The sequence below is a fragment of the Alosa sapidissima genome, chromosome 13 (genome assembly GCF_018492685.1).
Source record: "Alosa sapidissima isolate fAloSap1 chromosome 13, fAloSap1.pri, whole genome shotgun sequence".
NCBI lineage: Eukaryota > Metazoa > Chordata > Actinopteri > Clupeiformes > Clupeidae > Alosa > Alosa sapidissima.
The window spans coordinates 11049447-11120968 of record NC_055969.1 but is presented as its reverse complement, the minus strand read 5'-3'; the positions used below and the strand labels follow the sequence as shown (position 1 = coordinate 11120968).

Genomic DNA, 71522 nt, shown 5'->3' with positions numbered 1-71522 from the left:
AAATGACTCTGGGATAGGTTGATGATGGCTCTTCTTGCACAAGCAGCCATTGATTCCATATATTTTCCCACATACCTCATCTTCTGTGCAGTGGATTTTAGCACAAGGGTTAGTCGAGACTACACAGAGATAGGAGGGAGAGTGTGAATGAGCAAGAGACGGTACAAAACATTCATGTCACTGTAAACATTGTACGTGCCTCACTTCATGAGTAGACTACATTGTCAGAGGGATTTTCCAGAGTTTCTTGATAATCTCAGAGAACACATGAATCATTATAAAACTTCACAGAATCAAACAGTGGGGGGGGTTACCTATTTTGGTTTGCACAGAAGATGTAGGATGATGAGGGTGTGTGGATATGGTGTTCACACCTACAAAATAATTGTTGACTTTAAAGGAAATATGCTCAAAAGTACCAGTAAACCAGTTAGTGAACAAAAGATTGCGAGAACAAAAATGTCTGATGGTTTATAAATCAGCCAAGACACTGAAGATGACAAAAGACCAGTTATCATAACTGCACAGTAAGCATAATTACAGCCATTGGGCAAACAGATAGAATGTGGATCAGAGAGCTTAATTTTTGTAATACCAAAATGGTACATTTAGAATTGTATTATTGTTCTTGTGTCTTAACTGAAATAATCTGTTTTACTTTGTAAAGTGGTACAGAGTTGAACCACTGACTGAAAAACACAGATAGTCAGGAAAGGCTATTTCAACAGTCATAAAGCTTTCATTGTGCCAACTTGCCATAAAGACCAACTCACCAAGACTAAGAATGTAACCTACAATCAACAACATGCCTTCCATAGTCATTCTGCTTCTTTGGGGTTGATGGGCAACCTGCATCCAAAATTCCTACTCTTGCCTGACTCCTGTTCCTGCCTGGCCACTTTTTAACAGAGTGTGAGCCTATAAAATCACTCTAATGTAATGACTAATCATGATCACCTGTGCTGCTCAAATGGAGTGCCATCAGGCATTTAATTGATGGCTGGCAGTAGGCTAATTAAAGTAACTAGACTATACCAGAGCCATAGAAAAAGAGAGTTGCGACACTCTTTGAAGTCGCCACCACGCGGTCACGTGGTTCACGTACGCTTCAAACAGCTCTTTGCGTGTCGTGTTATTTCAATGGGATGGACAGCAGCGAGTGCGTTATTGAACGGGAAACATTACAACAAACCAAAAACGAGTGTTATTAGGCTACGTGTTAGCATGTTTACATTATAGTGTCAATTATATATTGCGAGTATAATAGTTTGCAACATCAATCTAAAATAAGTTCTTTGGTAGTTCTAACATTGAACGTTTGTTTCCTTGCTGGACATGAGCCGTTATTGGATTCCTACATTTGCCTGTATCACGCTACATATACTTTACTTACATTGTCAAAACGTAGGCTATGCATTTTGTATCTTTTTTGTGTGTGGACATTAGATCCAGTGTCCTTTTCAGTTCGTTTGGTGAGATGAAGATGAAGATGAAGATGAAGGTGCCCCCCCCCTCCAATCTACCACACAACTTTGACCATTGTAAGACTAGCAATAAACGTCTATCAAATATATGAATGGCATTCAGTAGCCTAACAGCTTACATTTTAAAAGTTTGATCAATGCATTAAGTCTGTTCAGTTATTTTAGAGAAATAGCATAAAGGTGGCCACCACACAGCCTTGGCAACATTTTAAGACTAAGCCATAAACATGTCAAACACATAGGCTAAATAAGAATCAAAAACAACTTAAATGTGAAAATTTTGATTAATACTGCAAGACACCCACTGTTTCAATAACACACTTGTAATCAACTATTTCAATAAAATACTTACAACTTATATTTCAGCTGGCTGGTGAGACTAGAGCATGAAAAGGATGACTGATGTTAGGTTTTCAATAGAATTTTTAAGTTTTCAATATGTGTTTAAAACAAGAACAGGAACAAATGCAAAAAAGACTGGGAGGAAGGTATGGTGACACTGCAACATAAAAAGGAGGTCTGACACTCATTTAGGTTTCCAAAAAATAAAAAGATTTCAGTTTCCAAAGTTTGAACAACAATTGTGTGTGAACTACACAAAAGACACAATGTGGAAGGGATGGGTAGCCCTCTGTGTACTCTGTACACCTATAAGAGGGACATGCAAGGAAGATGCGACATTTGGCTGGAGTCAGGAGTGTTCTGGGAGGTGTGGAAGATGCTGGATCAACACAACTCCATTTGTGCAAGGGCCCCATCGTGTGGACCTCAAACATAAAAAATGATCTTATCTGAACATTCCAGTCATATATCGCCAGAGGCGGACAGAGTACACAGCTTTATTACTTGAGGAAAAAATACAGATACCCTTTGCTCAATTTTACTCAAGTACAAGTAAAAGTACAAGTCAGATGTCTACTTAAGTAAAAGTACTGAAGGACTTGTTTTTAAAAGTACTTGAGTATCAAGAGTAGCCTACATTTTCTAAATATTGCATTACTACTGCCACAGTGCTTACATTTGTGTACAGAAACGTCCTACATGGAGTTATGAAAAATGTTAATGTTAATACCTTGAAGAATGTAAAAGGAATTGAAAGTAAAATCAAGTCATTTTCATCTTTTTACCATGTTGCCAGGGATGGGCAGTATTTCTAATACATGTATTTAAAATACGCATTTCAAATACAAAATACTATTTCGTAATTGAAACACTTGAAGCGAAAACTATCATCAACTTGTTCAGAAAATTGAAATACTGAGGTGGGGCCACAGGTTGGCACATTCCTGGGATGGACCTGCTGCGTCTTCATCCATTCTTTCGTCCATGGTTTCTTCTCTTATCTAAATCTGACCACGGAGTTGACTTTGGCGGAAAGCTGAAGGTGATTGCTGATAGGGTGTCCCAATCAGTGGCGCCTGCACAATCCAAATCACATTTGAGAGGGAAACTACAGAGCCCCTAAGGGGACATGAGCAAAAAAAAAATTTAAGTTTAGTTTCATGTGCAAGCATGTGTGAGCACATGAAAGTTTCATGTGCGCAAGCAAAACCTTTTCACATGAAACTTTCAGGTGAGCACATGAAACTAAACTTTAGATTTTTTTTTGCTCATGTCCCCTTAGGGGTTCCGTAGGAAACAACAAATTGAGGGTTTCCGACAGGGTTGCCAGATTGGGCGGTGGCGGTTTTGCAATCTATTTTGCGGGCAAAAATGGGTTTGGGCGGGTGTATAAAAATTGGGCTGGTTTCGGATCAGTTCGGCGGGTTTTTGTAGCCGAAACAAAGGCACTTCAGACCCTTCTTCCAGCGACCGTCTCTGGTCAGCAGGCAGCAGTCTCTCACTCACTCACACACACCCTCTGGCTGACGTGCCCCCCTAAACTCACAACAGACACTCTCAGCTCACGTCACCTTATGTATCGAAACATGCATTCTAGCCATATAAATGGCATAGTGCATGGTATTTCCATAACCGCGAGATATGCGCTTCACAATGACCGCAATTAGTTGTTAGACAGTAAAGCCCATCAGTAATTTATCCAAATTAACACATATTTCAAGTACCATTCATGATGTTGTCAAATATTGAAGTTGTGGGAAGTTTAAGCTGTATGTTTCTTTCGTCCCCCATGTCGTTTCATTTATCCCGGTCTGGAGGGACGAATGAAACAAAACGCATGTTCGATTTCTCCTTAAATAAATCCTGAATGGTTTTGTTCAGAGCTGAAAATGCAACTGTATTTGACAGAGGACCGATGTAGTTTGCTTGTGAGAAAATATTAGCTTTCAGTGTTTTACGATGTCTTTGTAAATTACGTTTAATTAAAAAGTGTTTCAGTCCGGTTCTCCCCTACTCTGGCGCAGACCGCCATTCAAACACACAGCTCGCGGGGTTTTCAAACTTAGCTAGCTGACTGACAATGTCAATATGCCAAAGTGGGCAAAGAGCATTTTGTCATTACAGTCAATCTCTTCATGAGTGTGCACACTGCTGAAAGATTACCTACGAGACAGGATGGACTTACCCCTTCTTTCAGGGTTGATGGATGTGCGCAGGTCTTGCGCGAATGGCTTGACATAGGACTACGGCCCACATTCCGTCCAGCCCGACAGTTGTTGAGGAAGTTTGACAAAGCCTAGGCCTACTAGAACTTTTTAATTATTTTTAGGCCTAATAACAATTGCTCAAAGCGATTTTCACGAAGGGCCTAGGGCCATAGGCCTATGTTTTTTGTGTAGAGATGGCCCATGCATGAACGTTCTGCTTCTGCAAAGAGCGCACTGACACCCCTGTTCGTTCAACGCGACTTTCATGAAAACTAGGATTAACTGCCTGTCAGGTAGGCCTACTAATTGTTCTAAATTACAGGTGTCAAACTCAAGTTTGCCTTTAGCCTATATATGGCGTATGAAAATATTTTTTGCGTGTAGTTGCCATGCATGGACGCACTGCTTCTGCAAAGAGCGCACTGACACTGTCCTAAATAGCCTATTCAGCGCGATTTTCATGAAAACTCTAGGCCTAACTGCCTGTCTCAGGGAATATATAGCGCCTAGGTAGGCTATTAATTAATTGACACAGGTGTCAGACTCAAGCCTTTAGCCTACATTTGGGGTAGGCCTATGAACATTTTTTTTGTGTAGCCTACAGTTGGCCCACCAGTTATGAACGCACTGCCTCTGCAAAGAGTCGACACCCCTGTTCTATAATCAATGCGATTTTCATCTAATGTTATACATGAATATGCATGTGTCATGTTGCTATTATAAATAATTGAAATGTTGTGCATTAGGCTATTTTGTATGTTCATATATCCACTCAATGTTTTTATGTTAGGCTAGCCTACTGAATGCTTTTGTTCCAAGCGTCTATTGACACTAAACAGACAGATTAATAGTCTATGCCTATAGCCCTAATAGCCTATTGCATTATTTTCCGTAACATAAGTTTATAGAATAATAGTCTGACGTCCGTGTAGCCTACTTTTGCGTTCATTTGATTGAATATTGTTTCTGAAATTGGATAGGCTAAGTCGAAAAATGGGTCATTTTAAAGCTTGTTAATGATTTCAATGTTTTTAAATGAGAAACAAGCAAAAGCAAATTTGGGCGGTTTTTTGGGCATTCTCGCGGTTTTTGACGAGGTTTTGGGCTGGAAAACCTTGCTGGCATCTGGCAACACTGGTTTCCGAGATTTCTTTTTTCCTATTTTTTAGAAGAAGTAACTGGTACTCACGGTTATGGATAGAAATGTAGTGGAGTAAAGAGTACAATATTTGCCTCTCAAATGTACTTGAGTAAAGTCATGAGTACTCCCCAAAAATGATACGAGTAAAGTACAGATACCTCAAAATTGTACTCAAGTAAATGTACTCCGTTACTGTCCGGCTCTGTATATTGCACACCCTTCTTGTCCTCTGCATCCTTGGTCCTGGATAAGCAGAACAGGCACAGTGGAGAATGGAGGGAGATAACAAAGCAGGTAACACTCAGTGTATACTTGGGACAACACATTAAGTAAGTAGCAGAAACCTAAGCAAGAGGCCATCTCCAGCAAGAGTTTTACATACCCATACACAGCCAACCATTTAGTGTTAATTTCGTCAGACAAGACGAGAGGAAATATGTTCGTCGACCTTTTTTTTTTATGACTAAGACGAGACGATGACGAGACGGCAGTAATGTCCTGAAACACTGACTAAGACTATCTTAAGATGCATTATTGTTGACGAAAAAAGACGAGACTAAAATGTTTTGCATGAAATAAAAACTAAGATAAAATCTCCCTTCATGTTCGTCTACAAAATGAGAAGACAGAATATCTAGCTGTTACGTTTTCAAAATATTCCGAATGAGTTCATACGAAACAGCTTTCCTGTTAGTGGGGGGCCTTAAGCACATAAATAGGTCATTTCGCGCAAATTCTTCTAAAATCGCCAAATTTGGCACAGATGTAGCTCAAGTTATACTGAAATGATTTAGCTAGGGCGCCGGAGCCAGAGACCCGCAGGGCCAAGATGGCGGCCAAATCCAATATGGCCGCTACCTGAAAAGGTTTCTATAACTTTTGAACCACATGAGCTACAAATACAAACTTGATGTCTTTTTCAACTTAATTGATCATGGGAAACACATAGGAATGTTTATATTTATGACCCAGTATATCTGGACCACTTAATCCTCCAATTCCAATATGGCTGCTGTCCAAAAAAGCAGTTTTGACTGTAGTTACACCCCATTGTTTGCGCCAATTTATCTACAAGCACCAAATTTGGCACGGATACAGCTGACGGCATACTGAAATGATTTAGCCAGGGCGCCCGAGTTAGTGATCTCTGAGACCAAGATGGCAGCCAAATCCGCCACCTGAAAAGGGATTTGGCTGCATATTTTGAACCAGATGAGATACAAATGTATAATTGATACAGTGGGGAGAATAAGTATTTGAACCCATGCTAAAGTTGACTAAAAATTTATCTTAATGCCTTAATTAAAAAGTGAGTAAAAATCCAACCTTTAAGGACACCAATTTTCTTAGTGAATGAAAAATGTATCGTAAATAAATATTTTTTCCCCTTAAATTACAGGGGCAATAAGTATTTGACCCCTATGTTAAATTCCCATAGAGGCAGTCAGATTTTTTATTTTTAAAGGCCACTTATTTCATGGATCCAGGATACTGTGCATCTTGATAAAGTTCCCTTGGCTTTTGGAATTAAAATATCCCCACATCACATACCCTTCACCATACCTAGGGATTGGCATGGTGTGTTTTTCAGTTAGCCTATTAGCCCACTCAAGATATTATGGAAAGAGAAGTGGCTAATTCGCTCACTACTGCTCACAAAGTTGGTGTAGCCAATGTAGAGCAGCGACTTGACAAGGTCACCAAGCCTGTATCAGAGTTTTAGGGCAGCCGTGGCCTACTGGTTAGCGCTTCGGACTTCGGACCCCGACCAGTAGGCACCGCTGAAGTGCCCTTGAGCAAGGCACCTAACCCCTCACTGCTCCCCGAGCGCCGCTGTTGTTGCAGGCAGCTCACTGCGCCGGGATTAGTGTGTGCTTCACCTCACTGTGTGTTCACTGCGTGCTGAGTGTGTTTCACTAATTCACGGATTGGGATAAATGCAGAGACCAAATTTCAAAAGAGTATATACTTATACTGATGATTCCTCGGGCAAACATACTGACATTTGCCAACTGACCTGACACAAAAGCCAAGCACAAAACAACTAATGGTCTTTAGAAGCAAAACATGACACTCATCACACAACTGTTCCTTTCACTTCAGTCCAGGCCTGATGCAGACATGGCAGAATTCTTCAGGTTTAGTAGTATTGCTGGGTTTGTGCGGTCACACATGAGCTATGAATCTGTCACGCGACTGGATATTGTGTTTGATACATATCCAGAGGAGAACCTCAAAGCACAAACACACCAACGCAGAGGAACCGGATCAAGAAATAAAGTAGATGGGAGAACTCCAAGGACATTCCTGCTCACGAAATCAGCAAGGATCTAGGTCCCCAGAAGTCACTGGCCTTACCACTCGTCCACGCTTTAACAGGCTGTGACACAACCTCAGCCTTCCTGGGCCATGAGAAAACGAGTGCCTGGGCATCTTGGGAGGCAACACCAGATCTCACAGAATCCCTGGTTACCCTTACCTGGGACCCTGAACAGATCAACAATAACGTCCATGTCCAAAAACTGGACCGTATGGTCTTCATCATGTACAGCAAGAACTGTGGTTCCAGTGGCTTAGATGAAGCTAGACATCACCTTTTCTCGAATGGTACCAAGTCTCTCGAGAACCTGCCTCCCACCCAAGCTGCACTGATTCAGCATATCAAAAGAGCACTGCTGCAGGCGAGCTTTTACTGGAATCAGGCAACCACTGTCCCGCAAGACATCCCAGAGTCCAATGCATGGGGATGGTATCGGGACTCTATGAGCAAGACTTGGGAACCTTACAGAACTAATCTCGGAGATGCCAGTAAAGCCTGCACCATTCTCCTCCACTGTGATTGCAAGATAGCATGTAGAGAGGCCCTGTACAGCCCTGTCCTGGCCCGTACAGCCTACATGTAGCGACCCATCACCCGCCTATGACAACTCTGCCTAGATTCCTGGCCCATACTGCCGACCCACCACATGCCTTGACAACTCCTTTCCCCCTGGACAATTCCAACGCTGGACTATTTGAACTTTCTGACATTAAATTAGGATTAATGCATTATCATACCGGATATGTAATCATCCCAACTCTTGTAACTTTCACCTCAGGTGGCTTTAAACACCATGTCCTATTCTCTACACCTGCCTATCATATGCATTTGTCATGTATACAGACCTTACTGTCCTGTATTTGACCCTAGGCAGATGGGTCAGGCCCTTGAGTCGTGGATCTGCTCGAGGTTGCTTCCTATATGTATCTCCAATTTTAGGGAGTTTTTCCTCGCCCCTGTTACCCATGGGCCTTCTTTTCTTTTCTTTTCTTTCCTTTCTCTGATTGTCTACACTTTGTAAAGCGCCATGATACATGTGTAATGTTTTGGCGCTCTATAAGCACAATTAAATTGAAATTGAAAATGGAGAGCACTGCAAGTGCTGTAAAGCTGGAGTTCGTTGCACTTCTATATGCATGTGAGGGTGCTTGTACAAACAATGATTGTGGAGACGATGAGTGATCTGGTGATCGTGAGTGATAATGAGAATTCACTGTTGTTTGCAAAGCAAAGTTATTGCTTTTTTTGTTATGCAGTTGTGAAGCAGAGTTTTGGACAAATCGACTATATTGTTCTTTTAACAATTTGCCATAATATAAATATTGCCTTGCAATAATAATTGTGTCTTATTCTTTCTTATATGATTACACTTTGAAATGTATTTATCTGTGGTGCACTGAAAGCATTTCACTTTTATAAGGAAATGAATCAACATTGAGAAAAACCTTTAAAGTTGTGGTAAAAAAATATTTTCAACCACCGTCTTAAAAAGAATACGGATTCCAGACCTAAGCATAAATATAAATATGCCAATGGACTTCTTGTGGTCAATAAACATAAAATAGACACCACATCCTCATTTGTAGCGCATTTGGTTCAAAATGTGTAGCCAAAACACTTTTTTGGACAGGGGCCGAAATGAATTTAAGGAATTTGGGGGGTCCTGATATACTCAATCATAAATGTAAGTATTCCTAAGGGTTTTCCATGGTCAAAAAATTAAAATAGACATCAAGTTTGTATTTGTATCTCAACTGGCTCAAAAGCTATGTATAGCTAAATCCCTTTCAGGCGGCGGCCACATTAGATTTGGCCACCATCTTGGTCGCTTGGATGCCCTGGATAAATCATTTCATTATGCCCTCAGCTACATCTGTGTCAATTTCGTGTTTGTAGATGAATTTGCACGAACAATGGGGTGTAAGGCCCCCAACTACTGCTTTTTTGGACAGTGGCCATATTGGAATTAAAGGAATAAGGGGTCCAGATGTACTGGGTCATAAATATTAACATTGCTACAGTATGTGTTTCCCATGATCAATTAAGCTGAAAAAGATATCAAGTTTACATTTGTAACTCATGTGGTTCAAAAGTTATAGCCTTTTCGGGCAGCAGCCATATTGGATTTGGCCGCCATCTTGGCCCCAAGGGTCATTGACTCCGGCGCCCTAGTTAAATCATTTCAGTATGACCTAAGCTACATTTGTGCCAAATTAGGCGCTTTTAGAAGAATTTGCGCGAAAATGTGCTTAAGGCCCCCCACTATGTAGGCTAGTCTACGTGCTGCTGCTGCAACACGAAACTACATGGAACAAGAACACTGGAGATTTCTGCCAGAGTTAGCAACCTAAGCTTTATGCCACAATGCTACATACCCAGAAGTTGAAGCTTCTCTCATACAAATTAACATCCCCCAGAATGTCCATACGAAAATGTTCAGCATGTAATGTCAACTGTTCATCTAGTTAGACTGATGATGCAAAGTTTGCTAGCAAATAAGCTAATATGGAAAGTTCGCTAGCAAGTTAGCTATGGCTAAGATGGAGAGTCTGTTTGGGGAATGTGTTGTGTTTGGGCGCATATCGCCATCTAGCGAGGCGGAGTAAAACATTAATAGTTCGGCCTACGACAGTGTTTCTCAAACTTTTTCAGCTTCAGGACCACTTAACTAACCCTAGCTAAAAAAAAAAAAAGATTAGACCTACTTCAACAGTAGCCTATAATTAGTCTACACAATAGGCCTACTTACTGAACCACCTTGCTTATTGTCTTTGCACTTTGCTTATTGTGCCAGAGGATTCATACTGTATGATTTAAACTGGCATATCTTACATAGACAGTGTTGCAGAACTGTTTGGATTTTGCAAACAACTCATCTATATTATATTTTACCACGTCTGCTTGCGGACCACTTGTGATAGCTTGCGGACCACCAGTGATCCCCGGACCACACTTTGAGAAACACTGGTCTACGAATATGACAGTGGTCCAGTCAAATCTTTTACTGTCTATGGTCAAATCCCAGCCGAGCTATAACTGTAGCTCGACTTACCTGTGCATGTAAACATACTGACTGACAAAAAATCAGAATGAGTAATTATAACAGAGTAGCCCTGTGGACACACAATATTGTTGGAAAATTGAGATGTGTGAAACACTATTTGACTCATGGTAATCAGAAATAATTTGTTATAAAAAAAAGACTAAAACTGACTAAGACTAAGATACCTTTAGTTTCCTTTTGACTAAAACTAGACTAAAATGACGAGACTTTTAGTCGACTAAAACTTGACTGACAAAAATGATATTTGAATGACTAAATGTGACAAAGACTAAAAAGGACATTTCGTCACAAGACTAAGACTAAGACTAAATTAAAAATAGGTGACAAAATTAACACTACAACCATTTGCAAGGCTGGTTGGGGGTGCCACAAGTCCACACAACTATAACAATAACATGAAGAATGATTTTGTTGGGGATTACTTGCAGAGTGATCTATGCCCTATTAACCTGACTACACTTTTCAGTTATCCAAAAAAAGACATTTGTCCTACTTAAAAAGATCACTGACCTAATGAAAGGCAATAATGCCCTCTTGTCACGTCAGTCTCTTCCATGCAAACTTTGCTATGTATTTGACAAATTACTTAGCAGATAAAGCAATCAAAATTACTACACCAAGAACACCAACACGAAATGTAAAATTACTGAAAACTAAATGAACTGAAACCGATCAGTTGGAGCAAAAACTCCTAGGCTACTATACAGACGCTATACTGTCCCACGACCACGTTCGTGCCATACTCGCCTACTGCTTGTGTCACTGTCCCGTTTGGAACAGTGATAGTGGCACAGGACTGGGCTGGCAAGGGACACAAGAGCCACGCACCAGTAACTTATAATAGTCTAGGTTTTGCTCCTACTGCTTCCCCTGTTCACGAGTCGAGGACACTAGCTTACTTCATGTCATGTTCAGCCCACGGTTCAGTTCATAACGCCATAAAACTCGCCATAGCAAGTTAATCTCTATCAGGTTTAAAGACGATCACATTAATTTCCTCCATTTTTCACCTGAAGAGCGTTAATCACAAACCCATTGATATCCAGCACATCTGAATATAGAGTTACCATGGTGGGTGCTTCACCGAGGTGAAGTTAGTTTGATATTCGACAGATATTCAATTTTTTTTAATGCGGCCGGTTTCACCCCGTGTTTGCAGACAACATACAAACAGATGACCTGTCTACTTGCTCCTAGCCGACCTACTTAGGGACCGTCTATAAAGTACCTTCATAGTCTTTTTTGTCAATAGCTTTGACATCATGTGACCTAGTGACTCCAAGCCAATGCAGAATAGTTATCCTATATGGGACTCAGACACACCTCTTTTTATAGTCACTGTACACACACTGTATTTTATATGAATATTTTAAAGACTCTCCGTTGGCTTGCAAGCTGGAAAAATTAAACTTCGATAGGGGCAATCACATTGTGTATAGAGACGTTAGGCAGGTTTAACATAATGATTGATGAGAGTTGCAACGGTTTGGCTTGAATTCCCTGCTACTTGAAAAAAGATAGATGTTGCAGTTGGCAAACAGCAGAACACGAGTTAGAGCTTTTTTTTAAGTTGGCAAAAGTTTAAACAAGCCAGATAGCTCCGCTGGTGGGAAAACGCATGGAACTCATTAGTTGTAGCACTGTCCTATTGCGTGCAGAGGGAATTTGAAACACAACTGATTATCCCGCCCCTCGGACTGAGCACTGCCAACGGCGAGTGCCCAGACCCTGCATTTAATGTGGGTCTGGCTCGTCAGCAAGTCAGTTGCTCATAATAGGTTTTGCTAACATACAATTGCACATACCGCCACCTACTGGGTTGGAGTCGGGATCTCTTCACTGGTAGCCAAATAAAAAAAAAAAAAACCTACATTATTCTCAATAACAAACATTTAGTCTACCTCTACCTATTGCCCACCCTTTCACTGAAGTAAACATCCATCTGAATTTTAGATGTAACTCATGTCACAAATGGAATATTATTGCTCACGTCTACAAACTGAGGAGTGAGGACCCCGATTATCCTCAGACAAAGGCCCAAGATTCTAGCACAGAACACATGGATTAGCAGATAGTGACAATAGTAGTACAGAAGTTTACTTCTCAAAAGTATTTATTAAAAGGTACGAGTCCAGATAATGCCAGGGTATGGAAATGACAGATGTTTACAGCTTAGGAGAGCGTCTCTTTGGCCGTGGAGCCAGGAGATTCAGCACATCTAGAGAGAGAGAAAGAAAAAGGTCACATAACAGAAACTAATTATGCTGGGAGCCTGAACACCTCAGCTACCTGTTGTGTAACCATTTACCTGTATTCCTAGCAGGGAATAGTGGCCCATAAGAAACAGTGATATTGTCTTGGTCGTCTGCAGATCTGCGGCCTTTGGGCTGATGGACATGGTCACAGTTCTGGGAGGAAAAAAAGGGTTGCATGGGGGAGGGAATCTAATGAAACACTATAGACTTTTAATAATGAGAGACTGAGTAGTTGGGTCCAACACGGCACACATTTGTTGTTTGTCTAACATATGAACAAACTAGAGTGCCTGAGGTGGTACTACTCTCATTCACCATCATTCTGCACTGAAGTTCACGTCAGACTATTTCAAAGTCTAAAGATCTTCAGATTTAAGGAGATGGGGCGTTGAAGCTCACCGGGATGCAGCTTTTGCCTAGCTCCAGAAGGCAGAGGTGAAGGCTGCAGTGGAGGTACACCTGAGAGGGGGGCACACCGAAGCTGAACATCCTGAAGGAGAAACGGCTGCTTGTGGACACCCCATTTCTCAGCACCTTCACCGTGCCATCTTCCGGGTTGGGACACCTGCAAGAGGTGAGCATGAGGGATTATAAAAGATAGCTTGCAGAGACGGGAACATGAACAGTAAAACTCTGCCGTTTTAGGGCAGTGACAAAACATGTTAGTGGCAACTGTTATTTCATGTCAACAAACTGATAAGCGATGAGGTCCCAGTTGATGGAGAAGGTTGAATCGTTGATGGGTGTGGCCCAACAGAAGTCCAACACACTGGAGAACTGGCGGCTGTCCACTCCTTCCACGTCCACGGCTATGTAGATAGTCTCCTCAGGTTCCCCAGTCACATTGCCACTGAATTGCAGTGTGAAGTCTGCATCCTTATATGGAGTTATCTGAACTTGGTATGTCCCGTGTACTGCAGGCAGCTTCTGATATGTAACACTGCAGGCATGTTAGGTGCATTAGAGAGCACTTTTTCACTAATATAAATATGGATTAAACAAACCTATACTTTTTGCAATGCTTTACAGTTACTAAAAGAAAACTATGCATCCATTGGCTTTTAATTAAAATCTATTAGTCAACTTGTCAAAAGTTCTAATAAATTAAGCTTCAATTTGGAACATTTAGCTCTATAAATGACAGTGGACTCATTCATAAACTGTTATGTGGCAAATCACCTTTTTAAGACATGAATAGCCACATCCATGGAAGCATTTTGATGTATAGGATATTCACAGACAAAATTCAGACTCAGTTGTCTCTGTCTGCTAATAATATGACCTTCTGCAGAGTCAGATGTCCCCTGAATAGAATTCTTGTAGATGAAGTGGGTTTTATTGGCCTGGAAAAGAAATTCATAATCAGCATAACCGGAACAGGGATACTTTTTGGGGTTACTGTTCTGTCACTGTTGCTTTTACTTCAGACACAGCAAAGGACACCACTCCACATCTATGAGAAAAGGTTCACTAACATTAAGGCATGTTTGTTTATTTAGCTAAATGTCCCCTCCACGGTTCACATCACAAGAAAAATATGTGTGCATATCGGTTAGAAATCTATCCATCCCATTGAAGTGTGTGTGTGGTTGCCTTAGGGAAGAAAATGCCTACTTGCACTACTTTGATTATATATATATATATATGGCTTGTCAAACAGATAGCCGTATATGCCAGGCAGGCAATTGCCATTAGCCAAGACTAATTTATTACAGTATGGTTTGCGGTCCTGGGAAGACTATGACAGTGCATACCCTGACAGCTCAACAGGCCGCCGGTCTCACACCCCTAACCTTAAGAACGCTTCTAACCACCGAGTTGGAAGCCTGGGCTTTTAGCTCAGTGGTTCGAGTGTTCGACTCCCATGCCAGTGTGTGTTGAGGTGGCAGGTTCGAGGCCGGTGAGCGGCGGACCAACTGACCTGTTACATTAGAGGCACTATTTTTCTGACCACATGCTGTGCACGCACCCAACCTAGGCTCTGTATGTTCACAAACATTGAAGGGCTCTATGTACATCTGCCAATCTATTTACTAAAGGTTTTTAGAGGTTTTGGTAGATGTAGAGGTTGATCAAACTGTTTTTGCTCCTCACCCTTAGAACAGTTCCACATTTCTGGTTGTCATTGTTGAAATGGAACTTCACCTGTCCATCTAGGACTGTGCCTGTGCAGCCCGGATCGTTGAGGTGTAGAACTTGAGCAGGAAAGCCAGCCTCAAAAAGGAGGCAGTGGGATAGTGAAATCCAGCAGGAGCTATGGTGGCATGTGGCAACTAATCCTGAGAGAAGGACAGATGTTGTACATGTATTGGATCATGCTAACATCCATAAAACTAATCAGCACAGATCTGATTAGGGCTTACCAAATGACTCTGGGATAGGTTGGTGATGGCTCTTCTCGCACAAGCAGCCATAGATTCCATATACTTTCCCACATACCTCATCTTTTGTGCAGTGGATTTGATCACAAGGGTTAGACGAGACTACACAGAGATAAGAGGGAGAGTGAATGAGCAAGAGACTGTACAAAACAGGCCATGTCACTGTAAACATTGTACGTGCCTCACTTCATGAGTAGACTACATTGTCAGAGGGATTTTCCAGAGTTTCTTGATAATCTCATAGAACACATGCTTCATTATAAAAATTCACAGGATCAAACAGTGGGGGGGGGGAGGGGTTACCTATTTTGGTTCGCACAGAAGACGTAGGATGAGGGTGTGTGGATATGGTGTTCACACCTACAAAATAATTGTTGACTTTAAAGGAAATATGCTCAAAAGTACCAGTAAACCAGTTAGTGAACAAAAGGTTGAGAACAAAAATGTCTGATGGTTTATAAATCAGCTAAGACACTGAAGATGACAAAAGACCAGTTATCATAACTGCACAGTAAGCATAATCACAGCCATTGGGCAAACAGATAGAATGTGGATCAGAGAGCTCAATTTGTGTAATACCAAAATGGTACATTTAGAATTGTATTATTATTCTTGTGTCTTAACTGAAATAATCTGTTTTACGTTGGAAATTGATACAGAGTTGCACCACTGACTGAAAAACACAGATAGTCAGGAAAGGTAGGCTATTTCAACAGTCATAAAGCTTTCATTGTGCCAACTTACCAAGACTAAGAATATAGCCTACAATCAACAACATGCCATCCATCGTCATTCTGCTTCTTTGGGGTTTATGGGGACACCTGCAGCTTGCCTGACTCCTGTTCATGCCTGGCCACTTTTTAACAGAGTGTGAGCCTATGAAATCACTCTAATGTAATGACTAATCATGATCACCTGTGCTGCTCAAATGGAGTGCCATCAGGCATTTAATTGATGGCTGGCAGTAGGCTAATTAAAGTAACTATACCAGAACCATAAAAAAAGAGAGTTGCGACACTCTTTGAAGTCGCACGTACACTTCAACAGTTCCAAACAGCTCTTTGCGTGTCGTGTTATTTCAATGGGATAGACAGCAGCGAGTGCGTTATTGAACGGGAAACATTACAACAAACCAAAAACGAGTGTTATTAGGCTACGTGTTAGTATGCTTACATTATAGTGTAAATTATATATTGCGAGTATAATTAGTTTGCAACATCAATCTAAAATATGTTCTTTGGTAGTTCTAACATTGAACGTTTGTTTCCTTGCTGGACATGAGCCGTTATTGGATTCCTACATTTGCCTGTATCACGCTACATATACTTTACTTACATTGTCAAAACGGAGGCTATGCATTTTGTATCCTTTTTGTGTGTGGACATTAGATCCAGTGTCCTTTTCAGTTCGTTTGGTGAGATGAAGATGAAGGTGCCCCCCCCAAAAAATCTACCACACAACTTTGATCATTGTAAGACTAGCAATAAACGTCTATCAAATATATGAATGGCATTCGGTAGCCTAACAGCTTAAATTTTAAAAGTTTGATCAATGCATTAAATCTGTTCAGTTATTTTAGAGAAATAGCATAAAGGTGGCCACCACACAGCCTTGGCAACATTTTAAGACTAAGCCATAAACATGTCAAACACATAGGCTAAATAAGAATCAATAACAACAATTCAAGTCAAAGTCAAAGTCAGCTTTATTTTCAATTTCTTCACATGTTCCAGACATACAAAGAGATCGAAATTACGTTTCTCACTATCCCACGGTGAAGACTAGACATATTTTACCAATTTAGGTCCACAGACAAACATAACATTCAAGTAAACAAAAAAGTAAGTAAATAAGTAAATAAGAGGGCACATATAATAATGAAAAAATAAGAGCAGCAAAATTTGGTTGAAATTGTGCATAGACAGTCAATAAAATACTAGTGCAAAGTCAGGCCAATAAAAGGCTTGGGTAGTTCTGTTTGACCTAAGAAAGAAAGTGGCATAGTGGTGCAAGTTATGTAAGAGCAGCAGAAGTGTTGTGTTTTCAGGACAACAACACCAAGTTGTAAAGTGTACAAGTGTGCAAGTGTGCAAGTGGAGTAGTGCAGGCGGCCATTTTGGGTCCAATGTCCAGGATGTTATGTAGCTGAGGGTGGAGGGGGGAGAGGAGGGAGAGAGTTCAGCATCCTTACAGCTTGGTGTATGAAGCTGTTGGTGAGTCTGGTAGTGCGGGAGCGCAGGCTTCTGTACCTCTTCCCAGAGGGCAGTAGATCAAACAGATTGTGAGCGGGGTGACTTGCATCACTCACAATTTTGGTCGCCTTGCGGGTGAGGTGGGTGGTGTAAATGTCCTTCAGGGAGGGGAGAGAAGCACCAATAATCCTTCCAGCTGTGTTCACTATGCGCTGCAGGGCTTTCCTGTTGTATTCAGTGCAGCTTCCGCCCCACACAGCGATACAGCTGGAGAGGATGCTCTCAATGGTGCCTCGGTAGAATGTGGTCATGATGGCTGGTGGAGCACTTGCTCGCCTGAGTTTCCGCAGGAAGTACAGGCGGCGCTGAGCTCTCTTCGCCAGTGATGCAGTGTTGGTGGTCCAGGAGAGGTCTTCACTGATGTGCACCCCCAGGAATTTGGTGCTGCTCGCTCTCACCACCACAGCACCGTCGATGGTCAGTGGCAGGTGTTGGGTGTGACCTCTCCGGAAGTCAACAACAATCTCTTTGGTCTTGCTGACGTTCAGCAGGAGGTTGTTGTCCCTGCACCACGTGGTCAGATGGTCGACCTCCAACCTGTATTGAGTCTCGTCGCCCTTAGTGATGAGACCCACCAGAGTTGTGTCGTCAGCAAATTTCACTATGTGGTTGTTGCTGTAGGTTGCAGTGCAGTCATGCGTCAGCAGGGTGAAGAGCAGCGGACTGAGCACGCAGCCTTGGGGGGCCCCTGTGCTCAGTGTGATGCTGCTTGAGGTATTGTTGCCATTGTAATCAACTATTTCAATAAAATACAGTACTTATAACTTATATTTCAGCTGGCTGGTGAGACTAGAGCATGAAAAGGATGACTGATGTTAGGTTTTCAATAGAATTTTTAAGTTTTCAATATGTGTTTAAAACAAGAACAGGAACAAATGCAAAAAAGACTGGGAGGAAGGTATGGTGACACTGCAACATAAAAAGGAGGTCTGACACTCATTTAGGTTTCCAAAAAATAAAAAGATTTCAGTTTCCAAAGTTTGAACAACAATTGTGTGTGAACTACACAAAAGACACAATGTGGAAGGGATGGGTAGCCCTCTGTGTACTCTGTACACCTATAAGAGGGACATGCAAGGAAGATGCGACATTTGGCTGGAGTCAGGAGTGTTCTGGGAGGTGTGGAAGATGCTGGATCAACACAACTCCATTTGTGTAAGGGCCCCATCGTGTGGACCTCAAACATAAAAAATTATCTTATCTGAACATTCCAGTCATATATATCGCACACCCTTCTTGTCCTCTGCATCCTTGGTCCTGGATAAGCAGAACAGGCACAGTGGAGAATGGAGGGAGAGAACAAAGCAGGTAACACTCAGTGTATACTTGGGACAACACATTAAGGAAATAGCAGAAACCTAAGCAAGAGGCCATCTCCAGCAAGAGTTTTATATACCCATACACAGCCAACCATTTGCAAGGGTGGTTGGGGGTGCCACAAGTCCACACAACTATAACAATAACATGAAGAATGATTTTGTTGGGGATTACTTGCAGAGTGATCTATGCCCTATTAACCTGACTACACTTTTCAGTTATCCAAAAAAATACATTTGTCCTAGTTACAAAAATCACTGACCTAATGAAAGGCAATGCCCTCTTGTCACGTCAGTCTCTTCCATGCAAACTTCGCTATTTGACAAATTACTTGGCAGATAAAGCAATCAAAATTATTACACCAAGAACACCAACACGAAATGTAAAATTACTGAAAACTAAATGAACTGAAACCGATCAGTTGGAGCAAAACCTCCTAGGCTACTATACAGACGCTATACTGTCCCACGACCACGCTCGTGCCACACTCGCCTACTGCTTGTGCCACTGTCCCGTTTGGAACAGTGATAGTGGCACAGGACTGGGCTGGCAAGGGACACAAGAGCTACGCACCAGTAACACCAATAACTTATAATAGTCTAGGTTTTGCTCCTACTGCTTCCCCTGAAATTCATAACTGAAATCCCCTCGTTCACGAGTCGTGGACACTAGCCTACTTCATGTCATATTCAGCCCACGGTTCAGTTCATAACGCCATAAAACTCGCCATCTAGCAAGCTAATCTATATCAGGTTTAAAGACAATAATCACATTAATTTCCTCCATTTTTCACCTGTAGAGCGTTAATCACAAACCCATTGATAACCAGCACATCTGAATATAGAGTTACCATGGTGGGTGCTTCACCAAGGTGAAGTTAGTTTGATATTTGATATTCGGATATTCGACAGATATTCAATTTTTTTTAATGCGGCCGGTTTCACCCCGTGTTTGCAGACAACATACAAACAGATGACCTGTCTACTTGCTCCCAGCCGACCTACTTAGGGACCGTCTATAAAGTACCTTCTGAATTACCTTCATAGTCTTTTTTGTCAATAGCTTTGACATCATGTGACCTAGTGACTCCAAACCAATGCAGAATAGTTATCCTATATGGGACTCATCAGACACACCTCTTTTTATAGTCACTGTATGCACACTGTATTTTATATGAATATTTCAAAGAAAATACATTATTTCCCATAAGGAATGGTCTCCTTTTTTTCAATACCTCCCAAGTCATGTGACCTAGGGACTCCAACCCAATGCAGAATAGTTATACTATATGGGACTCATCAGACACACCTCTTTTTATAGCGACTGTATGCACACTGTATTTTATATGATTTTTTTTAAAGAAAATACATTATTTCATATAAGGAACAGACTCCTTTTTTCAATACCTCCCAAGCCATATGACCTAGTGACTCCAAACCAATGCAGAATAGTTATCCTATATGGGACTCATCAGACACACCTCTTTTTATAGTCACTGTATGCACACTGTATTTTATATGAATATTTTAAAGAAAACACTTTATGATAGACTAGGCCTACATAACACAGTGAAAATATGGCATCATAAACGCAAACAAGTCGTTCACGTCTGGCGCAACATAACCTCACATCAAATTGATAGCAGAACTGACTAGCTTAGCATTCTGTGTTTCCAGCTGAACTTGAACTGAACTTGATGTATTAGCGCGTTGACACATTGAAAGAGGTGTGTCTGATGAGTCCCATATAGGATAACTATTCTGCATTGGTTTGGAGTCACTAGGTCATATGGCTTGGGAGGTATTGAAAAAAAGGAGTCTGTTTCTTTATATGAAATAATGTATTTTATTTAAAATATTCAGATAAAATATAGTGTGCATACAGTGGCTATAAAAAGAGGTCAGACCTCTGGTTCTTCTGCATCAGCACCGCTGTTGGGATGGCCTTTAAAACATTCGCAGGTACACCAAATCTCCATGCTAAATTGGTCCGTCTGTGGTCATCCTGTCCAACCACTCTTCATTGTTTTTCTTTTCACTAAAGAATTCTTGGTGAATATGAGACAGTTGTTTAACATAATTTCTGATTTCTTGTATTTTGCTGCTTTGTCTCCCCCCCTTGCGCAATGATCAGATGATCATGCGCCACTTACAGTCCATGAGGAGGGCAAGCAACCGATCTGGGGCTATTGTGAGACCATTATGCTTCCTCTAGATCCCATCGGGTCCTTGTTTAGCACCTTCGTCATGCCATGTCACCTTTTCCCATTCAGTAGCGCATTCCTGCATTAATTAAATCTTTGTCAGTAGTGTGGGGATGTGGGGATTTCTATTTTTATGTGCCCACCTGCACTGGCAACCAGTGTGGCTTGTGTGACTGCAAGCGTGGTCACATGGGGCAGGTCACATGACTAACTAGGAAGTTATAAAGTTTGGTTTGTTGAGAGCTCACATTCTCTTGCTGCTGCCACCACTTGCTCTTTGTGACTGTTAAGGTCCCCTGTCATGCAGGTAATGAATATGATGTTCCATGCTGTGTGTGTGTGTGTGTGTGTGTGTGTGTGTGTGTGTGTGTGTGTGTGTGTGTGTGTGTGTGTGTGTGTGTGTGTGTGTGTGTGTGTGTTTGTAGAACTCTTCTCATGACTTGTTTTAATTTATCAGGGTGAATGCTAGAACCATGTGTTTCACTCTTCATGGAGGACACTGCCTGATTTTAAGATTTATGAGTGCTGGGCTACAGACACTGATGCTCTGGTTTTATATTTATGATCTTAATTGTTTGTTTACATTGGTATTTATAAATCAATTAACTATGTTTCTTTAAATCTGTAGCACTTGAACGTTTCTTTCTTTCTGTGTCACTGTGCTGTGGAGAGTAGTGAACGCTCTTGCAAAGTAGGCTTATATTTACAACATATGTCCATTGTGTAATTGTGCTGTGGAATGTACATGGTAACTAATATGTAACATTTCTTTTAAAAGGGACCAGGCCAGCCACTGTTTTACTGTTAGTTCTTGGGTTTGTTTGTTTGCTTTCATTTTGTTTGTCTTTTTGTTTGTTTGCATTGTCTCTCTGTAACTGCTGGGACTAACATCACTTGCTTAAGCTCGCACGCTTACAGCTCTTGTGCTGGGAGCTGGCTGTTCCTCTTTTGTCCTATCATATAGGCTGCCTCTGTACAAGGCCGGATCCGCAACTCGGTACTGCTCCTTTCGGGTTGGGTGCCACATGGAGAGGGATATACTGTGTGTACTGGTAAACAACACGGTGTGGTATTTTGTAGTGGTATCCTGTAGTGGTATTTGCTTCTTGTGTTTGCAGTGCTTGCCGTGTTGCATTCTTTTGTGGTGCTGGGTTTGCTGTCTCTCTCTCTCCCTCTCACCAGGACCCCTCTCCAAGACTGGAGCTGTGTGTGCTGACCCGACCTTATTAGCCTGAGGAGTCTCAGCCAGTTATCCCATGCAGTCTTTCTTATTTATACACAACTTACATTCTGGATTGTATTTATACTATTTGTAATAAATTTGAGCATTTCGTATATGCCTTTTGTTAACTGTTCCTTTTGTTAACTGTTCCTTTGTGGGGAAGGCCGAGAACCAGCCACGTTAGAGAGCTTGGTTTCTCCCGCCTGGGTTTAGGGGGTGGCGTAGTCAGAGTAGGTATTCAAAAACCAAAAGAGCTTGATCAGCTGGAGACTTTGCTCACTGCCATGCACTGCCAGGCTGAGGAAGTCATTTGTTCCTAGGGCCATTGAACTGTTCGATGCCTCACTAAAGGGAAGAGGAGAGATAGACTAAGCAGAGAAGTCTGTCTGCCTCTCCACCCTCTACATGTCCATGTTTTTTGAGTGCTGACTGCCCACTACTGCTTACTACTGTTTTACTACTGTTCTACTATTGTACACAGCCTAATGTTTTCACTACTGTTTTACTGCTACACTGTTTTTCATGCTATATTAGCACACATGATCAGTGGCTGCGGTCAGGCTTCTGATACAATACTGAATGAATGAATGGCTATAACCCTATTACCTCAACCTGTTCTTGCACTGAAATAGTTTTTTATTTTACCTTGTCTACATTACACTTTACTCTCCTATTTGTCTATATTATTATGACCACCGCGCAGCGAAGCGGCGGTCATATAGGTTTAGTCAGATTTTTTTTTCTTTTTTTTCTTTTCTTTTTTCTTTTTCGCATGCCCAAATTTCCATCAATGATTCCCGGGACACTGAAAGACCGGGGTACACGAAACTTGGTGGGCATGTAACCCCACATGGATAGCATGGAACCATCGTTTTTCATTTTGATCTGTAGCCCCCTGCTGGACTGGACCCCTGAAAGGAGGGTAGGGCAGACAGTTTTCTGTGAATATCTCGAAAACCGTAGGGTTTAGGAGGACCATTTTTTTTTGTATGTTGATCTCAAGGGGCCATGTCAACCCATTCCATAACCACTCATTTCATGTATAGCGCCACCTAGTTAAACACAAAAAAGTAAAAATGAGGTGTTGTAATTGAAGGTATCTGTAACCTAACATAGTCAAAACTGTACAAAATTGGAAGTGTAGGATCATTATGACACCCTCTGTATGCACGCCAAGTTTTGTGGAATTCCGTTCATGGGGGGCCACACAATAAATTAATTTATGTTACTATACACCAACAGGCCTGTAGGTGGCCGGAGACAGTTTTCTGTGAATATCTCGAGAACCGTAGGGCCTAGGAGGTCCACCTTTTTTATGTATGTTGGTCTTAAGGGGGCATGTCAACCCATCCCATTACCACTTATTTCATGTATAGCGCCACCTAGTTAAAAATTAAAAAGCAAAAAATTAGGTGTTTTCATCACAATATCTCTGGCTGACAAGGTCAAAACTGCACGAAATTAAAAGTGTAGGATCATTATGACACCCTCCGAATGCATGCCAAGTTTTGTGTATTTTCGTTCATGGGGGGCCTTACAATAAAATAATTTATGTGTACATTTAGTGACGTACACCAACAAGGATTCCCGGGACACTGAAAGACCGGGGTACACAAAACTTGGTGGGCATGTACCCCCACATGGATAGCATGGAACCGTCATTTTTCGTTTTGATCTGTAGCCCCCCCGCTGGACTGGACCCCCCGAAAGGAGAGTAGGGCAGACACAGTTCTCTGTGAATATCTTGAGAACTGTAGGGAAAAATTTCATTTCGTCCCCGGGGACCACCAAGTTTCGAAGAATTTCATCCATGGGGGGGTTTAAAAAAATTAGGTTATGTGTACATTTAGTGACTGTACACTCATTGGCCTGTAAATGGCGGTGCACACATATACACATGCACACACACAGGCACCCACATACTATCGGTATTAGAACGGCCGATACATAATTACAAATTCAGTAGGATTAAAAGAAAGCCAAAATAAATATTCATCATCATCATCATGGCTGCATTTTCAGTATTGGCGATAAGTAGTCGTTTGTCCACTAGATGGCGCATCGTTGCAGTGAGACGTAATTTTGTTGGAAGTTAAAAGTGGGTTGGAAAAACAATGGACGCTTCCTACAAGGACTGTAATTTACCGCAGCGAACATCTAATAAGGACAGGACGATGTTCACATGAAGTGTGATTCCCATTTCTTCTTGAAGCCGAAATAAATCTGAGGATGTTTATCGGACATGCTTGGTTTTTACTGCAGGTACGTTAATCTTGTAATATCAATAAGGACCTAGGTAATGTTACCGTTAGCGTTGGTTGAGTGATGGAGGCCCATTTGATTGATTGCATTTGTAGAAAACTATAAATGCGGTTATACCAAAATTGATAGCAGCACTGTTTGTATCTTTCGACTGTCATTTATTGCACGTGCTACAAAATCATTCTGTGCAATGGAAGATTTACCAACGTTACACCGGTCTGATACAGTTTTGCCTATACATGCGTGAGACTGAGACGCCTGTTTATTTTGTTTTAAGTGCGTGCAGGGTGTGAGAGGGGAATCGATGTGCTTTGATTCCAGCTTGGTAGTTGTAGTCTGTGAAATTAAAAAGCAAGTGTGTGTGAAGTATCCAAACAATGACACCTTCATTTCATTATGGCTGCTTTAGCAACACACCAAGCTACTGTGTAGTGGGTCCCATTTAGAAGTGGCTACTTCATTCGCGCTTTCCTTGACTCATGGAGCTGCGTGGATGTTATTACAACTTTTCGCCACGATATGGCAGTTTAAGCGCTTGATACTGTAAGGCGTAAGCCATTGGTTTCCAAAGGAGATTTTATTTGTGTCGCCAGCATAGCCTATTGACAATTTATGTTGTAAATATGCCTACCTTATAATCTTAAAATTCTATTAGGATCTAGTTTGTTAGTTACCGTTTTGTCATAACTCCCTGATGCATTTTTGCATTTAGAATAGCCAGAGCGTGTATATCTCAATCGGAAAATTAAACAATATCGGGTGCCTATGGACTAGGCTGGGTGAACCAATAACGTTTCAGACTACTGTTACTTAATTTGTGCATTGACAATAAAGTATTACATGAACTAAAGATGACTAAAATCTTATGTAGAAGAAGAAACATTCACAAAAAATCCATCCATCCAAAAATGACCTTTGTTTTTGATAGCTGTTGAAAACGGCATAGAACTGACAGAGATATTTTTGTTTATAAATACATAAAAAATAAATAAATAAATAAATAAATAACATTATGCTGATACCTTTTGCTTTTCCCAAATACAATGTAGCCTACAGTGTAAGTGACCTTTCATCAATCCAGTTGCAATGGATGAACTGTGATGAACTGCCCTACTTGTGATTGTTTAGAGATTTTAAAGGTTTTATAACAATGCTACATCTTCTTTGGCTATTCTACAATCTATTCACCTTTTCAGCACCAGTAGGCTACTTTCTGTGCAGCCGCACACACACACTCAGGCATGCCAAACAAGCATACACAAAAGTTTCAAGAGTGGGAGATGGAGTAAAATATGGAGACAAATTGAAGTGTGATTTATTTTCGCGGAACGGATGTACAGGACTGAGCGGCGGTCATATTTTGTACCGCTATGCGGTACATCTAGTTTATGCTGGTCTCTAGACCTTACTCTTGCACTGTTGGACTAATGTTGGACTACTTTTTGCACCTTCACCATGACACTCACTCTCTTGAGCACCTTGCCAGGCACACATAACTAAGGACTATGGTTGGACTACTGTTTGCACCTTCACCATGACACTCACTCCCTTTAGCACCTGATGGAAATTATTTGTATGACCTTTTCTTGCTCCAAGACCTAGATGGAGGCTTAGCTCCATTTATATTGAAAGTGTATTCTGTCTTTCTTGCTTTGATCTATTCAATGCAGATGTAGGTGTGAAATGCTCCCCACTGGGCACCTTTTGCCTCTACCATCTGTTCCACGTGCTCCTTTGTGCTATCTTTGGGTAGACAAAGACCCTGGGTTAAAACTTTAGCTGAATTATATGTTTCTGTTATTAACTGTAAATGTATTCATGTTTGGTATCATTTTTATAGTCTCAGTACAAGGAGTACAATGAATTAAGTGTAAGAATGTTTAGAACATCTTGTATAACGTTTCTACCTGAGGAGCCTGCCTAAATATGTTAATGGAAAATAGGTGTGTGTAGGTGTGTCTGGGTGTGGCTGACTGAACGGCGGGAAGAGAAAGCCAATCACAGAGCTCATATCTCAGCAACCCTTGCATGTATCAAAACCAAACTTGGTACATTGACTCATGACCCCATCAGGAGGACCCTCAAGAAATTTGGTGACCTTTGACCTCTAGGGGGCGCTGTAATTCACAAACATGCCTTTTGGCCTGTAGCTGCTGCTGTGCTTAGAATTAAATTGTACTAGTGGTGTCTGGTAATACTGGGAAAGGTCCTTAGGTCAACTGAGGGCAACTTGTCACATCAATATAATTATGCCATATTTGATTTGATCAAAAACACCAACAATTTCGCACAGGTCACAAATTTCATCTGATCTTCACCAAAATTGGCACAGACCATCTTCAGACCATGCCTTGTCACTTCATTTATTTCTGTAACAATTGATAGAAGCGTTCGCCCGTCACATCCAATCGAAATTTGTGGCGAAGCCGCCAAACAGGAAGTGAGCTCATATCTCAGCAATCGTTGCATGTATCAAAACCAAACTTGCTACATGGACTCATGACCCCATCAGGTAAATGCCAAAGACATTTTGTGACCTTTGACCTCTAGGGTCACTGCAATTAGCAAAAATGCATTTTGCCTTGTAACTTTTGACGTGCTAGACGTGAAACTTGCTTTGACAGCTTATGGCCATACGTCTGATTGCAGCATTGAGCTAACAGCATTTCGTTGCCATGGTTACTCCGGCCTATCTGCTTGGCCCCCTCATTGCTGCTTGCAGCTATATTTAGTATTTAGTTTTGTTACGTTTTCTCATCTGTCTTATCTTCTACTGTCTTTATTGTACAGTGGAGTTTAGTTGTTAGATGTTTATACTTACACTTATGTTTACCATTTCTGCTGTAAGTGCATGTTGTGTGTTATGTCTGTATGCTACTGAGACCCTTGAATTTCCCCTTGAGGATCAATAAAGTATCTATCTATCTATATATCTATCTATCTATTCTGCATTTCAGGTACCACAGTAGTGAGACGGGGTTGTATTATGGTGACATTATCATCCAGGTGATCTACTGGTGCTTTTATATCTTCGGTGCCTGTGGGGTCATTTACTAATTGAAACAATCAATCAAGTCTTAGCGATAATGGGGTTCACAATAGAGTTTTCCGCATATGATACACTCCCCCCTTTGACACATGGCACCACACAGTGGGTCATTATGATGCATGTGATTCTCATCAATCCAATAGGAACACCATTTGCACCCCTCAGATGAGAAGAAAGGGCATGGTGTGGGGCACTGAGTGGATCCACCCAGTAATATGACATGTTGCCCGCCTTCACGAGGGGCTGTATTCATCTCTCTTGCCTTGGGAATGGCCTCCTTGCCGTCCACTGTCCATGTGAGTGGGTTTCTCAAATGGTCAGATCCGGTCTTGAAATCATAGCATGCAGGGGAGCAATTATTTGCTTGTATCACTCCACTCAGTCACTTCTGTATCCAATTAATCCCAAAAAATTACATCCTTAGTTTTAGTAGCAGGTTGTGGAGCTCTGGGAATAGACACTGCTTGTCTAAACCCGTCCTTGGTCTTTACTGCAAGCCGCCAGTCATTCTCCAATTGTAGTTTTACAGGTCGAGGTAGCGCATCAAGGATTGCTCGTCTGAATTGTGATCGGCCGGCATGCGACACTTCAGGGTCTTGCTCCATTTTACATCGCAATTTCTGTGCTGCTTTTTCCACAAAGGCAGCTGGGTTCTCACTCTCTTGTAAATTGTCAATCCATACTGCTGTGGGGCTGTACTGATTAGGATAAGCAGCTCTCAGAGCTCTCCATATCCATGTCCGGTATCCATCAAATGGTACTCCATCCATAGCATTATCATCCATAATGTATCCAAGGTGCTCCCTTTCTAGCACAGTTGTGGTTTCGTGTTTTCCCAAGGACATGCTCAAAATGTATTTGATGTCTCCTAAGGCTATAGTTTTTCCGGTCATCTCTCTTTCGAGCTCACCTACATACAGGCCTGCGCCACCATGAAGCACAGGTAATCTTGCCATTAATCCACCGACATCTGAGTGAGACCATGGTTGGTAGTGGGCCTGTTGATTTTTTATTATCAGGGGAGCCATGATCCTGCTCTGTTCTTCTGTGTCTGAATCATCTTTTTCTATCGTCCTTCTTCTTCTGTGCCTTAATCTTTTGTCGTTCTTTTTCTGCCTTTTCCACCTTCTTTAATTCTTTTTTTGTTTCATCCAGGCTCTTTCTTACTCCCCCTTCTATTTCACCTAACCCCCTTTGCACTCCTCTTTGGATTTCGCTGAGTCCTTTTTCTACTCCTCTCTTTACTCGATGAATTCCCCATAGGCCTGCTTTCACCATGCCGGGTGGGACTATAAGTGGGCATTCCAGTGTGGCACCTGCCAGTAGTCGTCCTTTGCATGTCCTTTGGTGAACTCGCAGTCCGGTTTCGCCCTTGAACCATCCTTCACAGTCAGGACACTTGATTTTAATGGGTTGTCTGAGTATGGGCTTCAGTGGCTCGTTGGCAGTACAGTAAGTCCTTGTTGATCCATGTGGTTTTCTTCCAGTTTCTCATCTTCTTCAGCCTCAATTTCATATTCTTCCTCTGCCTTGAATTCATGTTCATGTACTCTGCTCGGGTCAGCTTGAAATGCTGGTTCTCCCTCTTTTCAGACAGACTTCTCCTAGTTCTCCAAAATTCCGATGTGGATTCCATTTTTTCCAAATAGGTTTCAGACCTCATTCGTCTGTGGATACAATAAATCAGATAGGTCTTTGAATCAGAATGGCCTAAGTGCCAATGCTGCAGCCTAAACGGGCAGATAGAATATTCAATTTTCAAGCGTTTTAAGAATAAGTGATGCGCATAAATAAAATGCATTAGTCACAGTCACCAAAACCTATTGATTCTAATTATAATGATAACTAGATGCACCGCATAGCGGTACAAAATATGACCGCCGCTCAGTCCTGTACATCCGTTCCGCGAAAAAGAAATCACACTTCAATTTGTCTCCATATTTTACTCCATCCCCCACTCTTGAAACTTTTGTGTATGCTTGTTTGGCATGCCTGAGTGTGTGTGTGCGGCTGCACAGAAAGTAGCCTACTGGTGCTGAAAAGGTGAATAGATTGTAGAATAGCCAAAGAAGATGTAGCATTGTTATAAAACCTTTAAAATCTCTAAACAATCACAAGTAGGGCAGTTCATCACAGTTCATCCATTGCAACTGGATTGATGAAAGGTCACTTACACCTGTAGGCTACATTGTATTTGGGAAAAGCAAAAGGTATCAGCATAATGTTTATTTATTTATTTATAAACAAAAACATCTCTGTCAGTTCCATGCCGTTTTCAACAGCTATGAAAAACAAAGGTCATTTTTGGATGGATGGATTTTTTGTGAATTTCTTCTTCTACATAAGATTTTAGTCATCTTTAGTTCATGTGATACTTTATTGTCAATGCACAAATTAAGTAACAGTAGTCTGAAACGTTATTGTTAATGCACAAATTAAGTACCAGGTTAAACACTGTACAAAATCTGGTCTCTCTTAGATGATTAGTTTCACAGATATATCTTCGGCCAACTTCAGAGCTATATTCCAAAAAAACTGACAACAGGCATCAGGTCCAAACTGACTTTTTTTGAATTATCAAAGTCTTGTTAAAATCATATAAAAAAATTGGGAGGGTCTTCTGGCATTTTGTCACAGTGAATTTTTAAACACGTTTTCACAGCAGGACACAGCAGCTATTTGACAATGTGCCAAAGTCCGGACCCACAGACTCACAGACTTTGGTGCTGTCCAAATCCCATTCATACAGTACCTATCTGAGCCCATGTGATCTCACACACTCACTCACTTAGCACCTGAGATCAATTAAGTCTGTGAGTCTTTAGTCCTTAATCCTCAGGGCTCACTTTGGGATTGGCCCAAAGTGTTTCTGATAAATTGCGCAAGATCATGGGCTCACATATGAATGGGAATGGGATTGCTCAAGCGGTAGCGCTGTGCTATTAAATCCATTATTGTCAATGGCTTGCACGCGCAAGAACTGGCCTGCCACTGCGCTGAGCAATTTTTCCGCTCTTGTGCGTGCCGTGGTCAGACTTGATCCATGTTGAAGCGCTGTAAATCATAGTTTTTTTTTTTTTTGCGCTGAGGCTAGCGGCAACAAAATCTTTGGGACATTACCTCAACCAAGGGCAACCTAGCAGTGATTTGATTGGTTGGTGCCATCTGTCGATTGGCTTGATTGGCCGGTGCCGTCTGTCAGTGCAGCAACAGCTGAACTTCTCAACGTGAGCGACGGGAGAAACGCGACGCAACGGACCCACAATTCAGTTCGGCAACGGATGACGTGAGTCCATGTAAAGTGAATGGGATGCGTCTCCAGCACTGCAACGCACGCAGCTGTGTGTAGGAGCCGTTAAAGGTTGTATCAGCGATAGCGGGGATACACTTCTGTTGATGTTCAAACAAAACAGAGAGCTAGCTCGGTACTCCCTCCCCCTCCCTCCTGTGCAATTAAAACTCTCCTAAACGCGCATCTCGTCGGTTATTGGTTGAAACACTTTATTTTGCCTTTGAGTGGGTTGCCAACCCTTGTTGGTAGCAATTGTTTTTGTGTAGGCCTACAGATCTCGGAGCCTAGGCTGCCTACAGAGACACGGTTATTTGACGGCCTGCTTATGGGGCAGACAGCTAGCGGATCGTTAGGAAAGATTAGATGAATGTGAACATTTATATTTGGGCCTTTTTTGGGCCTGAAATCGCTGATACAACCTTAGGGAGGGCTTAACTGAAACGTACATGTAGCCTTAGTTTAGTTAAGCCCTCCTTACACTGACAGACTTTGGAAAGATTTGGAAAAGATTTTTGAAAGACTACAGTCTCAGACCCCCTCACATCTAAAGACAAGTAGTAGAGTTGTAAGTCACAGACTATGATTTTGCAATAACTAGGGATCTTGCAGGGATCTATTTACAAGACTGCAACTAGATTCCTTTAAATTATTACCCATCGTGCAATAGATAAACAGGAACTGAAATGATAGCCTAGACCCAACGCTGACCTAGAGGTTCCCAAACTGTGAGGCGCGTCTCCCCTAGGGGGGCCCAATTATTTGAGGGGAGGCGCGGAAGGTTGATTCAAAAAAGAAGGAAAAACGTTTATTTCATGTTAGAACTATCTATGTTTTTTTTTCAATGATTATGTAATTGTCAACAATATAAAATCGAAATAAATCATAGAAGAGATATACTAAATCTTTGGGATAGTGGAAAGTATTATTGATCCCTATCCTGAGTGAGAATGTATTGTGCCAAACTTCTTAACGTAATTTAGCAACAGAGCTGCCAGCCGAGCTAGCTGTGCGGAGGTGTCACTGTTTTCAGAGGGGAGGCCCACATTGTTGGAGTTTGGGAACCCATGGCCTAGACCATTGATTCTCAAAGTGGGTCCGCAGCACATTGTTAGGGGGTCCCAGACAAAGTTTGCTACAAAATATGAAATTGTCTTCTATAGCGAAAAATGCTACAGTATCAGCATTTGCCCAATTGATCTGCTGATACGTTACATCAATACGGCAAAACACTTTTTTTTATTAATTATGTTGTATGTAAGTTATGTGAAGCAAACACTATATGTTCAACACAACAGGCCTACATTTGACAAAGAAACAACAATCCTTTAAAACAAATCCTACATACTGTCAAAGTTTGCTAACATGACTATTGTGGTATTAGCACTCTATGTTTTTAAAATACATATAACATAAGCATCTAACAGAAAAAAAGGCTATACAGCTTCATGATTAACTTAAGTTTTATGTGTTGCGATTATGAGGGGTCCTTGGAGAATTTTCCACTCCATGAGGGGTCCCCGGCCCACAAAAGTTTGAGAACCCCTGGCCTAGACTAAACTCAAAGTCGTATTTTCGTGTTTCTACAGCATTGTTTCATGCGTGACATCCCTAACCGATATAGAGTTGTTCTGTCACGTGGAAAAGCCGACTAAATATGTATAAGAAATTACAAAAATTATAAGAATAATAAATAATCATATAGGCTACAGCTGTCGCTTACTTTGCCTCTTCCTGTTTGTTGTTAGAGACTGACTCCGACTGACTTAAAACCGCTAAGATTGGCACACTTAACGATCTAGTTGACGGGAGCGCGCCGCGATTCCAGTACAACTCCCATGATTTCTGTCCGACTTTGGAAATGTAATCGCCGACTGTGAAAAATCGTACAATGTAAGGCCGCCATTAGTTAGCCTACTGCCAGCCATCAATTAGATTGCTGATGGTGCGCCAGTTGAGCAGCACAGGTGATCATGATTAGTCATTAGAGTGGTTTTATATGTTCACACTCTGTTACAAAACAGAGACTGTTAGGGACAGGATTCAGTCAAGAGTAGGGATTTTGAATACAGGCTGCCCATGAAGTTCAAAGAAGCAGAAGGACTGTGGATGCCATGCTGTTGATTGTAGGTTATCTTAGTCTTGGTGAGTTGGCCTTTAAAGCAAGTTGGCACAATGAAAGCTTTAGGAGTGTTTACATACCTTTCCTGACTGTATTTCAGTCAGTGGTGCAAATCTATTATGGTCACTCCTTCACAAAGTAAAACAGATTATTTCACTGAAGAACAAGAATAAAATTCTAAATGTTTCATTTTCTGTTTTATTTTTGATAATGTTATGCTATGCTGATAAAAATGTCCTCTCTATTTATTGATCTAACATCCTCTTATATTTTAATAGTGATGCCTGTCTTGTCTGTTTTCGACCCTTGTCACAATTATACTACCTTGGATGAACCCTGGAGAGCTACCAATTACACTGACAACCTCAATCATTGCGACAGTCGAGTCTCCTGGGACGGCTGGTACCGGTTGCTGTATCATGGACAGACTATACGGATGCCCGAGGAGTGCATAAATTCATCTGGATGCGGCACCGCTGGCAGACTGTGGATGAATGGAACCCACCCCCAACTACAGGATGGGATAGTTACAAGGAGGATATGTAAGGCTTTGACCAATGGCGACTGCTGTTATGACAGAGCCCCTCCGATTGAAGTCAAAGCTTGTCCAGGAAACTACTATGTCTATCAGTTTGTCCTGTCCAATGGCTGTAATTATGCTTACTGTGCAGGTATGATTACTGGTCCTTTTGTCATCTTCAGTCTTTTGGCTGATTTATAAACCACCAAACATTTTTGTCCTCACAATCTTTAGTTCACTAACTGGTTTACTGGTACTTTTGAAGAGCAGATCATATTTGCTTTAAAGCCAACCATTATTTTGTAGATGTGAACACCATATCCACAAACGCCTCTCTTACATCTGCAACTGTGCAAACCTCAACAGGTAACAACAAACCGTTTTATCTATTATCCAGAAAGTTTTATAATGATGCATGTGTTCTCTGCAAGATTATCAAGAAACTCTGGAATATCGCTCTGACGATGTACTCATGAAGTGAGGCACGTACAATGTTTACAGTGACATGAATGTTTTGTACCGTCTCTTGCTCATTCACACGCTCCCTGCTATCTCTGTGTAGTCTCGACTAACCCTTGTGATAAAATCCACTGCACTGAAGATGAGGTATGTGGGAAAGTATATGGAATCTATGGCTGCTTGTGCAAGAAGAGCCATCACCAACTTATCCCAGAGTCATTTGGTAAGCCCTAATCAGATCTGTGCTGATTAGTTTTATGGATGTTAGCAAGATACAATACATGTACAACATCTGACCCTCTCTCAGGATTAGTTGCCACATGCCACAATAGCTCCTGCTGGATTTCACTATCCCGCTGCCTCCTCTTTGAGGCTGGCTTTCCTGCTCAAGTTCTACACCTCAACGATCCGGGCTGCACAGGCACAGTCCTAGATGGACAGGTGAAGTTCCATTTCAACAATGACGACCAGAAATGCGGAACTGTTCTAAGGGTGAGGAGCAAAAATGGTTTGATCAACCTCTACATCTTCCAAAACCATAACCTTCAGTAAATAGATTGACAGATGTACATAGAGCCCCTCAATGTTTGTGAACATCCAGAGCCTAGATTGGGTGCGTGCGCAGCATGTGGTCAGAAAAATAGTGCCGCTAATAGACCGGCATGTTGAGCTGTCAAGGTATGCACTGTCATAGTCTTCCCAGGACCGCAAACCATACCGTAATAAATTAGTCTTACCTAATGGCAATTGACCTGGCATATATGGGTATCTGTTTGACAAGCCTATATATATATATATATATATGTGTATGTATGTATGTATGTATGTAGTACAAATAGGCATTTTTCTTCCTTGATGTTCTGTGTACACACACACAGGGATGGAAAGCTTTCTGACCGATACGTGCACATATTTTTCTTGTGACATGAACCGTGAAGGGGTCATTTAGCTAAATAAACTGACATGCCTTAATATTAGTGACCCTTTTCTCATAGATGTGGAGCGGTGTCCTTTGCTGTGTCTAAAGTAAAAGCAACAGTGACCGGACAGTAACCCCAAAAAGGATCCCTGTTCCGGTTATGCTAACTATGAAAATTATAACCTATTGTTTTTTTCAGGCCAATAAAACCCACGTCATCTACGAGAATTCTATTCAGGGGACAGCCGACTCTGCAGAAGGTCATATTATTAGCAGACGGAGACAACTGAGTCTGCAGTTTGCCTGTGAATATCCTATAAAACAAAATGCTTCCATGGATATGGCTATCCATGTCCTAAAAAGGTGATATGCCATATCATAACATTTCGTAAATGAGTCCACTGTCATTTATAGAGCTAAATGTTCCAATATGAAGCTTCATTTATTAACTACTTTGAGGCAAAGTCCTTTTGACAAGTTGACTATAATAGATTTTCATTAAAAGCCAATGGATGCATAGCAAAAATGTATTTGTTTGTTTGATCCATATTTTTAATTAGCAGTGAAAAAGTGCTCTCTAATGCAACTAACATGCCTGCAGTGTTATACACCAGAAGCTGCCTGCAGTACACGGGACATACCAAGTTCAGATAACTCCATATAAGGATGCAGACTTCACACAGCAATTCAGTGGCAATGTGGCTGGGCAACCTGAGGAGACTATCTACATAGCCGTGGACGTGGAAGGAGTGGACGGCCGCCAGTTCTCCAGTGTGTTGGACTTCTGTTGGGCCACACCCATCAATAACTCAACCTCCTCCATCAACTGGGACCTCATCACTAATCAGTTTGTTGACATGAAATAACAATTGCCACTAACATGTTTTGTCACTTCCCTAAAACAAGTTTTGCTGTTCATGTTCCTGTCTCTGCAAGCCATCTTTTATAATCCCTCATGCTCTCCTCTTGCAGGTGTCCCAACCCGGAAGATGGCACGGTGAAGGTGCTGAGAAATGGGGTGTCCACAAGCAGCCGTTTCTCCTTCAGGATGTTCAGCTTCGGTGTGCCCCCCTCTCAGGTGTACCTCCACTGCAGCCTTCACCTCTGCCTTCTGGAGCTAGGCAAAAGCTGCATCCCGGTGAGCTTCAACGCCCCATCTCCTTAAGTCTGTTATAGACTAAATGAGAGTAGTACCTTCTCAGGCACTCTAGATTGTTCATATGTTAGACAAAGAAAAAACTTTGTCGCCGCACACTCTATCTCTTAATTCTTTTATGTTATGTTCTCATATGTTAGACAAACAAATAACAATGCATATTTGTGTGTCATGTTGGACACAACCACTCAGTCCCTCATTATTAAAAGTCTATAGTGTTTCATTAGATTTGTCCTGTCCCTATGCAACCCTTTTTTACCCTCCAGATCTGTGACCATGTCCATCAGCACAAAGGCCCCAGATCTGCAGACATCCAAGATAATATCACTGTTTGTTGTGGGCCACTATTCCCTGCTAGGAATACAGGTAAATGGTTACGCAACATGTAGCAGAGGTGTTCAGGCTCCCAGCATAATTAGTTTCTGTTATGACATTTTTCTTTCTCTCTGTCTAGATGTGCTGAATGTCCTGGCTCCACTGCCAAAGAGACGCTCTCCTAAGCTGTAAACATGTCATTTCCATACCCTGTCATTATCTGGAATCGTACCTTTTAATAAATACTTTTGAGAAGTAAACCTCTGTACTACTATTGTCACTATCTGCTAATCCATGTGTTCTGTGCTAGAATCTTGGGCCTTTGTCTGAGGATAATCGGGGTCCTCACTCCTCAGTTTGTAGACGTGCGAGATAAAATGCGATTTGGGGAAGATCACGCGGTAACGGCTCCTACACACAGTTGCGTTCTTTGCAGTGCTGGAGACGCATCCCATTCACTTCACATGGGCTCACGTCATCCGTTGCCGAACTGAATTGTGGGTCCGTTGCGTCGCGTTTCTCCTGTCGCTCGCGTTGAGAAGTTCAGCTGTTGCTGCACCGACAGACGGCACCGGTCAATCAAGCCAATCGACAGACGGCACCAACCAAATTACGGTTATACTTCAAGTCATTTGCATAGCTACCGTCGGGAACACCCACTGGCATGCGTTGACGGAACACAACTGTGTGTAGAAGCCGTAAGGGAGTTACACTCTTACTAGATTTTTTTTTGGTGCCACTCAGTAATAATGAACCAAAATTTAAGAACAATAATTCAGTTTATGTGCCAACATATACTTAAATAGTAGCACAAAATGGTCTTGTGAAATTAAATCTTCATATGATTTTAAAGCCAGAAAGTGCTCGGTAACAAGAGTTACAGAAAATTATGTTTTGGGTAATGGTGTGTGTTTGTGATATGTTTGTGTGGTAGTTTATGAATTGGGGGGTATGGTGTGTGTGTTGTAATGGGGTGTGTTTGGGATATGTTTGTGTGGTAGTTTAGTAAGTATAATCAAAGTCCTTTTAGGCAAGTCCCTCCACTCGGCGGCCATATAGCAAAGCTTTTTGGGGACTCATCGGGCATCCTATTCAGCAGAAATGCGCGTGCGGAAGGCTTCACGACGCCAATCTTGCTCCAGCGGCGATTTCACAACACATGATTGGGAAGATGTCTTCACAACACTGATTGGCTTGGAACATGGTTTGTTATATTTTGGTGCACAGCCTGTGCCCCTAGTGTTTGTTTGACGAATTACGGACCCTGGGTTGTCTCCCGCGACCGGGCTTTTTCACAGTGTATTCAGGGGGCAGGCAGCTAGCAGATCAAGGAGATGCTTACAGTATGATTTGAGACAAAAATGAAATCTCGCTGAAACCATGCAGGAACTTAAAGTGCACCTTTAACAGGGTTCTGCTCTGTCGCCGCCCCATGTTTTTGTTAAGTTAGCCGGAAAAAAATACTGACATCGCGTCTAATGAGTGTCCACTTCAGTGCATTGTCCACACGCAATAGGCAACAACGTGTGGAATGAATGAATGAATGAATGAATGAATGAATAAATATAAATAAAACTGTACAAGAGGGAGCACAAGAAGGAAAAGGTTTAATGGATTGAAAATGCCACTTGTCAGAGTAATCACGATTTCACCACATGCTAGTAGCATTTGTCTTTCAATGACATCTGTGTCATTTGGATTTTTTTGTGGAACCGTTGCTGAAAAATACTTACTTGCATGTGCTCAAGCAGAGGTAGGACACACAATATGACGACACATCATTCTCCGTTCTGTGAAAAAGTTAAATTGTGAGTGCACATTGAAAGACTGACCAAACACCACAAATAACATCTCAGGAACTTTAACCATGCTTACTGTGGCAACAGCAGGGGCGGAGCCAGAGGGGTGGCTCCGGGTGGCACAGGCCACCCTTGAGATTCGATTGGCCACCCCAGGTGCCCAATCTTAGTCTACGATTGGTTATTAACATGGTCTAAGGCAGGACCTTTCTTGATGCACTTGCAGCAGTTTGAAGTATCAGACGTCAGTAATGTAAGTGGCAAACACGCTTGCCTTTATTGGCCTACAGGCTACTGCTTGTGCTAACACGCAAATATATCTATTTATTGCATCTGCCAGTGCCTATTTATCTAATCACACACTTAAGTTGCCGACATTTGCTAGGTCATTAAGTGTTAACTGTAGGCTAGGCCTATACTTTTGTAAAAGTGTTTAATGGCAATAATGTCCAAATGTAATGTTAAGAAAACTTTTCATTTATGGTTCATCAAGCTTAGGCCTACTCACTAAACACTTGTCGCATCGAGGCTACAGGTAGCGATATTCTGATGACATGTATGACCATTCAACCAGACAAGCATTTGTTGTAAAATATTGAAATTATGGGAAGTTTACATAGCTTAGGCTAAACTGTTTCTTTCGTCCCCCATGACTGTTTTATTCGTCCCGATCAGGAGGGATAAATGAAACATTGCGCATGTTCCACTTTTGCTTAAATAATTCCTGAACGCAGGGCTGGACTGGCCATCTGGCATAGGCTACTTTTTTCTTTTTTTTTTGGCCGGGCTTTATAAAGTTCATTTTCCATAGTAGCGTGTGACAACAAAATCATATGCCTGCGTTCTGTTCCCCAGAGCTTTCTCTGTCTATGATCTGCAGCGTTTCTCAAATTATGAGCCGCCTCCGACGAGTAGATTGCTGGTCTACGGAGCCATGAATTTAAATTACGCCCCACTTCTTCACAATTTGCGGCACAATTGAATGATATTATAGAACCGCAGAACCGAAAGGTTTCCCCGATCAGGAAATACTCCTTAATTCGCAACTTTTTGTAGGCCTAACAGAGGTAGCCTAAATATCGTGCCTATGCCGATGTCCGCTTGAAAGAAGAAAAAAAAACATTTATTTCACTTGTCTCTCTGGATTGAACGCAGAATGCTGTTGCGCAAATAGATGAATGAGGGAGGGAGATTCCGTTAACAAAAACCTAAAGTTTTGCTGACATTTTCACCATTATTATTATGACTGCCGCTAGCGAAGCGGTCATATAGGGATTGTCAAAGTCAATCTGGCCCATAATCACTCATTTGTGATTTGCACCCCCCCCCCCGGTAAAAAATGAAAATGCAATATTATTCTGCTTTAATCGCCCCTATCTTCAGTTAAGATGTTCAGAACTGCACCAAATTTTATGTGTATGATTGACCTGGCATTCTCTGGGGGTATGCCAAGTTTCGTAGAATTTCATCCATGGGGGAGTCTAAACAAAATTAGGTTTTGTGTACATTTAGTGACTGTACACTCATTGGCCTGTAGATGGCGGTGCACGGATATACACATGCACACACACACAGGCACCCACATACTATCGTTATTAGAACGGCCGATACATAATTACAAATTTAGTAGCATTAAAAGAAAGCCAAAATAAATATTCATCATCATCATCATGGCTGCATTTCCACTATTGGCGATAAGTAGTCGTTTGTCCACTAGATGGCGCATCGTTGCAGTGAGACGTAATTTTGTTGGAAGTTAAAAGTGGGTTGGAAAAACAATGGACGCTTCCTACAAGGACTAGTTTACCGCAGAGAACGTCTAATAAGGATAGGATGATGTTCACATGAAATGTAATTCCCATTTCTTCTTGAAGCCGAAATAAATCTGAGGATGTTTATCGGACATGCTTGGTTTTTACTGCAGGTACGTTAATCTTATAATATCAATAAGGACCTAGGTAATGTTACCGTTAGCGTTGGTTGAGTGATGGAGGCCAATTTGATTGATTGCATTTGTAGAAAACTATAAATGCAGTTATACCAAGCAAATTGATAGCAGCACTGTAATTGTATCTTTCGACTGTCATTTGTTGCACGTGCTACAAAAATCATTCTGTGCAATGGAAGATTTACCAACGTTACACCGGTCTGATACAGTTTTGCCTATACATGCGTGAGACTGAGACGCCTGTTTATTTTGTTTTAAGTGCGTGCAGGGTGTGAGAGGGGAATCGATGTGCTTTGATTCCAGCTTGGTAGTTGTAGTCTGTGAAATTAAAAAGCAAGTGTGTGTGAAGTATCCAAACAATGACACCTTCATTTCATTATGGCTGCTTTAGCAACACACCAAGCTACTGTGTAGTGGGTCCCATTTAGAAGTGGCTACTTCATTCGCGCTCTCATTGACTCATGGAGCTGCGTGAATTTTATTAAAATTTTTCGCCACGGTATGGCAGTTTAAGTCCGCTTGATACTGTAAGGCGTAAGCCATTGGTTTCCAAAGGAGATTTTATTTGTGTCGCCAGCATAGCCTATTGACAATTTATGTTGTAAATAGGCCTACCTTATAAGCCTACCTGTAGCTTAGGGAAGCTAACAGCTTTCTATTAGGATCTAGTTTGTTAGTTAGTTTTGTCATAACTCCCTGATGCATTTTTGCATTTAGAATAGCCAGAGCGTGGATATCTCAATCGGAAAATTAAACAATATCGGGTGCCTATGGACAGAGAATGTCTAATAAGGGGAGAACCTTCACTCTCGGAACTCTTCCGGTGTGGTACTGCATCTAGGGGAGCTCGCGGGCGAGTCCAGAATGAATGGAGGTCTATGGAGCTGTACCCCTCAAAATCTACTTTTCTCGGGATATAATTTTTTTTCAAGTAATTTGAATATTGTATTCGAAAGGGGGAGACAAAGACAATACACTTGGTTGAGTATTATATTTTTTAAAGTCACTTAATTGTTCTAAAAAGCCTTTCAAACGTGTCAATGACGTCATTCATTAGCATGATCATAGCATAGCATAGCATCAATGCTAGCGTGTTATGGGCAACAACGACCCAACCTGTAAGAAAACGAAAGGACATGACTCCCGGATTATTTCACTTTTGATTGATAATCCATATCCATTTTGCGAAAAATAAAGAAAATCTGAGGGTTTTAGTTGTTAAATAGGTGAAAACAATAAATGTAGCCATGTAGCTCCATAGGACCCCATGTATTTTGGACTCGCCCGCGATCGCCATCTAGGTGAACTGCAGCCAAATTCGGTTTGTATGGGATTAATAGAGAGTGGGGAGGCTCTCCATAGACGGGCTCTGCTATGAATGAACCCAGCCTGATCTGCCCGCTATTTATTTTTTGATTTCTTAAAAGATTGAGCTTGGTCTGGTGAAAGCCAGACTAGCCATGGACCTCAGTTACACAATGCAAGGGAACATGAATCAGCCTATATTTGCACGAACAATAACGGACAACAGCTCTTCAACTTTGGCCCGTTAAAATGTGTATGAACAGTCTAGCGACGCATTTCATCAAGGCCCATTTGGACATGTCAGTTATTTGCACCGCTGGTTAGATGTAAAACAGCATTTCGTTTCAGACTACTGTTACTTAATTTGTGCATTAACAATAACGTTTCAGACTACTGTTACTTAATTTGTGCATTGACAATAAAGTATTACATGAACTAAAGATGACTAAAATCTTATGTAGAAGAAAAAACATTCACAAAAAATCCATCCATCCAAAAATGACCTTTGTTTTTGATAGCTATTGAAAACAGCATGGAACTGACAGAGATATTTTTGTTTATAAATAAATAAATAAATAAATAATGATACCTTTTGCTTTTCCCAAATACAATGTAGCCTACAGGTGTAAGTGACCTTTCATCAATCCAGTTGCAATGGATGAACTGTGATGAACAGCCCAACTTGTGATTGTTTAGAGATTTTAAAGGTTTTATAACAATGCTACATCTTCTTTGGCTATTCTACAATCTATTCACCTTTTCAGCACCAGTAGGGTACTTTCTGTGCAGCCGCACACACACACTCAGGCATGAGAAACAAGCATACACAACAGTTTCAAGAGTGGGGGATGGAGTAAAATATGGAGACAAATTGAAGTGTGATTTATTTTCGCGGAAGGGATGTACAGGACTGAGCGGCGGTCATATTGTGTACCGCTAGTTCTAACCTAGGCTATAGGCTACTATATTTGGGTGGGCTGGTAGAAATTTTGGGTGGGTAACATAGAAAAGCTGTCAAATTGGATCAAAACTAACAAACACAAAACAAACACAAAACAATCAGTACTACCTAGCTTGAGTTGCTGCAGCCAAAAGCCAGGGATAGGCATGTCTAATACATGCATTTAAAATACAAAATGGTATGTTCTCCCTACTTGTTGTGTTTTATTATTCATCTATACTTAAATGGCATTACAACAGGAACTTATTGCAAAGGATTTTGTGCAGCACGCTACAGAGGCTGTTGGCAATCGGTAAGTTTTTTTACGAAGACGTTGGTTAATATACTTTCCTGTAACACCACCAAATGTAGCGTTCTCTGTTTGTGACTTTGTAACGTGAGCTTTTTATAGCCCGAGCTCGGTGCCGCGTTGCATGGAAGGTCGACGTTGTGCGTAATGTGTGCCTGTGCGTGGGTGCGCAGGGAAAGCAATTATTTTTCTCCCCAAAAACAAAACTGAAGCCACCACCAAGTCAGGCAGAGTTTCCAAGGCTCCTGAGAGACTTGATTTATGAGGGGAAAAAAAAGAAGAAATGAATGTAAAGAATGTGGATGTTTTAGTTTACTACACATTAAAGGAGAATTCCGGTGTGATATTGACCTAAAGTGTATCAAAACATGATACCGAGTGTGAACGTATGTCTCATAGCCCATCTCGGCTTGTCCCCTGCACTCCAAAATCTGGCGCTAGTTAGCCGATGCTACCAACATCTTTTTCAATAGTGGTGCTTCGGCATCGGGCTAGCCATGCAAATAAATCACTGTTTTACACCCATTTACGAGGCTCAATGTATCTCCACACTTCATTGGTAGACTTCCGAGGGCCCTGACATTTAAAACGAGACATTGAGAACTTTGAAAAAGCACTGGTAGTTTACTTACAAGACGATTTATACAGACAGTATCTTCACGAAGTTTAGCGTTTGCAGCCATCTTGAATTTAGTCACGATAAGTCGAGCAACGAGTAAGAATGAACAGCTATGATAAGGGATCAGATTCCAAAAATAATTCAGTGGAAATGCATGGATTCCAGTTGCTGCTACTGGAAGAAACTGGAATCCATGCATTTCCACTGAATTATTTTTGGAATCTGACATGTTATTTCCAAAGTCGGTGCTGGATAAACAAATAGCATGCGTGCAACAGAGTGCTTTGAGCGGCTTGTCACACATCAAATCCATTCTCCCCCCCACCCTGGACCCCTACCAGTTTGCATAACGAGCCAAACGGTCCACAGAGGATGCAATCTGCTCTGCCCTCCACCCAGCCCTCACCCACCTGGAAAAAAGAGACTCATATGTGAGATTGCTGTTTATAGACTTCAGTTCTGCATTCAACACCATAATACCACAACAACTCATCTGCAAACTTGACAAACTGGGACTCAGTACCTACCTCTGCAACTGGCTACTGGACTTCCTCTGTCAGAGGCCTCAAGTAGTACGTGTTGGCAACAATATCTCAAGCAGCATCACACTGAGCACGGGGGCCCCCCAAGGCTGCGTGCTCAGTCCGCTGCTCTTCACCCTGCTGACGCATGACTGCACTGCAACCTACAGCAACAACCACATAGTGAAATTTGCTGACGACTCTGGTGGGTCTCATCACCAAGGGCGATGAGACTCAATACAGGTTGGAGGTCGACCTTCTGACCACATGGTGCTGGGACAACCTCCTCCTGCTGAACGTCAGCAAGACCAAGGAGATTGTTGTTGACTTCCGGAGAGGTCACACCCAACACCTGCCACTGACCATCGACGGTGCTGTGGTGGAGAGAGTGAGCAGCACCAAATTCCTGGGGGTGCACATCAGTGAAGACCTCTCCTGGACCACCAACACTGCATCACTGGCGAAGAAAGCTCAGCGCCGCCTGTACTTCCTGTGGAAACTCAGGCGAGCAAGTGCTCCACCAGCCATCATGACCACATTCTACCGAGGCACCATTGAGAGCATCTTCTCCAGCTGTATCGCTGTGTGGGGCGAAAGCTGCACTGAATACAACAGGAAAGCCCTGCAGCGCATATTGAACACAGCTGGAAGGATTATTGGTGCTTCACTCCCCTCCCTGAAGGACATTTACACCTCCCACCTCACCCGCAAGGCGACCACAATTGTGAGTGATGCAAGTCACCCCGCTCACAATCTGTTTGATCTACTGCCCTCTGGGAAGAGGTACAGAAGCCTGCGCTCCCGCACCACCAGACTCACCAACAGCTTTATACACCAGGCTGTTAGGATGCTGAACTCTCTCCCCCCTCCACCCTCAGCTACATAACATCCTGGACTTTGGACCCACAATGGCTGCCTTGCACTACTCCACTTGTACACTTACACACTTTGCAACTTGTTGTTGTTGTCCTGAAAACACTTCTGAACACACTTCTGCTGCTCTTACATAACTTGCACCACTATGCCACTTGCATACTTAGGTCAAACAGAACTACCTCAGCCATTTATTGGCCTGACTTTTGCACTATTATATTGACTGTCTACTGTATGCATAATTGTACAATTTCAACCCAAATTTTGCTGCTCTTATTTCTTCATTGTATGTGCCTTCTTATTTTTACTTTTTATATTGTTTACTTGAATGTTATGTTTGTCTGTGGACCTAATTGGTAAAATATGTCTCGTCTCCACCATGGGATAGCGGGAAACGTAATTTCGATCTCTTTGTATGTCTTGACATGTATTTGACAATAAAGCGGACTTGACATGAAATTGACAATAAAGCAGACTTTGACTTTGGTGTTGCTTTAACTTGCTGAAATCGCATTGGTAAAATGGGCCATGCATTAGTAATCACAATTTTTAACGTTTTTTTTTTTTAAAACATGACCATTGTTAAGAAGATACTTATTTGAAAGCTATTTTGTGAGTTAAAAGATAAAGGCATTTCATGGGCTAGCATAGGCTAGTCACACACACTCTCAAGTAAGTTGAGTGTATATTAGATTAATTAATTGGCCCATTTTACCTAACATGGGGCCCATTTTGCCTGATCTGTTTTGCAGGAGGCATCTGACATTTAAATGTTTCTAAAAATATATCTATTGATAAAATGAACCACTGTTACCATAGAAGCATAGCCAACAAGTACATTTAGGGTTTTGAGGTTTTACATTTATTTGTATGGCTCTCTAAATTGTCAAAAAGTGGCCCAATTTACCGAGTTCACCCTACTTCCATCATTATACTGCTAGTGTGCACTGAGCACTTACCTCCGTAGTGCCCACTTTTCGATGGTTAGTAGTCCCAAAAGGAACACTTAGGCTAAAACAATACCGGAAGTGACGCCTGTTGCCACCCGTTTGCATGTAGTGTCCATTGTTCCACACAACTTTCTGACCGTTATTATTTATCTGCACTATATACTTAAAGTAAGTTTTTAAAGTGTGCAAGAAGGCGGTTTGAAACACATATTACTGTAGGTCTTTATCTGCACTATATACTTAAAAGTAAGTTTTTAAAGTGTGCAAGAAGGCGGTTTGAAACACATATTACTGTAGGTCTTTATTTTTTTATTTTTTCAACAGTAATTTCATATTTGCATTATGCATATTTCAATTAATGGTTTACACTTAGTCAATTTGCTCACAACAGTTGTGAGCACACAAATGAGAATGAACTATTAAAATGAATGCAGTTAGTCATAATACTCATTGACTCAATCAGTAAATTCCCCCTGTAGGTAAAAAGGTATGATTTTAGATCAAAGATAATGACAGGGTATGGCAATGAAAGATGTTTACAGCTTAGGAGAGTGTCTCTTTGGCAGTGCAGCTAGGACGTTCAGCACATCTAGACAGACAGAGAGAGAAAGAAAAATGTCACATTTAACAGATACTAATTATGCTGGGAGCCTGAACACCTCAGCTACCTGTTGTGTAACCATTTACCTGTATTCCCATCAGGGAATAGTGGCCCACAACAAACAGTGATATTATCTTGGTTGTCTGCAGATCTGCGGGCTTTGTGCTGATGGACACGGTCACAGTTCTGGGGGAAAAAAACAACAAATGAAACACTATAGCTTTTACATACTGAGGGACTGAGTAGTTGTGTCCCAACAGGACACACAAACATTCGTTGTTGTTTGTTTCTCTAATATATATAAACAGCCTTGAGAGCATGAGGAGGTACTACTCTCACTGACATCCGACGCCGTAAGACATGGAGATGGGGCTCACCGGGATGCAGCTGTTGCCCTCCAGAGGGCAAAGGTGAAGGCTGCAGTGGAGGTACACCTGAGAGGGGGCCCCATCGAAGGTGAACATCCTGAAGGAGAAACGGCTGCTTGTGGACACCCCATTTCTCAGCACCTTCACCGTGCCATCTTCCGGGTTGGGACACCTGCAAGAGGAGAGCATGAGGGATTATAAAAGACGGCTTGCAGAGACAGGAACATTAACAACAAAATTCTGCTGTTTTAGGGCAGTAAAGTATAATACTTAGGGAATTTGTATGGTACAGTTCATGAGCCTGAATTCACACTAATGGTCTGCATTTGGACATGTTCGTGGCAATTGTTATTTCATGTTAACAAACTGATTAGTGATGAGGTCCCAGTTGATAGAGGAGGTTGAGTCATTGATAGGTGTAGCCCAACAGGAGTCCAACATACTGGAGAACTGGCGGCTGTCCACTCCTTCCACGTCCACAGCTATGTAGATAGTCTCCTCAGGTTGCCCAGTCGCATTACCACTGAATTGCTGTGTGAAGTCTGCATCCTTATATGGAGTTATCTGAACTTGGTATGTCCCGCGTGCTGCAGGCAGCTTCAGGCGTATAGCGCTGCAGGTATGTTAGGTGTGTTAGAAAGCACTTTTTCACTGCTAATATAAAAATGGATTAAACAAATCTATGCACGTTTTACGGTTACTAAAAGAAAACTCCATCCATTGGCTTTTTATGAAAATCTCTTATAAAGTCAACTTGTCAAAAGGACTTTACCTGAAAGTATTTTTAATAAACTAAACTTTGAATTATAGGTCTCACATACAGGAAGTGGAACATTTGGCTCTATAAAATACATTTACGAAATGTCATGATGCAGAATTTCACCTTTTTAAGACATGGATAGCCACATCCATGGAAGCATTTTGATTTATAGGATATTCACAAACAAACTGCAGACTCAGTTGCCTCTGTCTGCTAATAATATGACCTTCTGCAGAGTCGGCTGTCCCCTGAATATAATTCTCATAGATGAAGTGGGTTTTATTGGCCTGAAAAAACAACAAGTTATCATTATTTTCATAGTCAGCACAACCGGAACAGGAATCCTTTTTGGGGTTACTGTTCTGTCACTGTTGCTTTTACTTTAGATACTGCTAAGGATATCGTTCCACATAAGGATCAGTAACATTAAGGCATACATGTCTGTTTTATTTAGCTAATTTACATCTGAATCTATTTACTGAATGTTATTAGAGGTTTTGGTAGATGTGATGTTGATCAAATTGTTTTTGCTCCTCACCCTTAGAACAGTTCCGCATTTCTGGTCGTCATTGCTGAAATGGAACCACACCCGTCCATCTAGGACTGTGCCTGTGCAGCCTGGATCGTTGAGGTGTAGAACATGAGCAGGAAAGCCAGCCTCAAAGAGGAGGCAGCGGGACAGTGAAATCCAGCAGGAGCTATTGTGGCATGTGGCAACTAATCCTGAGAGGGGGGCAGATGTTGTACATGTATTGTATCTTGCTAACATCCATAAAACTAAACACAGATCTGATTAGGGCTTACCAAATGACTCTGGGATAGGTTGGTGATGGCTCTTGCACAAGCAGCCATAGATTCCATATACTTCCCCACATACCTCATCTTCAGTGCAGTGGACGTCACCGCAAGGGTTAGTCGAGACTACACAGAGACAGGAGGGAGCGTGTGAATGAGCAAGAGACGGTAGAAAACATTCATGTCACATGAATTCATCATGCATCATTATAAAACTTTACAGGGATTGTGGATAAAATAAATTTGATTGTCACCTGTTGAGGTGTGCACAGTTGCAGATGTAGGAGAAGCATTTGTGGATATGGTGTTCACATCTACAAAATAATTGTTTGGCTTTAAAGCAAATATGATCTGCTCCTCATAAGTAAACCAGTTAGTAAACTAAAGATTGTGAGGACAAAAAATGTTTGGTGGTTGATAGTCAGCTAAAAGACTGAAGATGAAAAAAGACCAGTTATCATACTGTACCTGCACAGTAAGCATAATTACAGCCATTGGGCGCCACAAACTGGTAGACATAGTAGTTTCCTGGACAAGCTTTGACTTTAATTGGAGGGGCTCTGTCAAAACAGCAGTCAAAGCCTACAACCTTACATATCCTCCTTGTAACTATCCCATCCTGTAGTTGGGGGTGGGTTCCATTCATCCACAGCTGGCCAGCGGTGCCACATCCAGATCTACGTAAGCACTCCTCGGGCATCCGTATAGTCTGTCCATGATACAGCAACCGGTACCAGCCGTGCCAGGAGACTCGACTGTCGCAATGACTGAAGTCGTCAGTGTAGTTGGTAGCTCTCCAGGGTTCATCCAAGGTAGTATAGTTGTGACAGGGGTCAAAAACAGGAATGGTCAAGACAGGCGTCACTAAAATATAAGATAATGTTAGATCAATGTTAGATCAATAAATAGAGAGGACATTTGTATCGGCATATACAATTATGGAAAATATACAGAATATGGAGAATATGATATTCTTGTTATTGAGTCTTCACTTAAATAATAAGTTTTACTTTGTACAGGGTGGTGGTGATGACCATAATATAATTGCACAACTGACTAAAAACCACAGATAGTCAGGAAAGGTCAGCAGTCGGAAAGCTTTCATTGAGCCAATCTGCCATAAAGGCCAACTCACCAAGATATATTGCCTACAAACAGCAGTCTTACTGGCCATCTTTTGAGTGTGAGCATTTAAAAATCACTCTAATGACTAATGATGATGACCTGTGCTGCTCAACTGGAGTGCCATCAGCAATCTAATTGATGGCTGGCGGTTAACTAGAACTAAATAAAACAACTATAGAAGTAAGTACATTTTCTGTTTGTTCATGTATGTCTGTTTGCAAAGAGTTTATGGATTATGCAACTATGTTCTTGGCCCATGTGTCTGTAGTCAGAGCACAAGAAGGAAAAGGTATACTGGATTAAAAATGCTGGGCAGAGTTATTCAGATTTCACCACACTAGTTGCCCAAGCATTTGTCTGTTCATGACATCTGTTTCATCTGGATTCTTTTGTGGAACCGTTATTTAAAAAAAGACTTACTTGCATGCGTTAGCACCATCAGAGGCAGCACACACAGTGTGATGTGATGACACATCATTCTCTGTTCTGTAAAAAAGTTCAATTGTTAGTGCACATTCAAAGACCAACAAAACACCACTATACAAGTCTGTACACAATATTCATATTATTTTAGTTATTTAGAAATTTGAAGGCATGTCGGTCATTCACTGGTAACTTATGTAAATGCTCCTAAGGAAGCTCCTAGCTTCCTTAAACATGAGGCATTAAGAGGTAGATCTCCCAGGCACAGAAATCATGTTTTTATAATCAAATTTTTAATGATAAAATTATGAACTTGCTTTATGTACCCATCAACTTCACAAGGTCTAATTAAAACATTGGACTATAGGATAATGAAACTTTCTATAGTCTAAGTAGGCTATTTAAGTGATTACTGGAGAAAAGTGTATAGTAGCGTATACCTACCTTAAACCTTTTTCGAACAAGGCCACTTTCTGGTCACATTCCTCACCAAGACTGTTTGACCATATAGGCCTACAGTATTTATATTGCCAAATTTGGGTGGATCATGTCCCTGTCAATCATTTGCTCATACTAGGCTACACTGTTTGTTTAACTTAAATGAAACACATGTTATTACTGTAAATGTGTTAAAAATTAACCACATCAAAGGGAAGTTTTCACACCTTTGAATTGAACACTGTGAGACATTCTTTGTGAAAGCATTAGTATGCATAGCAACTTCCTGAGAAAAAAAAATAATAATAATTATATATATATGTGTGTGTGTGTGTGTGTGTATTTTTTTTTTCAGGAAGTTGCTATGCATAGGCCTACTAATGCTTTCACATATACATAGAGAGAGAGAGAGAGAGAGAGAGAAATCATAAATGATTTGGCTTTGTTTGCTCCAAATTCCCCCCAAAATCTAGACTAAGAAATTAAAAGAAGCTGTGCTACATTCATCATTAGAAAACTAAAGCAACAAACCTTCTAATGGACATCCTTCTACCTTTAAACCCTGCTTTTCTAATGGAACTGTGCAACATTTAAACGATATTCTCCCAGACCTTGTGAGTGCTGTTGTATTTTAGAATATAGCCACAGAGAGGCGCTCTTTGTCTTATCTCAGTAGCCTACCCATGTCACATGCTTGAACTTTGACACTGGTGGTAACCACGAAAGTTATTTTGAGGGAAGGTTGGGGAAGTGTTCTTTCAGATATCTGTCAGGAACGCCCGAAGAAAAAAAAAAAAAACTTAATATGCCGGTAGGGTTGAAATGAATTTTGAGATAAATATGCGAGGATTTCCATGTACCATTTCCTGTGATAACGTTAACGTTTGCGATGTGCTGCGTGTTCTAATGTCTACGCTTCTCAGCTAACGGTTTTATGCATAGTTGTTTAGAGATAAAACGTGTAAAGTTATGCAAGTAGTTTTCTTTGGTATTTGTGTAGCTCTGTCACGTCTTATAAGCGAGAGTTGTCGCCAAACTGTTTGCTAGCAAGCTAACCGCAGAAATTAGCAGAGTGTTATTTTCCAATATGGCATAATATTACAACGCGAAGTTTCCACTCGGTTACACATTGCGAACACCGTTTCGTAACACGGGAAGTTGCTAGCTGACATTAGCGGAATGGTTACTCCCGTAGACAGTAAAATATGCTCCTGCATGTAGCGCTTTTGCATGGCACCGCGATGAATGTGACGTTAATAACTTTGTTGTTGTTAGCAGGTGACTATTCCAGTGCACTTCAGCACAGGCTGACCACGATCAAATTTAGCAGTGATGGAGGATGCTTGGGACATTGCTTGCCTACTCATCCAGCTGTGGCTCTCCGTAGTGTTTGGCCTGATCATGTTGCCAGCCATGTGTGGAGCCTCACTGGGCGTCACAGAGATCTACATTAAGGTCTTGGTGAAGACTCTAGAGGTAACTGTTTTAGCTCAGCATTCCTGCTGCCAAAAGACCCATAAAAATAATAATGTGACTCGTATTATGCCACCTTACTCAATTTCTCATCTGTCTAGACTCTAGAGAAGTAAAGCCATAGTTGTTATCTTCTTAATTCACATTGCTGCCCATTATTTGCCTAGCTCATGGTTTAAATATTACCCCAATTATGGCCACATAGGATGGACTGTGGGCATATGCGTGGAATAGAACACTACTATATAAGTCTCACTATTCAAGGCATGTCACTGGCTGGGCACATTATATTTTGCATGGCAGTTATGAGCAGTGCAGGGTAAACCACTGTGTGAAAGGTCACCCCAAAATAAAGTTGTTATTATGGCAGTGGGCCACGCTAAGGATCCAGAGGGGACAGAGGGATCAGCCTCCACTCCAAGCCCAACTCTCCAATGGTAAGAAGTCTTAACTACCACTATACAACATAAGCAGCTACTTGCAAACATGCAGAAATTCCACATTCATTTCCAAATGAAGTGCACATAGTAGGTATCAATCAGCCTGCAGGATTTGTTCATATTTTATTGTGAACATAGGTCATATTGTTGACCTTGTGCAATGTCCTGTATTTGACTTACACAGGATACAGTTGATGTAATTTGTCTCCCTTGTGGGGCATTCTCTGGTGGGTAAATAACCCAGTGTCCTAAAAAGCTTAGATTGTGTAACCACTGGCTGAGATACTGCCCTTTACTCCAACCCCTGTTGGCCCCATCACTCATTTATCCCACCTTGCAGCATTAGTGTTGAATAATCTTATGGATTAAAGGATCAGACCACAGCCATGGGAATATCCTTTATCTACCCACTGTCACTTGTGTCATATTCATTATGCTGGTGTTTGTGTGTATTGATGAAAAAGTTGTCACACATTCAGACCAGGTAAATAATAGCACAGACATCAGACCTGCACTTTAAACCCTTAGTTATTTATGAATTTACTGACTCTTGCCTACTTATGAATATAATGTCAAATAACATGAGAAGTTAGGGAGTTTAAGTTTTCTCTGTTGGTGTGCTCCTGACTTATCAGGCATCATCCAGAAGGAGGATGGCTCCATGGAGAAGGAGATTGGGGAGCTGCGTCGCTCTTGGCCCAAAAATCTGTCCGGCGGCGAGTTCACCCTGTGCGACGCCTTCTACTTCTGCAGGAAGGGCATCGAGAGCATCGTGGAGGACGAGGTGACGCAGCGCTTCACCTCAGAGGAGATGGCCTCCTGGAACCTGCTGACGCGCACCAACAACAACTTCTGCTACATCAGCGCTCGCGTCACCATCATCTGGGGCCTCGGGGTGTTCATACGCTACTGCATCCTGGCACCACTCAGGTATAATGTGCGCCAGAGCTTTGTGTCTCTGCACTGAATAATAACACACAGGAATTGGTTGCAGAGAAGCTTCATTTGGTCCCAGAGGGTGGTAAAGGGTAGTGGTAACAGGAAAGAAGGAAGATGTGTGTGTGTGATTAACTCCATAATGCTGTTTAATGGAAGTGACATTGAAGTGGACATGAATGACCGATATGTTATCAGTCATGTGTCCTGAGCAATGACACTGGAGAGACTGGACTGGACTGAGCAAGAGCTGGAGCATGGGCAATGATGATGGTCAATAATTAATAGTCACAAAGATGATTAGTGAAGAACCTCCAGCAGCAATCGAACAGGATGGGCTGAAACTCAAATCCTGAGTGGCATTGAAGTTTAGAGATTAACAATGAGTGTATTGATGTAAGACCAAACAAATAAAATGTCTTACGAGGAAGATGTTTTATTATGCCAAGGCATTTGATCATTTCATGGTTGCTTGTGTAACTTCTGAGAATCTTTCCTGATCCCCACCTATGTTTGCTCGCTTGTATACACAGATGTCTGTGCCTCTTGTAAAAGACACGTAACAGCCAGTTCTCGACATTGCGGCCGCGACATTTCCTCTTGACATAAGGTGCAGTCTATTGGCTGCACCCGGTGAAAACAAAACCTCAAGGTTGTATTTGTTCATTGAAAATGTCATAGAACTATTCTGATGAGTTAGATAGAACAGAAAAGGCTTTACAGTCTGAAGTTTGTGACCGCTGAATTGAGTGAGTGCCCCTACAAACTACCAGTTGGCTCATAGTTAAATCACCAGACTAAATGGCAGAATATTTGGTATCATTTTTTAACTCGCATCATCTGTCCATGCATTTGTTTTCACAGAGGTGTCCCAAACCAGAAGTGGCCGCAATGTGGAGAATAGGCCACCATTAAGCATTTATCTGCCCATGTGTTCTCTGAAATGAGAGCACAAAACATAGTGCTCTTGGTAGTACCAGACGTATTGTACCTTAAAGGTATTCTAAGTGATGTTACGCGGTTTCTAAGCTAAAACATTTTTTGTCACATACAGCAAACATCTCATCACCATCCGCTAGCTACCTGTCCCTTGAATACACTGTAACACTGCAGACAGCTCAGGCTCCAAAAACAGCCTGGGGCAGCCTGGACCATGAAACATAACAAACTTTTCCAACCATTCACCGACGAGATGTCAGTTTAGGAGAGTTGCAATTGCACGGGAGGGAGGGGCGAGCTAGCTCCTTTTTTTTTTTTTACGCCAACAGTAGTGACGTTGCCCAACAAATCGCTTAGAGCACTTTTATAGAAGCTTTCAGATATTGACTTCAATAATGAATAATGATGATATTCAATAATGAGTAATTATTAAGCCAACCGAGGTGTTACTGTTGCATCTTTCTCACAGAATAACCTTGGCTCTCATTGGACTAAGCTGGTTGGTGATTGGGACTACTCTGGTGGGACTGTTACCGAGTAGCAGGTAAACTTCTGTGTGTATTAAATGATGACGACTCAACACCACTAGACCTTCTTGTCATTGACTGTGTTTACATGCACTTCGGTATCTCGGATATGAGGCTTATCCTGATTTTGATCATACTCAGGATATGGAGTTTACATGAACACAGAGACACCTGGTTATTAATATCCCTGTGTATATGATAAATACTAGTAGCCCATTAACTGATGGAGCTCTGAGTTGTGACTGACCTTTTAATACTCTTTTAAAACAATTTAAATCAATTTATTATGATTGTCTGAGTTATAAGTTAAGGGCCGTTCACACCAGGAACAATAACTATAACGATAATAGCAAAAACGTATCACTCTAGCTAATATCAATGACTATGTCCACACATAAACTATAACGATATAAAGGATATTGTTGGGGATAAAAAGCTGACAGCCAATCAAAATCCATCAAATTTTAGACATCACATTCATCAACACGAGGAGAGACTTTCCTTATCGTTGGTTAGTGTGGACACTTTTATTCTTACTTTTATAGTTAGTTATCTTTAGTTATCGTTCCGGGTGTGAATGGCTCTTTACACTCCGGTCTATCTTAGGCTTGTACTACTTGGAAGTGACTTGCTTCTCTTTCAGGAGTAAGAACTGGCTCAGTGATCTTGTCCATCTGACGTGCTACAGAATCTGTGCTCGAGGCCTCTCCGCTACCATTCGCTATCACAACAAGTGAGGACTTCTCCTGTGGTACAGCCCTCATACCCACCCTCTTCTCTCTGTGTGTCTCCTCTACCGGTGCCCAGCTCACTAAAGACTTCACAGTTACAGCTGGGCTACACGTGGAGCGTAGTATTCAGAAGTGTTCTATTCGTGGAGCGTAGTGTTCAGAAGTGTTCTGTTCGTGGAGCGTAGTGTTCAGAAGTGTTCTATTCGTGGAGCATAGTGTTCACGAGTGTTCTATTCGTGGATCGCATGCTGTATCAATTAAGTCAAGTCAATTTATTTATATAGCACATTTTACGCAACAGGGTTGACCCGAAGTGCTTTACAAATGATTACAATGTTATTTACAAATTTACAAATGATTACATATGAAAATACCAAATAATATTACAATACAAAATGCCTACATAAGAAATAAAATAAAGAGTAGGCATTTAGCCTATAATCAATGGAATTGGCTACACCAGAGGAACGTTCAAATTTGAAAACATAGGCGATTGTTTTCAAACCATTTTCTGTTTGCCTTGAGTTTTCCGCGAACTTTTACGAACACTTGCAAACAGTTTGAGGAGGTAGTTCTGGGAGTCGGATGGAGAGTTACCGTTGATGGAACATTTACAATCATTCAAATGTATCTGTTTAGACAAACATGTTTGCCGTAAACATTCACCTCTTTTCAAGGAATTTGAACGCACCTCAGATGCAAGACTAATTTAAAATAGACCAGTCTTCTAAAATCTTGTAAAAGTTGTGAGCCTGGTGCAGCCTGGCTAGTAGTTGAATGTTCAGTGACTGACCACAGTTTCTGCTCCTTTCGCAGAGAAAACCGTCCCAAGAAAGGAGGCATCTGTGTCGCCAACCACACCTCCCCGATTGACATTGTTATTTTGGCAAATGATGGATGCTATGCCATGGTGGGTGGTAACTGAAACATTAATGCTTCCAGAGCCACCACTGTGCTTGGCTGAAGAACGAGGTCCATGTGTGTTTGTTTTCTTCACCGCTTGAGCATTTCTTTTCGACGTACACAGGTGGGGCAAGTTCATGGCGGTCTGATGGGGGTCATCCAAAAGTCAATGCTCAGGTCCTGCCCTCACATTTGGTTTGAGAGATCTGAGATGAAAGATCGAACTGCTGTGGCCAACAGGTGAGGGATCATATGTTTAAAAACATCATTAGAACACACTTTCTTCTGTGGCTCACCTGTTAAGAAACTAGCTTATACTGTGAATATATTGTGTATGTACCGGTATTTGTTTGTATTTCTTACATTCGTATGTGGATAATGTGCTGTTGTTTACCTAGATCAATATACTCCTGTCATTATCTGACCTAAATCGCTGCTGTGCTTTTGTTCAGCTTGGACGAACATGGTCACAATGATTAGCCACGTGAGTCACTATCACGCATGCTCAGTATTGTTCACATCATTTCACTTACAGGCTTAGAGCCCACGTCGCAGACAAAACCAAGCTGCCTATACTGATATTCCCTGAGGGTAAGTCCTTCCTTGCTTCTAGCCTGTGATGCGCAGAGGGACCCAGTGAATGGGTCTGGTCTCAGAGTGCCAGAACTCAGAATGGACTCTTTCAGTACGGACTGTTTGTTGTTTTAGGAACCTGCATCAATAACACATCAGTCATGATGTTCAAGAAGGGAAGCTTTGAAATTGGTGGGACCATACACCCAGTGGCCATAAAGGTACTTTGAATAAATGCTGTGTCATTTACATTATCTATCTCTTGTGACAGTTTCTAGCTCCAGTTTGTATATTTTGCCATAGCATTTATATTGATTGAAGATGTTTTAGGATAGCTGTGGTTATGGCTATAAAAACATAAAATATAGATGTCAGTATTGCTTGTGGAGCTTGTTGGTGATCATTAACTGTTATGCTTGTCTCTGTTAGTATGACCCACAGTTTGGAGATGCCTTCTGGAACAGTGCCAAGTACAACATGGTGAGCTACCTCCTTCGAATGATGACCAGCTGGGCCATAGTGGTCAATGTGTGGTACCTTCCCCCGATGACCAGAGAGGTACGGTCCACTTCAGGGACATTCTTGTTGGCTTGTCTGGCCCATTTTTAAACATGGTATGGCTTTTATAGGAATGAGATTATGGCCACATTGCTTGGCACTGCACAATTTCATACTGTGGTCAAGACGCATGGTTTAGAAAGATTTGTTTGGGTTAGGGGCAGTGTTGGGAACTTTACTTTAAAAAAGTAATTAGTTATAGTTACTCACTACTTGCTCCAAAAAGTAACTGAATTACTCTATGATAAGAGTAACTCGTTACCAGGGAAAGTAACTATTTGCGTTACTGTTACAAAAAAAAGAAGTTGCTATATGTCAAAGATTTTGGATTTTTTTGAGCAGCCAGTTGAATTGAACAGACAGGTGTTTGTAGGCTACATAACTTTCAATATTTATTAGACAGACACAGACACACACACTTTATTGATCCCCAAGGGGAAATTCAAGATATTGCACATCGCCAGACCTATGGTAGACTTCAGCCTGTGTCATAGGTTTTTGTTGTGAGGCAGAAAGATCTAGCTTTTGCTGCTTGGACGACTTTGCTCCGAGTCCTTCTTTGCTAGTGGATGGCGAGCTATCATCTGTGGTGAAGGTATCGGTGTTTTTGGCCACTAGCTTTAGATGCGTGTGTGAGATGCTTCATTAAATTAGACTTGCTTACAACGGATGTCGACAAAGTCTTCGCTCCTGGACATAATGTACACATTACATGCACATTCTTGCCTTGATGAATTTGAAGTAGTGCTTATATCTCCACCTTGAAAAGGCCAACTTTTCGGATTGCTCCTGACCTCTGCTGTTTCGTCGAATCTCTATTTTAGCGGTTGCGTGTGTGTGTGTGGCAAGTGTGTAAAAACACTGGCTCTGATTGGCTATCATGAAATATGACTCTGCCTTAGCCAATCATAATCGCTTACGTCGTTAACCCATCTCCTCACTAGCTGTGAGCCAGGGTGCGTTCGGATTACAGTTTATTCAATCAATGCATAGTAACGCACCGCATTTTACGTCCAGTAACGTTAACGGCGTTGTAACGACGGGAAAAGTAATTAGTTAGATTACCCCGTTAGTGAAAAAATAACGTCGTTACCTAACGCCGTTCTTTTAAATGGCGTTATTCCAAACACTGGTTAGGGGTGACACAAATGGCTGTACATCACCATTATACTTTTTTTTTTCTTCTTTTTCTCAGAGCCAAACCAAATTTGTCTGATTTAAGGGCCGTTCACACCAAGAACGATAACTATAACTGTTAAAGGAGTTCGGCCTAATACCGAACTACTGAAGTGCCTGAGCCCGGGGAAGGCTTGGCTGACGTGCTAGATGCTACGAGTACTACAGTACGCTCACTTGATTGCCCTGAGCTAAACAAACGCATGTAGACAAATGTTAACGTTGAAATCCAGAAGTTGTCCATTTATTCCAAAAACAGCACATTGCCCATAGCAGTTTCCATCAGTGTAGCAATACAAGCGCAGCGCGCAAGCGTTCAAAAACCCTTTGTCCTTCCGGGTCAAACACTTGCCAACAACATTGTATTTGCTACCTTTATACCTGAGACATGCACCACCCAGTGTAAGACAAAGGAATGTGAACCTGGATTCAAAGCAGCATTTGGCTCTTACACAAAACAATAACCATAATGATAAAAGCGTCCACACTGACCAACTATAAGCAAAGTCTCTCCTTGTCTTAATGAATGTGCTGGCTAAATTTTGATGGATTCTGATTGGCTGTTAGCTTTTATCGTTCTAAAAATCGCTCTTAAAGTGATCCCCACCGATATCATTCTTCATGTCGTTGTCGTTATATCGCTTGGTGTGAACGGCCCTTTAGACTGGTACATTTTCCATTGTGCTACCAGTGAGTTGTTGCTGAGGCTTTCCAGTCTATATTTTGGCAGTAACAACAAAAGTGAAGTGCATGTGAGAAATGGTCACATAATGTTTGACTGCATTAAAATCTAGGTGCAAGTCCCTGCATTGCAGGTGGTTTGTACTCTGATCGTCAGTGTCAAATATTTGCTCAATCATGTAGTGCTTACAATCACGTAAAGTTACAGGCTTCTCGGCTGCTGTTTGCTGTCCTTATACGTTCCCAAAGTTTTTATTTGCGTGACGAAGTGTGCAGTGCTACACTGGGGGCATGTTCATTAGCCCTCGTGTTCATGCCCCCAGATTGTACCGTACCGACAGCACTTGGTAACCTCGAGAAACAGAAATCTATGTGAAAAATTGCTGGAATTCTCCTTTAAAGGAGAATTCCGGTGTGATTTTGACCTAAAGTGTGTTGAAACGTGTTGAACGTATGTCTCAAAGCTCATCTCGGCTTGTCCCCTGCACTCAGAAATCTGGCGCTAGTTAGCCGATGCTACCAACAGTTTTTCGATGGGGGTGCTTCGGGCATCGGCCTAGCCATGCAAATAAATCACTGTTTTACACCATTTACAAGGCTCAAAGTAGCTCCATACTTCATTGGTAGACTTCCGAGGGCCTTGACATTTAAAATGAGACATCGAGAACTTTGAAAAAGCACTGGTAGTTTATTTACAAGACGATTTATACAGACAGTACCTTCACAAAGTTTACCGTTCGCCGCCATCTTGAATTTAGTCACGATAAGTCGAGCGACGAGTATGAATGAACAGGTATGATAAGGGATACGTTCACACTCGGTATCATGTTTCAACACACTTTAGGTCAATATCACACCGGAATTCTCCTTTAATGCTAATTGTAGAGGAGGACTTTATTATGGGGGATAGCTGTGTTTTATGTAACAGTTCTATTCACTGTATATATTCCTTTCTGGTAGGAAGGAGAGGATGCAGTTAATTTTGCCAACAGAGTCAAATCAGCAATTGCAGATCAGGGAGGCCTGGTTGACCTCTCATGGTAAGGATCCAGTACTGTTATCAGCATATCTTGTGGGGTCTAGACACAATATTATCATTTTGTGAAGGGAGTACACATCTGGGCACAACTTGTTGAAATGTTGATGGTGAATGAAGACCTCCTTTACTTGATAGTGGCATATTTTCATATAAGAAGTTTTCTTCTCCATCTTGAGTTTTAATGCTAGTGTTCCTCTGAATATTTCGTCATACGTGTCTGTCAAACCCCCACATGGTTGTCGCCAGACCTAAACTACCAATCAGAAGTTCTCGAAAGGGTTCTCGACTGTTGTAGAAAGAAATGGCTGATCTTTAATGCAATATCTACATTGCCCATTATCAGCAACCATTCATCCGAAGTTCCACAGGCACATTCTGTTTACTAATCTGATATCATTTTAAAAGGCTAACTGAGAAAACATTTGGAGAACCATTTTGCAATTATGTAAGAACATAATGTAATCTGAAAACTGCTGCCCTGATTTTAAAAAAAAAAGCAACTCCTCTCAGCTGGTATTCTGTCTATAATGGAGTGGAATGAAAATGTCTAAGTGACCCCAAACTTTTGACCGGTAGTGTATATTGTGATACTTGTCTGACCTCATAAGGCTGATTTTATAAGGTAATGATGGCTACAGTTCCCAGAATTGCCAAGTTTGTACTTTCTCTGCTGACATTGAAACAGTACTGGCTTGCACTTTCACTGGCATCTTCATGATTGTAACTGTGATTTTGCTCAGGGATGGAGGCCTGAAGAGAGGGAAAGTTAAAGAAGCTTACAAAGAGGAACAGCAGAAGATGTACAGCAGCATGGTAGTGGGCTAGGAGGTATGTCTTCCAATTAGTTCGCTAAACCATCATCACGCCATTCACTTACCAAGCTTCCACAGAGATGCTGATCCTTGGCAACACGTGTCTTCTCAATTCTACACTACATCCGAGCCATCGGACATGACTGATTTGTTCATTAGGTTGTCTCAGTTCTCAGTGGAAACCCTAATGGTGAACAAACTCTAATGATGCGAGTCAGGAATCTTATAATAGTTGTTATTTTAAGAAGACTGCAACTTATGCAAAACTTTGCATATAAGTATACAATACTATGTCTATTTCCTTGAGAAATAACAGCAACTGGAAAGTTGTCAAAGTTTTTAAAGTGTCTCCGCAATCAGAGAATCAGGTTCTTCCAACATGCTGTCCGTGCAGAGTCTGCTCTTAGCTGGATTGGTGAGGCAATCAGCATTGTGTTTTTATATCCATATACTGTACACCATGGACTGTAAAAAGCAAGTGTATGTTTCCATTTGTATAGGAAACTATTTCTGTTACAATGTATTTTAATTCAAAATGTAAACATCTAAATTATTGTTTACAAGGCCTGACATTGGTAAATTCCAGGTTGTATTCCATTGGAGTATGGACTAATTTTTTTTAAATGATCGAGTTGATTCTGTGAACCTTGACCCCCCCCTGCCCTGTGATATGCTTAAGAATGTAAACGCTACAGTGCCTTGTCCTGTTCTCAGTCATGCAACATTTCTGTGTGCCTCAAAAGGTCTTGTAGATTATTTTAAAAATAAACGTCTTAAGTATTATGACACAGAACACCGCTGAATGCGTATTTGTGTGTCTTGGCTTTGTGTATTGTATCCTGAACACACTCTGATTGGCCACATGAGGGCAGTATTCACCAAGCAAAAATGATTCGATCTAGGATTACAGTTCAGCTTCATCCATGTAAATTCTTTCACAGCCCTTTTAAAGTGTTACTCATTAAATTCACACTGTACTAAGAGAAAAACAGATGGAGCACTTTGGTAAATTCATCAGGAAAATGTGACCACGCTGATAGTATTTAATAATTAGGTATTTGCTAGTTGTGTACAATATAACAGTATAAATTAGAGGTATTAAATAAATGACATTTTACAGTAATCAGAAATCAACCAATAACTTTGTGTTATCACACAAATGGCAGAAAAGACCAGGAAAGCATTGCCCTTAGGCACTCTGATGAAACGTACTGTACTTTTCCACATTTTTGAAAGTCAAGCGGGTGGGCTCTGTCATATTGTGATGGTGAATGGTGAAGGATCATTGACTGCTTGATTGCAATATGACGAGCTCATTTTACTTAGAGCTCGATTGAAGCACCAGCAATTATATACTCATTACCATGAACCTGTCCGAGCGTAAAACTTTCTGTGGATATGTGAGTGTGTGTGTATGTTTGGGTGTATTTGAAGAAATAGAAAGAGACTTGAAAAGAGGGAAAGGGTGATGCGGGGGGGGGGGGGGGGGGGTGTTGATCATGATCCCAAATAAAAACCTTGAACAGATAAGCGTGGGTAATGCATAGTAACTGTGACGGCACTTTAATAAAGAACGCAAGGAGTGTGAAATAGGGCTGAGCGTCTCTCCACCGCACGGATCCGGAGGCCACTTTAAAAAAGCCCCGCAGCAGGCTCCTGGCCACCAGCGTCCCGGCCACCATGCCGTCAGCTCCCTGGCTCCGAGCTTCAATATCAATCCTGCAACTTAAATTGCTTGAACAGAAATGTTTGTTCTCCCCTAACAGGATTGTAAATTATTAATCGGATCTGAAGCCGATTCTATAACCCGATTGTTAAGGTGGGACTCTCGGAGAGCAATGCTCGAGCGTACCATTTACTGTGATGTATGTGTCTGCACATCTTTATATCCAATTTAATGTGATTCAGATAGATCTCAAAAAGACATCATAAAAAAAGCATGCAACTGACCCAGGACCTGGGCTTCTGAATGTGGACTCCATGTGATTGCCCAGCATGTCTTTAGTATTTTGATTAGATTTCCTCCATCTGTGTGTGTTTTTTTTTTTTCTACCCAGATGTGATCTATACAAATGTAATGCCGGTACACTCAGTAAATATGAATAAATCGCTAAATTGAATCATTTTTTTTCCCCCCTTCCCGGAGAATGTAGTTCAAGTCGGACATCATTTTAAATCACCGCTGGCTTGAACTGAGCGGGCTCGTCCAATCAGGGCTCTAAATGACTGCGGCTCAGTCCTGGACCTGCCATTAGGTGGAAGGGAAGATTTTTTAAATACATCGGACTCCAATCCTCTCTGAGGCTGGGCCTGCCTGTCGTAATACATGTGGCCTTGAGGCTAGAACTCGTCTCGGCCAGAGCGGGATAGAAATCAATAGGAATTTCTGCAGAGTTCTGTGCACTCCATAGGATCAGCGTCTGGGCACAACTTCAGTATTTCATCTCCCTCTTAATAGTGTTGCATCGAATTCATCACCAGCGGTGCGCACCAGGCAGCCTCTGCATACGGGGGGGGGGGGGGGGTCGGTGGTGGCCGTCATCAGAGATGATGACAGGAAAGGTTCTGCAGACAGCTGCTGCCGTCTCGCCTCTGTACCCCCAGCAGCCATCAGTTGCTAAATCCCATTTCTGACACCATGTTCCTGGGTGGTGCCGGCCACTTGAGCTAACTTTGCATGAGAGTGATCACCTATGGAGAGACTTTTAGGAAACCTTAGTCAACAATGTCCTTGGGAGTGTTTTTTTTTTTTTTTTTTTTTGCTTGATAAGAGTTACCATCAGTTACTGTTTATCTCCCTGTTAGGAGCAAGGTTGCGAATGAATTTAATAAATGAGGTTATATTTCATCTTGTGTGTGAAAGGGTTCATATTGTAGCACAGCGTATAGTGATAATGCCATTATTACAATAACAATATAAGATATCTGATTCAGCAGTTTAATTTGATCTGTGTAATTATTGCCAAAAAAGAATACAAGAAAGCATAAAGGAAATAAGTTCTAGCCTCAGGTTATCGGTTTGAGACAGCTCACTTGTTCTTATGACATTTCTGTCTGTTCAGTGCTGTGGCAATTCCTATGACAAACACATTATGCACAATAATGCGATAATTACATCAGTTTCACTCAGTATTTTATCTTTTGAATCATGAGGTCAGATATCAACAAGACTGTTGTGTCCGATTTGATGCATGCACTTGAGTATTAGTCACATGGGGAAATGGAGAATATTCTAGAAAAAAAAAAAAGAGAAATCAATGTGTGGAAGTGCAGGGGCAGCTGGGATCCTGCTGTCTGCAACGTGTCACCTGTCTGGAAATGGATTATGGAGAGCGTCCACGGCACAAATGAAAGGGATGAAGGGGGTGTCTGCCGAGGGAGATAGATCATACAAAAGTCAGAAGTGTGTTTCTCAGAGGGTCGTTTTCCCCGAGACGCGTTACATGCACAGCCATAGCTGGAACCAAAGACTGAGCATCATGCTTTGACATTCCATGGTCTGGGCCTGGTAAAGAAAAGGCTTATTGAAAGTTCAACAGATATGGTGTATTAGTCTCAGTGGCATTGTGGACAAATACAAGGAGGAGCTGTGAACGGCACCCAAATGGAATGTGACATTTCATATCATGGAAATTGTTTGAATTGTTTCAGGCTGCTAAGTTTTTGTTTTCTTATTTTTATTTTTTGTTCCACTATAACATTTGTGTATATTATTGTATAAAAGAAGACTTATTTAGTTTCCAGGTTTAAGATGTGGACACTTTATACAGTCTTTCAAGAGATTTATTTTGATGACGGTGGACTTCAAAAAATGTCTGAATTGACTAAATGTAAGCCCCGCCAACTTAGTTCTGAATGCTGTACATCTAAATGCTGAGGTGGTAGAGGCAGAGTGTTTGTAGGAGGTGTCTTTGCTGTGGTTGCGGTCACAGGTGGAGACCCTTCTAGGTGGTGTTATACAAAGGACCAGGAGAGGGAAACATAGGACCAGCTCATTTAAAAACACTCAGCTCATTTACATACCCTAATGAAACTGACTATAATTGGTCTGCATTGATTTTTTCCCCTTCTTTTTTTTGATTGAGCCACAATGGAGTCTCAACTTCTTAGAGTGGAGGGCTGATTGATTTGTGGTGAGATTCAAGACCATTCAGTTTGAGGAAATAATTATGTTCTTATTTAGTTATCATCAGATGCCCCAGTGAATTGCTCTGATCTAATTGCATTAAAAGGAGCCTCTTCATTTTCTCTGGTATTTGTGGTATTAATTAGTGGAACACAGCGCACAGTTACACTCTAATCACCATAGACTAGCGCTTTCTTTTTGATGAGTTATTTCTTGGCCTTTATGTTCAAATGGGATGTGTTCCATTTCATGTTGCAATGAATGAAGTAGGAATTATACCAGAACGCACCATTCCGTTTTAAAGGGTAAATGTAAATTGGACAAACAAGTTTTGCTTCCTGTCTCTTGTTCCTTGTGTACTTTATTATTATTCCAAATAAAGATATCCGTGATGATAAATGACCATGTCAGGGAGCATTTGTTTGTGGCCTCAGAGGATATTTCTCCAACTTCGGAAACGACTGATTTCCACCTCGGATCCGACGTGCCGCCAGCAGCCGGTTCACTGTTCCTCGTGCCTTCACCCCTGGGCTGTGATTGCTTTTGTTTTCGGGTCAGCTCCTATCTATCCCTCCCAACTTTTTCCAATTTGTCAGGACTTGTTATATGAAGACAGAGAGGCACACGCTCAGATGCCTACGCTGATGCAGGGTGCCTCTCTGGCAGAAACGTACATGAAGCCTGGAACAAAAAGCAACTTAACAGCAAAAAAAAAAAAAAAAAAAAGTCACAGGTTTGTGGCGTGGCACCTTTTTTCTTCACGGCTCTCTGAGCAATAGGTATTATCTGATCTTGAAAAGGGATCCCTTTTTTGAAATTCACTGCACAAGTTCATCAAATAAATAATGAAATAAATGTTTCGCTCCATTAATATGAAATTATCTCTGCCTCATGATTAATTGTGTTAAACTTATGAATGGATGTTTTTTTTTCTCCCTCTGTCTCCCGCTCGCTCACTCCTTGTACAAATCAAAGGGAGGAAATGATGGATGATGAAGAGGCGTGATGTATAAAGAAAGCATCTGAACTAAATTGAAAGTGTACTCATCCGTTCCCCTCGCACAACTAATGATAAATTGAGCATGTCACATTGAACAATACATGTTAGGCTTTAAAACATAATCTCCCCTTGAAGGGATGGAAGAATGGGCCTCGCCAGGTAGTTCAGTTCTGCAGGACTCAAAACCAATTTCAGATGGCTTTTCCATCGAAGAGAGAGAAAGCGAGAGAGAGGAGAGAGTGAGAGAGAGAGACAGAGAGGAGAGACTTTTACTTTCTCCTGGTAAATGGGGGTAAAAATCCCAAAGTTGGATGCTGTTGTTGTGGACAGACTGATAGCAGCTAGGCTCATCTTCTGGTGCAGGTGCAAATGACAAGGCACCATCTCTGCTGTTCACTCCTCATGGGGAAACAACTCGTAATGGGCTCCTGACTCTGATTTGCTCTCGTCTCACAGAGAGAGAGAGAGAGAGAGAGAAAGAGGGGGAGAGGGAGAGAGAGCAAGCGATGCCATCAAACTTCATGTCTGATTTTGTTATTTGATCAGAACGCTACTGTGTTCTCATCCATTACCCTGGTCCTGGGGTCACGTCTGAATGGAATGATTAAGGCTGACCCTATGGGAGTGTCCACTCCATGGAGATTACCCAGCATCCCCTGCTCCCCTTTCCACAGACATCTGCAGCCGGGCTCCCAGAAAATATAATTTACTGATGAAGGCCTTTTCTGTCAGGCCGCAGGGAAGGACAGGGTGTGCTCAGGCACTTAAATCACACATTGCTGAAGATTGGACCGGCATGAGTGGTGGAGGGTAAACAAGGGAACTTCTCCAATGATGCTATCTCATATCATTCAGTTTGTTTGCATGGTTTGATACCATAACCCTTCTGCGAGTGGGTTTAATACTAAAAATGTGGGCGCTGGCATCATATTTGATTTGATGTGGTTTGTGGGCTTCTTGTGGTGATCTCACGTTTTTCTGCCAGTGTGGAAAGATTGTAAGATATATTGAGTAGCATTGAGACGCCAAATAATAAGATCATAGATTTATTTACATACAGTCCTAGACAGCCTTTTAATCCTTATTAGTATTGGTGTGCCTTTAGAAAGATCATATTTTAGATTTTTTTTTTACTTTTTGAAAATACCGCGAGACATGTATATGCTGTTAAAGAAAGAAAGAAGCAATGTTAACAGACCCCATTGCAAATGAATAAAAACCATCATAAGGGCCATCATCAGCACTCGCAGAGAAAAGTGCAACCTTACATGATTACGAGGGAACAGTAAGAAGCAAAAAAAAAAATTACTTGAAAATGCTTGAAACGGGAGCAAATTGGAGTCCGACCCGCAGTCATTTCCCAATCCTACCTCATTTCTCTCTCCCACTCACTTTCTGTTCCTCTTCACTGTCATGTCTGAATGAATGGAAAAATACCTCAAAATATGATACAGGTGTACCAGGTGAATTGATGCTGTTTAAAAGACAAAGGCTGATCGCACTAAATATCAGCCTTGTTTGTTTGTTTGTTTTGTTTAATGCACTTTCTGTGTTGTTAATAACCAGTGAAAACTATTCATGTCATCATTTTTTTTAAAGTACATTACAGCTCACATTTATTTTTTCACAAATGTGTGAAATCCATCTATACATGTTCACTTTTCAGATTAACAAATGTTAAATGTTAAATGTTTACAAACATGTCAAATGGAAAACCTTTCACTTTAACCTGTTGTGTAGAGAATGCAAAATCTGGCAGAGATATTCAGTTTTGCTTAGTTGAAGAAGCACACTAATTGACAGGCAGCCAGTGTTTCAGATGATGAAATTCTTATTAAGATTGCATCTGGCTTGGCTCCAGACTGGCTATATTGTAAATAATGCCATCTGTGAGATCCACACAGTTGGGAAATGCAGAATTTAGAAGACGAGTTAATGTTGAGAAAATAAAAGCATCTGATTTTGTTTTTACATAAACATTCATCTGTATTATGAGTTTATTTCATTCTGTGAATCTATACCAGAGGAATGGATATGCGCATCCGCATCAGGATGCCTTAAGAGTAGGATTACTTTAATTACTCAATTCATTAATTACTTTAGGATTCCAAAGGTCGCATAAATATATCGATTGTTCTATTTGATCAAATTAAAATATGTAGTTTGATAAGCCACCTCAAACATGTAATGCTGAAATTGTAATGCAGATGGTGTATTCTTATCTGAGAATGATGTTATATAAGATCTGATATTGACCAAAAGATTAGAACATGTGTGTGTTTGACAGTCATGATATACATAATATTAGTCATGAAATATACATAAGACCTCCAGTGATAACTAATCCAAGTGCAAAAAGTTTAACATTGTTATTTTTGAATGTTCTGCATAAGCTGTAATTGAGGAAACACTTTCTTTTTTTTAATACCATCACAACAGTGAGCACTGTTATAATATACCAAAAAAAAATCCACCTCTCCCATTTCATTTTCTCTAAAGCATGAAAACGCACACACACACACACACACACACACACACATACTGTATACACACACAGCCTCTGAAAATACCAGCCCAGTGGAGCAGCACAGAACAAGTTCCGAGAGAAATGAATACTTTTTCTAATTTCTCAGCCCGAGATGGGCCCCGGGACCCGAGACAATGTTGATGGATGATGTTTTAATGCCGCCGAATGTTATTTTTACTGAACAGGGAAAACTATAAATTTTTACTTCATTGCCAATGATCGCGCCCTATGCATAAAAGTGCGGCGGGTGCACGTTTGCCCATGAATAATCGCCCGGCACAGCAGATGTTACTTTGCTGAAACCAATTCTTCAGATAAGATTTGCCGAAGATTAATTGTCTACAGCTGTTTCATGGCCCGGTGCAATCTTAATACATTTATGATAAGTTTAAAAGCTCGCTAGACGCCTCCAGGGCTCCCAAGTGAGACTGCAGCGGGAGACAGAGAGCGACGCTTTATTCCTGCATCTGGATTCATCTCCTCCATCATATTCATTATGCTCTTTATGCGAGCCTGCGAGAAGGGGGCCGCCCGCGCCGGATTATTATTGTGCGAGGTGCAACAGCATGGGAGCCTCCCCCCCCCCCCCCCCCCTCGTCATGTACCGCGGCCTTTTCTTTCTTTCTTCCTCACCCTCACCCTGCTCTCCACTCACCCCTTTCTTTCTCTCTCATCAACCCGTATTTCCTCTCTCTGTTCGAGTGAGGGAATTATTTAAATTTGTGCAAATGAGTTGTTTCCACCCCCCCCCCCCCTCCTTCACTCTCACCCCATACCTCCCAGGTGGAAATTGAAAGTGACCCGGCGTGACCTTCCTCTATTAATCGCGGCAAATTGCGGAAAATGCTGAATCGGAGCCGGGTCTGATGGTACAGGCACCCCCGTCAATGAGCGTTAATGAGGGCGATATGACCCAGCTGTCTTCCTCCGCCTGCACTCGTTAAGAACAATCAAAGTGTTACGACCCACACTAGAGGCCTTATAAAGTTCCATTTGAATATTTGGGGGAGGACTAATGGCAGTGACCAGGGCCTTGATCCTGTGCCAAGTGGTACACTGATCCAAGCAGTTATTTAATAGGGGGGGGGGCCTCTTTCTGGGGCCTGACATTGCCCATGTGACCTGCTAATGTCGGAGGATGTTATTCATTGCTCTTTTCACCCAATGCTGGAGATTGCTCAGTTGAGTTGTTGTTTGATTTTTCTGACATAATAATACTGTTGTGTAATGTGTTGATTGTAGTTCAAAACAGTGTTAACAATGCTCCAATATAAGCCATGTGTTTGATCACATTTGATATGAGTAAATATGGCTATAACTTGAACAGACATTGTATAGTACATAAATATTTGTTCTCAAATTTGTTGATTTAGCCACCTCCAAATTGTTTCATTTCTAAACAGATGTTTCATCTGTTGTTATTTGGTCAGTTTTATTAGTCCAACATTTGTTATGTGCAGCTGTGCCGCACACTCTGACTGTGTGCTGTTTGCTCTGTAACATATTTACTCTTGGAGTCTATTTACAGTTTTCCTTCTTGCATTCATAAATCGATATAGGCTCTCATTTGGATTTGATAGAAATGTACATACTTAATGTCCGCTACATGTGACACAGATGCAATAACCTGCTACCCTTCCAGTCCTCTTCACACAGCGTGTACCTGCTTCCCTTATGAAGGGAATATTTGAATATGTCTGAGTGGGAATCGCTGTGGTGCATCTGGCCTGAGCACCAATGTGCTTATTACTGCTCCTTAGCACATTAAACTGCAATAAAAATCACCTTACCATTAACTGACAGGAATGTCATAAATTACCCTGACTAACCTTGAGTATCGCCTCTCTTCAAAGCCACCTTGTGCATCGAAAATGACTTAATATGCTGTAATAAAACGAAACCTTCAGTCTATAAATGTGCATGATTTATAAGGGGAATGTTTAATGAATTTCAAGTTATGAATATGCATGCAACACCATGGAAATGATGTAGCTGCATAATGTTCATTTATTCTAATACAACAATTGCACTTAATTAAGAATTGGTCCCCTGTTCTTTCCCCTCCTTTGTGCTCATTAACTGAAAATAATTAAGTTAATGAACTTAATATTATGCTTCTACCTAACTGTTTTGCCTCATGTTGGAATGCTTGCAAATGCCATGATGCAAAATGCCCCTCGGAGACGTGGGATTTCTCTAAATGTGGAGGTGGGGGAAAACACAGGGCAGGAAGATGAAGTATCTGCTCCGGATGGTATGAATATGTATCAAGGGTATTGTAATCATCACAATCAGCTCAACTCCCAAATGCTTATTAAATGCATCAGGGTCCTTAATTTCCGAGAACACATTTGTACATTTATCCTTTTGTAACTTCTACCCCTGCAGGGGATTACCGTGGAGGAAAAGGGGGGGATAAGAGCGGCCCCAGTGCATGCTGGGACTTCCCTTTTCAAGCGTTTGACATCATCATTCCACTCCACCTCCCCAAGCACGCTCTCTCCCAGCACACCTTCGAGGCTTTGTGTATAAACAGATAGCTGTCACGTATGAAAAATAGGATGCCTCCCTAACAAATGCCTCATTCGCGGCAGATTATTTACTTTTAATGGGCGGGGGATGAGAAAAGCACTTAATATGTGGTCACAAAGGCCGTGATGTATGGGGTCACCCAAGCAGTGGTGACGTCCTCCCCGGTTTGCTCTTTTCAAATAAATCTATCAAACCTTGGGATTTGGTGTAAGGTGGAGCGTGCAGTGTGTGTGTGTGTGTGTGTGTGTGTGTCGGGCGGAAATCCCTGCTCGTCCAGAGGAAGATGTTTGGCACCACCACAGAGTAGTAGATTGTTTATGCATTTCTTTTTTTCCCTTCCTCTTCCTTTTGACCATCTCTCATGACGAATGAGTTTTTATGAAACTGTCTTGTCCTTACAGTAAACATGAGTACATGGGGAGGACAGAGGTGGGTGGGCTATCAATTCAAAGATGCATCAACGCAATGTTTAAGATGCCCAAGATGTTATTCCCT

At 41.5% G+C, this 71522-nt stretch overlaps 4 protein-coding genes across 8 annotated transcripts in view; 2 read left to right on the top strand and 2 right to left on the bottom strand.

The window, feature by feature from the left end:
* The window catches only part of LOC121679872 (pancreatic secretory granule membrane major glycoprotein GP2-like), a 3462-nt gene extending 2542 nt beyond the window's left edge, over positions 1-920 (bottom strand). The window contains exons 1-3 of the mRNA XM_042058928.1: positions 774-920; positions 315-374; positions 1-119 (exon numbers count right to left, since the gene is read on the bottom strand). The exon at positions 1-119 is cut by the window's left edge and continues 1 nt beyond it. Coding sequence (XP_041914862.1) covers positions 1-119; positions 315-374; positions 774-855 — 261 coding nt within the window. The 5' untranslated portion in view covers positions 856-920. The remainder of the gene's footprint in view (positions 120-314; positions 375-773) is intronic.
* Positions 921-12653: 11733 nt separating this feature from the next.
* On the bottom strand, positions 12654-50186 carry LOC121679870 (pancreatic secretory granule membrane major glycoprotein GP2-like). 3 transcript variants are annotated; one of them, XM_042058923.1, is made up of 11 exons: positions 50061-50147; positions 49614-49679; positions 48537-48932; positions 48323-48382; positions 48078-48194; positions 47812-47996; positions 13993-14156; positions 13508-13753; positions 13213-13378; positions 12867-12966; positions 12654-12776 (listed from the first exon to the last, which is right to left on the bottom strand). In XM_042058923.1, the coding sequence occupies exons 2-11, from the start codon at positions 49669-49671 to the stop codon at positions 12724-12726; spliced, it is 1545 nt and encodes a 514-aa protein (XP_041914857.1). In that variant the 5' UTR covers positions 49672-49679; positions 50061-50147; the 3' UTR covers positions 12654-12723. The 3 variants fall into 3 exon arrangements, with proteins under 3 accessions (XP_041914857.1, XP_041914859.1, XP_041914858.1); XM_042058924.1 differs by lacking the exons at positions 12654-12776; positions 12867-12966; positions 13213-13378; positions 13508-13753; positions 13993-14156 and adding exons at positions 45833-46133; positions 46232-46331; positions 46523-46685; positions 46881-47126; positions 47397-47560 and having other exon boundaries at positions 50061-50186; XM_042058925.1 differs by lacking the exons at positions 47812-47996; positions 48078-48194; positions 48323-48382; ... (1 more) ...; positions 49614-49679; positions 50061-50147 and adding exons at positions 14908-15092; positions 15177-15296; positions 15498-15554; positions 15939-16069.
* LOC121679871 (pancreatic secretory granule membrane major glycoprotein GP2-like) lies at positions 32774-36539 on the top strand. Of its 2 annotated transcripts, none has more exons than XM_042058926.1 (10): positions 32774-32933; positions 33189-33581; positions 33737-33796; positions 33993-34112; positions 34197-34381; positions 35008-35171; positions 35410-35655; positions 35781-35946; positions 36231-36330; positions 36419-36539. In XM_042058926.1, the coding sequence occupies exons 1-10, from the start codon at positions 32903-32905 to the stop codon at positions 36469-36471; spliced, it is 1518 nt and encodes a 505-aa protein (XP_041914860.1). In that variant the 5' UTR covers positions 32774-32902; the 3' UTR covers positions 36472-36539. The 2 variants fall into 2 exon arrangements, with proteins under 2 accessions (XP_041914860.1, XP_041914861.1); XM_042058927.1 differs by having other exon boundaries at positions 32809-32914.
* Positions 50187-50736: 550 nt separating the features above from the next.
* Positions 50737-61635, top strand: gpat3 (glycerol-3-phosphate acyltransferase 3). 2 transcript variants are annotated; one of them, XM_042059777.1, is made up of 13 exons: positions 50737-50865; positions 51333-51530; positions 51898-51964; positions 52603-52897; positions 54312-54386; positions 55013-55102; positions 55917-56010; positions 56128-56243; positions 56539-56594; positions 56712-56797; positions 57006-57134; positions 59952-60031; positions 60771-61635. In XM_042059777.1, exons 2-13 carry the CDS (start codon positions 51387-51389, stop codon positions 60853-60855), a joined length of 1317 nt encoding a protein of 438 aa, XP_041915711.1. In that variant the 5' UTR covers positions 50737-50865; positions 51333-51386; the 3' UTR covers positions 60856-61635. The 2 variants fall into 2 exon arrangements, with proteins under 2 accessions (XP_041915711.1, XP_041915712.1); XM_042059778.1 differs by having other exon boundaries at positions 50740-50865; positions 51330-51530.
* Positions 61636-71522: the final 9887 nt, after the last annotated feature.

Bases quoted from the DNA above. Each gene is read 5' to 3' on its own strand.
- gpat3 (XM_042059777.1), top strand. From the start codon at position 51,387: ATGGAGGATGCTTGGGACATTGCTTGCCTACTCATCCAGCTGTGGCTC. The intron at 56,011-56,127 runs GTGGGTGGTAAC...CGACGTACACAG, and splicing joins ATGATGGATGCTATGCCATG to GTGGGGCAAGTTCATGGCGG. The intron at 57,135-59,951 runs GTACGGTCCACT...CCTTTCTGGTAG, and splicing joins TTCCCCCGATGACCAGAGAG to GAAGGAGAGGATGCAGTTAA.
- LOC121679870 (XM_042058923.1), bottom strand. From the start codon at position 49,671: ATGATGTGTCATCACATCACACTGTGTGTGCTGCCTCTGATGGTGCTA. The intron at 14,157-47,811 runs GTGAGGAGCAAA...TTTCTTTTCCAG, and splicing joins AATGCGGAACTGTTCTAAGG to GCCAATAAAACCCACTTCAT. The intron at 13,379-13,507 runs GTTTGTTGACAT...CACCTCTTGCAG, and splicing joins TGGGACCTCATCGCTTATCA to GTGTCCCAACCCGGAAGATG.
- LOC121679871 (XM_042058926.1), top strand. From the start codon at position 32,903: ATGCTGTTGATTGTAGGTTATCTTAGTCTTG. The intron at 35,172-35,409 runs GTGATATGCCAT...ACATGCCTGCAG, and splicing joins GCTATCCATGTCCTAAAAAG to TGTTATACACCAGAAGCTGC. The intron at 36,331-36,418 runs GTAAATGGTTAC...CTCTCTGTCTAG, and splicing joins ATTCCCTGCTAGGAATACAG to ATGTGCTGAATGTCCTGGCT.